At 40.7% G+C, this 72,089-nt stretch overlaps 1 protein-coding gene and 1 long non-coding RNA gene across 3 annotated transcripts; both read left to right on the forward strand.

The window, feature by feature from the left end:
• Window positions 1–17,733: 17,733 nt before the first annotated feature.
• On the forward strand, window positions 17,734–20,249 carry LOC131476714 (uncharacterized). Of its 2 annotated transcripts, none has more exons than XR_009243087.1 (3): window positions 17,734–17,813; window positions 18,011–18,172; window positions 20,174–20,249. It is a non-coding gene; the product is annotated as an uncharacterized LOC131476714 (long non-coding RNA). The 2 variants fall into 2 exon arrangements; XR_009243081.1 differs by having other exon boundaries at window positions 18,075–18,172.
• Window positions 20,250–36,999: 16,750 nt separating this feature from the next.
• LOC131452016 (zona pellucida-like domain-containing protein 1) lies at window positions 37,000–38,336 on the forward strand. The gene has a single exon (XM_058622347.1). The coding sequence runs from the start codon at window positions 37,060–37,062 to the stop codon at window positions 38,218–38,220; it is 1,161 nt and encodes a 386-aa protein (XP_058478330.1). The 5' UTR covers window positions 37,000–37,059; the 3' UTR covers window positions 38,221–38,336.
• The last annotated feature ends 33,753 nt before the right edge of the window (window positions 38,337–72,089 follow it).

Raw genomic sequence — 72,089 nt, forward strand, 5'->3', positions numbered from 1 at the left:
TGTTTTAAAGTGCTTTACAAATAAAGTCGGACTGGATTGCATTCACCTGCTTTTTGGTATGAAAGAATCACTGGAGTCGCCCCCTGATGGCCACTCAAGAGAACACAGGTTTCAGACACTTCCGCATAGGCTCTACTTTCCAGAAACTCACACACTAGCGTTAACATATGGGACATAAACCAAGCTCTTTGTATTGTGTTTGCATTTTAAGTCAAAATAGAAGGAAAATAATAGAGACATTTGTCAAATTCACGTCTAGTTTACATCAGATTGCACAGTGGCTTCCATTTCTTATTCACTTTCTCTCTTCACTCCCATGTGTTCCCACATCCTCGTCCTCCTTTGCTTCCTCTCCTTTTCACCACCTCCCTGCTCGCCTGGTTTTTGCACCATCACTGCCGCTCATTTACAATCATCCCCGTCCTCCTCCACAGTGACACATCTCTGCTTAGCACCTTTGTAAATGGCCGATAACCCTCCTCTTTTTTCTTCTTCGCACTATATAAACACGTCCAGGCCTCGTCTCCGGAGGCTGCTGCTGCTGCTGCCGCTGCTGCTGCTGATCGGATGTCAGGGAGGGACAGAAAAACAGATGAGATCTCTTTGAAAGGTCCTCTTCCTTCCACGCGTCTATTATTGTTGGTCAGAGAAGAGAGGAGAGGGTTTTTCAGCTGTTGCACAGATAAGATACGCAGCACATGTGAGAGATCATGAGATAGAAGGTCCTTTCTTTCATCCGTCTGTCTCACTCTCACTGTCGCACTAGAGGTGTGAGTCTTTCAGAATGTCATGGTTCATTACATTCATATTCCTTATTCTACGATGAGGTCAAAAATCGATTCAAAATAATTTTTTGATTTAAAATGGATTCTGGACGCGCTAATTTAAGGGTCTCCTACTTCAGGGTTTCTCAATCCTGGTCCTGCATGTTTTAGATGTTTCCCTGCTCCAACACACCTGATTCAAATGGTCAACTTATAAGTAAACACTGCAGGAGCCTGATAACGACCCATTTATTTGAATCAGGTGTGAGAGAGCAGGGAAACATGCAGGGCGGTTGGTCCCCAGGTCCAGGATTGAGAAACCCTGGTCTATACGTGATACATAGGTACAGTATATATCAGTATATATGTTGTAAATCCACTACAAAAGGGCCAAGGGTTCTGTATAACCACTTAAAAATGCACACAAAAACATATCAACATTGTTCTTTGTCAGAACTTGGACCCAGTCAATTTGTTTTTTGCATATAAAAGGTGAAAATGTCAAAAAGAGAAATTATGAGATTAAAAGCAAACTTTCATTACACATGTGAGTGAAATATAAAATGTTAGAAACATAGACAGTTATAAAATAATGTGGAACATTTTTTACAATAAAATATAAAAATAGTGTCAACTGTGAGGGCATACACCGCATCTGTACCAAGAAGGGATTAAAACAATTCATTCAAGGCAGATAAATGAACCAAATCAACAACCATAAAAAGTGCAAAAGAGCAGTTTTGTGCAAAGTTCCAAACTAATATAACATTATATTAGAATGTCACGTCAAACTCTTTCTTCCCCAGGAAACTGTAGAGTCCAATTTAAGTCAGAGTGGAGCTAGCTTGCTAATGCTAAAACTGCTGAGTCAGACAGAGTGGAGCTAACTTGCTAATGCTAAAACTGCTGAGTCAGACAGAGTGGAGCTAGCTTGCTAATGCTAAAACTGCTGAGTCAGACAGAGTTGAGCTAGCTTGCTAATGTGTCGCTCACTGTTGTTCTGAGTGTCCTCGATTACGGCAGTGATGGGAAACTGAATCAAAAGTGAAGATAAAGATGATACATATGCTGCTACACGGACGATAAACCTCCCCCAGTTCGATTACGCCGCCTTATTGGCAGCACGTTTTTACCACGTAAAAAAGAAAAGAAAGGGAAAAGAAAAATGTGAAAAAAAGCTGAATAAATCCATCCTTCATCACACTAATGTGGAAGTCGGTGTTGATTCAAAGGGCTTAGTATTTCATCGCTGCAGCTTTTTCCTGGAAAAGCAAAAAAAAAAAAAAAAAAGAGCCGACGATAACTGGAGGTTTATGTTTAGCCTCAGATAAATCAAAGCCCTGGAAAATAAAACCGTTTCAGACGAGGCTGCTCCTGAATTCTGGCAACGGGGGGGGGGGGGGGGGGGGGGTGTTGAGAGGGTTAAGGACCACTATCCGCTGGTGGTAGGAGGTGGTGGGGGTCTCCCGGGCAGAGTGCCATCAACCTGCGGGGGGTGGGCCCTCGCACCGAGGCAGCCTCGCTCTCTGCTTGAATTGAATATAAATGTACTCCCGTGGAGATTAACCACCCGTATCGCATGAGAGCGTCGTGTGTCCAGATTGTAAAAATAAAGTGCGTGTGACACCGCCGCTGCTTTCACTTCCTCTCGCTGCTGCACACTTGTGGCACATTTTTGCTCAGTTGGGTAAGAGTATCTTGTGCAACGGGCCACAAATACCGGCAATGGATACATCTACTGTTGCACGGACGGGGGGACAGGAGGAGGGAGAGAGGGTGAGGAAGGTGAGAGACGGCGATGTCCAGTCCCTAACGAGAGGCTGTAACTCTGGTCCGAGGAGAGAGAGCTGTGAGTTATGACCTGGTGGTTAGGGTTAAGTGTTTTCATTCCCAACACAGCTGACACTCGACCTCGGGGAGTGCGTGGACAGCTTGATGTGTCTGCGAGACAATTTATGACCACGATCATTGTCTTTGTTATGGTTTCCCTCTGAAGTCTAAATTGAAACATGGCTGCCTCCGACCTCATGTCCAAACTGTGCAGTTCTGACTCACTGGGCTGCAGATTTAAAGGGTAAACATGTGAGAACTGTGTGATACGAGGTCATAGAAATGACCAGGAAGTGTCGTCAGAGATGAAGGAAACATGGTCGATTCACTCATAGCAATGGTGCGCAGCCAGTGTATTCATTTAAGGCCGGAAACTCTCCTAAGGCGTTTTGGACTGTTGTGCCACCTACTGTCAACCACCCAGGAATGCAGCTTGTAGCACTTCAACACCTGGTTTGCCAGCAGAGTTACTGCTCAAACACAAGAAGCTGCAGATTTACAGCCTTAGTAACCCTCGAAAAACATGTCTCGGAAGGAAAAACAAGGCTACAGTTTGGTTTGGTACAGTCAGGCTTCCTTGTTGCCTGAGAAAAGTGACTTTACTTGGTAGGTTAGGGTGTGGGCTGTGCCTGATGGCCTTGACAGCGAGATACCTAGCATGATGTCGTAGCGGTGCAATGACATTGAACGTGACGTGACGTAACAATGGAGGACATTCAGCAGCGCTTTTATTTCCTCCTGACTGACTGTCGCCCCAATCAGCTGACTGTCATGGGTTGCTCTGGTACCTCAAGAGAGCGGTGCCAAAGAATGGAACGGTCGCGGCCAGTTATTCTGGTACTATTATTTGGTACCAAATTGTTCCACTTGGTGTAAACACGGCTTTTGAGAGGTTGTTGAAGGCAGGTGTGGAATGCTCACTTTCACACCTGCAGTCAGTTTAGAGTTTGCATGGGTTTTTGCACTGTGGCAGGAAACTGGAGAACCTGGAGAAAACTTACCTTACACCACTTACACCAATCCCACTGATGGGCAAATACCAACTCTCTCATTCGGAGTGAAATGTGTTTCCTCATGGGAATGGGTATGTACCGGATCAGACTTTTCATATTGAAACAGCCATGTACTACACTGGTAGCTGCTCTCACGTAAGAGTTCACCTTGAAATGTTCTGGTGGCAGCTTATTAAAGTTTAGGACACAGTAAGGGGGGAGGGGGGGGGGACTGGATTGACCCAGGCTCTTGGCTGACATTTAGGATTTAATTAGCATAAGAGCGATCCCCGTTTGTCACTCGAAACCCTCGTGTGCTGGCGTGGATTTCTGTTTGACGCAACGACGCCAAGGCGTTCGATTTTGACTGATAACGCCTCTCATGTGTTGCTTGTGCGGCTCTTTTTTCACCCCCATCCATCTCCTGCACAAACTGCTGCCGGTCACATCGCATGCCTTGGCTGATATTCAGGCCACTTGCTGAGGACGGCACTTTTTCCGTGCGGGCTCGGCGGTCGCTCGGTCAGGACGTCCAACTTTCCGCCAGGCTGTCCTACAAACCCATTCATCTCATGATGAACTTTATTTGGACGGTGGTGTGAAATGGTAGACGGATGGTACGGGTCATTTCCTGGACCATCTGCCTTTGAAGACGTTAAACGGCGGTTTGGGGCCGAAACACGACTTCAAGTCTTGTCAGGAAAAACACGAGGTTCTGACGTTTTATGCTAGTATTCCGAGCTGCGTTTCCAGTAAATGGTCGGTGTGAGAGTTCAAGATCAAAGATAAAATGTAATACATATAAACAACTGAAGCTCATACATTAAATCACCTTCTCACTGATTTAATGACGATCCCTGACTGACTGACATACACAGTTGCCTAAGTACCAACACACACTATTGAGCACGTCATCAGATTGTCACGTAAATGTCATTCTCACTTAATCCCAACAACAAACAAACGGCTATTGGACTATAAGAAATACCTGTGACGTCAGTGTCACTGGGTAAATTAAAGGTACAGTGTGAAAAGCAGGAGGAGGAGTCAGCAAAAGTAGAACTATTTTGAATTTGTTTCCATTTGACCAACGTCCAAAACGCATGCTCAGCATTGCTAACTGTATCATTCATGGCTTATTAACAGGTAAGAATGATCGGATGAGCTTTCTCTTGCCATATGACACCTTTGATAGATTTGTTGTGAGAGCTTATATAAGAGTTTATGTAAGTATTCATAAAATACATAGCAACAGTTCTTCAGAAATAGATCGTCCTACCCTGTCTTGGTGATGGCTATTATGGTGTGTTCCAGTTGTAGTTGGAAGTCGCAGCAACCTCACTAATCCCTGGTATAGGCTTCCAAGATGGCTACCACGGGTACAAACACATCTACTTTGACTGTTCATAGCCCTTTTTTCTCGTTTTAAATTTGTGGTTTTGTGGCTACACTGTTTGTTTGTGCAAAATATCATGTAGCGCTAACACTAGCAATGGCTAACAACAGTTAGCTCGGAATGCAGCATTAAGGCCCATTTATACTCCATTATTGTCATTTCATTTACGTCCGTCGGTCAGTACCAAACGTTATCTCCATCACTACATACCTCTTTTGCGTCGGTATGTTTATGTTTGCGCAATACTTCCTCTAGAGGGCAGTGCCGAGTAGTACCAAGTTGCAGTTGTTATTTTATTGCGCGTGATCCGAAATAGACTGAAATAGCACAAGGCACTCGAACTATACATGTGAGCTCTTGGGTTGTTTTAAACTTGGCACTGCAAATGGTTGCTTCATCATCGTTTTCCTGACCGATTAGACTGTTACTCTATACTGCCCCCACAATTTCCAATGCTATTGCACCATTTCATCCATCAAGGCTGCGTCTGCAAGAGATTTCTCAATCAGATGGAATATTGATAATACTTGTTATGGTCCCAGCTGATTATAGTATAATGCAAATGTGTTTATAATTTATATATTAAATATATATATGGTACTGTCCTGACATTTTAGTTTGGTATTTGTTCTGATTTCAGGGGAGGAAAGACCCTTGAAAGCACTTTCTCTTTTTGCCATTTGCTATGTCAACTCTCATAACATTCAGGGTTCAATGTCTTGCTCGAGGACACGCTGACATGTGGACAGGAGGAGCTGAAATTCAGACTGTCAGCCCTATCGGATGACCAGTGATCTGCTGAGCACTGATGTGACCAACTGGGAAATGCTAACAAGGACGGATTCGGAATAAAAATGCTTGATTTATATAAAGTTATACATTTACTTATCTTGTTTCAGGCTCAAATTCCAAATCTCCATATTTTTTCCCCCCACACAACAGAGAAATGGTTATTTCATACCCCCAGATTTACGTCTCAGTCTCGTCCACTCGCTGCTTTCTACACGTCTTTCTCTGAATATTTCCAGGAGAGCAGAGATGCTGAGTTCTGAGCTCGTAAATTTTGCCCCGGTGTGAAACAGAAGATGACTCCACTGGACGACCAGACGGGTTTTTCATCACTGGAGCCTTTTTAGTGCTGTCCACTGCTACCGCCACATGTCACCAGACCCAGATGAGGCATATGTGTTTATGTGCGTGAATTCAGGACTTGGAAATGCAAGGCAGCGGCGAAGACAACAAGAGTGAATTGTGGTTGGAGGAAAAGACAGGATGACGAGGAGCGAAACGACAGAGAGAGGTTTGTGAACTTGTCAAGTGTCTGAGGTCTTTGTTTGAAATTAAAAACTAAAAAAGGGGAGGGGGGCGAGGGGCAAGCAAAACTGCCGGGTAATGCACTGACAAGATTAACATGCAGTTGATGGGAAGGTTTTCACGACAGGGTGCCAACAAATAAACACAATTCAGAGATGACACCTCCCCTCACGGGGTGGGTACGACGGAGGGACAGCACCATTCCGAGAATTTCTCCGAGGTGATCTGGTGTCAGATGTTCCCAGTCATTCCGTCTTGGCCCCCGGTGGATGGAAAGGTTATCCCGATCTGCGAGGAAACACTAATACGGAGGCACGGCGGGTTCTCTGGGACAGCTGTGGCCTAATCTCAAATCCACACCAGCCGTCGCACGGCACTGGCAGATCACAGCCGCGGTCATGTGATAGCAGTGTGAAAATGGGACAATTGCCTTTAAAACTCTTACAAATCAATTTTGCCTGCGTTTGCCGGTGCCAGATTACATCTATTAAACAATTTGGCGGAACGGGAAACAAACTTGTTGATGGACGTTTTGGAACGGATTTAGCCAAGTTAGATTAAAATCACATAGAAATGTGTGTTTTTCTGAAATTCTCTATTGGAGTAATCCTCCAGATTAGGGTCAGATTACCTGATCAACAGGCCCCAGACATGTTTTGTACCAATTCTGCCCATTAGAACATTTCGTATTTGACATATACACCCTTCATGGTGATACATTATTCTCATATATATGAAATACCCACAGTAAAATATGTACTTTTACATATGTGATACATCCTGAATGTTTTATAGATATACTATTTCATAAAGGAAGTGCTTTGGAGTGGTTTTAAAAGCATGCAGGGCAAAATAAGAGTGAATAAAAACCTGAGATTTTCAAAATACTCCACAATGTTCAGGGTAAAAAACTTCTATGTCTTCTATGTCCGATTAGAACATATATGAAAAAAATTTATGGAATCTTGTGGGTTCCTTCTGAAGCCAACCAGGAAATAAGATGATGTAGAGGTCTACAGGAAAAATGTGTCTACTTTTCACTTGATTTATAATGTTGGAGAACATTTTCCAGAAGACCTAATGGTCTGAATTGGTATTTTTGGGTCTTCTTCACTACAACATGCTGTGATTGACAGCTGCTATCATCAAGGAGACGCAGACCCAATTGCGAGTTCAGATTCCTGTGGGTGACATTTGAGCCGAACGACATCTCCGTGCTGTTTTTGTGGGCAACTTAACAAAAAAACTACATCAGCAGACCTGAATGTTCTTGGGATCAAAAAAAAATCAGCAATCTAAAGACGGTGGAAGATACAATGTTTGGCTTTTTCCACATCCAGCATGTGAGATATATAAAGCGTGGCCGCATGAAGCAACTGGAGGCACTAATTTGAGAAACAAGAAGAAGCATAACTTGATGCAGGCAAATGTATGATCCCTCCCCAGAGGTACGAAGTGTCCTGCTTCATCAGCTTGTCCCGTCCAGTGCCAAGTTAAATCTTTACCCTCTCTCTCCTCTTGTGTCCGACCATCTCAGCACGCTCTGGGCTTATATGGGGCCTGCGATAAAAATAACGTGCGAGAACAGATGGCGTTAGCGCCGGACACATGCTAAGAACATTTAACAAATGGTTAAGAACCAGTGAAGCAAATGTTAAAATCTCCCCATGTATTTTTTTTTCTTTCATTTCTCATGAATGACATTTAAAAAAAGGAGAGGACAGGTGTTTGATCCAGTCCATAGTCTTGCACTTCCTCAAGAGGCGCTCACCACTCGGCCTAATTCATAAAGCCACTCAAACACCCACTTAGCATCCGTGTACATGTGAGTAGGAGCAAAAGACAGACAGAGAGTGTGAGAGTGAGAGGGAGAAATGCAAACACACACCCGGGAGAACAGACACAAGGGTTGATAGACAGAAACTAATGCCAGCCTGAAACCGCAGGGTTTCTGTGTGTCTGCATTCATGCAAAGTGATTTATGTGCGACTTGTGATGCAGACAGCAGAGTTGGACATGCAACGCGGAGTTAAGATCCCGGCTGGTCCTTTTAGGGACAAAAAAAAAAAAACAGTCCATGAGCTCACTTAGCTCAGGCAACATCCAATGACTTCCCACAAACAAAGGAGTTTCATGGGAGTTCCCTGGGTGAAAGGGTCCAAACTAGACCACAGCGCCATGACGCCCCCGAATGGAAAGATAGAGTTCATAAAATCCTTGTTCAAGTATTAATAATTTTGACAGAAGTTAGTCATTTGACAAAGCCATTACTGTATGATGAATGTGAACGAGTGGCCGTGGGCAGACGTGTTCACAGCAACAGAAGAATGACTGAGATGGAGAAACAGGCTAAGGGTTCTGGCAGGAGAAGTTCCAAGAAGACGTCCAATGTGACTCTTTGTGGACATTTATGTTCTCATATGCAGCCACACTGAAATTCATGAAAATCTCTGGACTTCAGAACGGATCAGAAAGCAGCTTAAGATATTATTAGCCCCATAATTGCTTGGTCTTGTTACCCAGTTACATAGTAATGCATCATAAATTATAGATTATGTCGAATGAAACACACTTTTCACATTCATCTTGAAGACGTTTAGCCTCTCATTCAAGAGGCTTCTTGAGGTTCTGAAGGGTTTGTGGTGGAACCCAAGAAATTTAACCTCTTTGGAAAAAGTAGGAACTGCACACTCGTTGGAGCAGCCCAACCCAAATCTTCAAAATCTTCAGGACTGAAGAAGCCTCTTGGGCGCTCTCCAAAAGAAACTTTCCAGCCCAGTTCCTACAACTCTATGAGTAAAGATCACTCCTCTTTCCGCTTCTTCCTTTAGGGGTCGCCACAGCGGACCATCTGTCTCCATCTTGTCCTCTTGCTTAGGTCCTCTCCTGTTACACCAGCTGTCCTCATGTCCTCCTTCACAACATCCTTGAGCCTTCTCTGTGGTCTTCCTCTTTTCCTCTATACCCAGCATCTCAATCTTCCTTTGTCCAACATAATAACTATAGCTGTGTTGTGTTTCCATTTGGAATAGTACCAAAATAACCTGCCACAACCGTTCCATTTTTGGCACCCTTCCTTTGGTGCACTAGAATAAAATGGTGAGGTATGGTACACGACAGACAGCCCAGACCCCACCTACCAAGTAAAGGTACTGTTCTTAGAGCCTGACAGAGGGCTTTACCATTCCAAACCTCTCCGTGGCTTGAACGCCCTCCTGTTACCAAACCATCTCAACCTTGACTCTCTTACTTTATCTCCAAACCATTCTGTTACAAAATACAGTGAGTTGTTAGGACCTGGACTTCTCTTGAAGACCATCCAAGAGGAGATTTGGAGGATTTGGGTTGGCCTGCTCCAAGGAGCCCAATGACTGCCATTGGAGGTTAAATTTCTTGGGTTCCACCACAAACCATCAAGTCCCTCAAATATGCTCATTTGTAATCCTGTCCATCCTGGTCACTCCCAACGAATATCTCTGTATCTTCAGCTCTGACGCCTCCAGTATATCTGCCACCTTCTGTTTATATGTTTATAACTTTTAAGCCGCTGCAATATGATATGTGTGAGGTAAATTCAGTCTTATATAAAGAAAGAACTGTCTTTTGCATTTAGACACAAGAATGCAGGCCATTGCAGTGACAGGTCTAGGACAGCACAGCCATTCCTGAGTTTTAAATTTAGTAGAGTGGAGGAGTGGACGGAGTCTGAGGCTGTCAGAGTTGTCACCGTCCTCCTTCCTCGGCATCTTTTCTCTCCAAGCCCCCCCTCCCCACTTTAGTCCAGTCGTTCATCACCACCCAAGTGGCTGCTCTACCTCCTCTTGATCTCCTCACATAGCGATCTCTCGTCTTCTTCCCTGTGGTATTCATGCGATGCTTTTATCCCAGGTTCCTTGCAGTATTAAGGCTGTGTACGTTTTTAGCAGGAACATGTGAGTGTGATGTAAACGTCCTTCTTATCGTCAGCCAAACTCCAAATCTGAGAATATCTCACCCGAAATGACCCTGTGCCAAGACTTACATTAACACAGGTTTCATAACCTAACCCTTTGCTGCGGTAAAAATGATTCTCAAGAACTTTCAAAATAAAATCAAGGACATGTGAGAATCCATCCATCTTCTACCACTTTGTCCTCCCCATGAGGGTCAAGGGAGAAGCTAGTGCCAATCCAGGACATGTCGCCAGTCCATCACAGGAACACATGGAGACAAACAACCATCCACTCACACCTACAGTCAATCCTAATCCGATATTCAATACTGTCCTACTCCCCAAATTTGCATGTTTTAGGCCTGTGCGAGGAAACCAGAGAACCTGGAGAAAACCATTGCACACACACAGGAGAACATGCAAACTCCATGCAGAAAGGACCTTGTTCTTCCTCATTTGAGAATCTTGAACTTAATTTTTCCAGTTTCCAGAAAAGTTAGTACAGTTTCTTTTCTTCTATCACTTTAGCATGACAGCTTTAAAAAACATGCCTCCTCAGGGCTGGATGTTCACGCACATTCAGCAGCAGTTTCCACTCTTGGCCTTTATGCACCAAGATTTCCACCCATTCCCTGAATCCATTCTTTCAGTGATATTTTTGTAATGTGTCAGGGGAGGACCCAAATGCAGTACACGGAGGCAGGCAGAATCCGTTGTCAGGGGCGGAAGGCAGAGTAGATCACCGGGGCAGAGACAGCAGGTCGGGGACAGGCAGGGTCGGTACCGGGGAATCAGTCCGAGAAACGCTGGAGAGACTAGTACTGGCACTGCGTGAACTGAGAGGTGAGTTTATATACAGGGTTGATTTGGTGATCAGAGGCAGCTGAGTGCAACAGGTGGGGAGAGTTTGGACTAATGAGCAGGGAGTGGCTGGCAGGCAGGTGAGGAGAAGGAGGAGCTGGAGAGCTGAGGTGAATGAGGTGACAGAGAGAAGATACTGTAGTTGTAGAAGATGCTTCCTTTTATACCCAAGGAGTAACTGGTCGCGACGTGTGACCTATTAGATAGTTAACATTAATTTTTTGGGAAAATGTCATAAATGACATCACAAATCAAAGTGGAAGGTTTTCCTTAAGACTTCAATTCAAACGGAGCACTTCCTGCAACCAGCTGAGTCGCCCCCTAGTGGCTACTCAATATATTCTTAAATCCTGATTCACTTAGGGAGGAAATTCAAAGATTATGTCAATTTTTTTTGTATATAATCTAGAGTTTAAACCCATAGAGTTTAAACCCATATATATATATATATATATATATATATATATATATATATATATATATATATATATACACACATTTATATATGGGTGAGAGTGGCATAAAACGACAATTTAAGTAACACAACATATCATTACATAGATACGTCACATTAAAAAGTATAAAATATAAATGTAAAATATGAAAATGTACCAACAAATAATATAACCAAGGCATCCAGTCAACTAAAAGTCTGTCAATTCCTAGACACATAATTTACTTAGTTTATTTAGGACTTACATTATTTGGTATGTAGGTCAATGGGATTGTGTCCTACTATTAATTATATAGTAGGCCTTGAGTTATTATAATTTGTATAATTACAAGTATTAGACTCATTTATTTAGGTAATTTTTTTTACTCGCTCTCTTTTGTGGCTTTAAAGCCTCCAAACTTATATTTTTGTTTTTCCAGGCCGTGGTTGTCCTGAGTGACAGCTCATCTTCATCGGAGCTTTTCCCCCGGCGAAGAGTCCGCGCCATCAGCGGTGTAACTTCCTTTCCTCCGGGAGCACGCTGAGCATGCTGGGAGACGACTGTAAATGATCTGTCAGTCCAACCTGTCCGCTCCGAGACCCCGAAACAGTCACCCTCCCAGCGGCACGCCGCCGACCCCGTGACACCCCCCCCCGGCAATCACTTACAATATGTTTGTGAACACACTGTCGCGCAATACAAGTGAATTCAAACGCATGGTTCTCACACACACACACACACACAGACACACACCTGCTGCCGTAGCAAACCGCTAACAGCCGAAGGATCACAGAGCGCTTTTGTCAAACAGGGAAATTAGCGCTGACTCTCACTCGTTAGAGAGCCATTGTAGCATTAGCACATTGTCATGTCCACTGAGCCTCTTCACTTTAACGCGGCGCCGCTTCATTTTAAACGCACAGCGCAGCTTTTTATAAAAGAAATGACTTTATTTACACAGTATATGACTTCGCAGATGAAAGTGTGTCACGGGACAAGACAGGAAAACGACCGTGTCATGTGACACGCGGCTGTTATTACGCATTATAACAGTAAGATTATCAGAACAGGTGTGTAAACGAGGGTGGAATTAAAACAAAAACCTAATAATGTAAATAATGAAATAGATGAGTAAATAAGCACAGAAAACAACAAACAATGTCTTAAAATAAAGATTTCTTTAAGCTGGAAAACATGTTATAAATAATCAGTAATGTGTTTTTAACCAATACATTTATGTTTCATGTTAATTGTGTAGTTTTTTCCTGCCTTTTTTTTTATTTCAACTACGATTTCCTTTCTTTGCAGTTTAGAATTTAATTAAATTAATGTTTTTCTTTATTATATTCTAATACTTACTATGCAATCTTTGCAGTTCACAGTTTAATTGACTGAATCTTACTTTATTATACTTGCTCCTACTTACTATGCACCAAATAAAAATGACAAAAAACAATTTTCTTGTTCATAAAAACCTGATTCTGAACCAGATAAAAATATGTTGTTTATATTTTCATATTAATTCATTAAAAGATTCCGCGTATTAACCTACATATTTATATTTTATTTTAATTGTGTAGTGTATTTTTTGTAATTTTTTGTAATTTTTTTAAATATTGAATTGACTTAGATTTAATTGAATGAATCTTCCTTTATCCTAATTCTCAAAAAGCAAAAAACAAACCTCGGAAAAAATCCTCTGCACAGAACTGAGCGTCACTGTGATTTAACAAACATCTATGATTTAAAAACAAACACTTTTATAAAGTGTTTGCAACGTAAAACCAGTAAAAGGGTCAAACGCCTCTGGCTGAGAATATCAGCTCACTCACTTTTGTCTGTGTGTGTGTGTGTGTGTGTGTGTGAAGGTGTCGAGTGTAATGTTCAGCGTTAGTTTCAAGGTCACAGGCCTGTGTGCAGCCTCACACACACACACACACACACACACAGATGGTAATAGCGGCGCTGACAGACATGTGCGACCAGCTGAGAAGCCTGGAAACGTCAGCGGCGGTTGAAAGCCGTGAAAAGGCCGTTCGGACACTTTTAAACATCAGTGAACTTTGAGCAGCAAAGACAGAGACATCTGTAAACAAGAGAGCGGGGATTAGTGCAAATGTCGAGGACTCGCTGTCTCTCTCTCTCTCTGCGTGTGTGTGTGTGTGTGTGTGTGTGCAAAGACAAATGACCTGTTTGTCAACTTCAACAAAAGACGTCGTCCTCTACCATATACAACATCTTTACATACATGTGCACGTAAAATGCGACAATAATCACGTTTGATCAGATACAAATATGGAATAAATCTGATATTATGAGTAAATTACATGATAATAACAACAGTACATTCATTTAAAAAACACAAGATAAACACACAATATTAAAAAGATCCATAAGCCAAATAAAACATGATAAAAGTACATAAAAACAACAATTATTGGATGTCCGCAACAAAAAAGGAGAATAAGCACATTAATATTTCTATTATTATTCAACATTTGGAATAATCTACATGTTATTATGCCATTAATCTTATTTAAAATATGTCTGCTTAGTTCTTTTACAAAATAAGACAAAAATAATCATTGAAATGTAATCTTTCTATCATTTATTCCATTGAAAGTTCATTTAATTAATATAAATAAAAACAGTAATAGACCTCATTATTTGTGTAATTAATGCAATATTCACAATATAGAACATGTATTTGTTTAAAGTACAATAGTACAATATTTATATTAGTAGTGCATATAGTGTTAGTATTTTACTATTATATTATATTTATATTGTTTTTCATGTAAGTTTTTTTTTACATTTATGCAAATTTATACATGTTGTCTTGTCCTTGTACCAGTATTATTATTATTATTATTGTTGTTGGAAAACACATATAAATAGATTGTCTTTTCTAAGTAGTAAGTATTCTAAGTTCATGGTGTCTTTTCAGTGAAACCTGGACGGTGTGTGTGTGTGTGTGTGTGTGTGTCACATACCGTGTAAGAACGACAAGTGTCCCGGGGTTTGTTTCAGTCACACGCCAAACAAATTCCCCGCTCACATCCAGCACCTGGCTGTTGACAGTCATCACTCTCCTGCCATTTTAATTGGTTCACACACACACACACACACACACACACACACACACACACACACACACAGATCAAAGTCTTAACTAGTGGTGAACAACACTATAAATACTCGCTCTAAATGGCTGCTGTATGATAATGTTGTCAATACAACGGGCTTTGTGTGTGTGTGTGTACAACCGGACAGTGTTTAGTGTGTGTGTGTGTGTGTGTGTGAGAGACAGACGGACAGATTGGACAGAGTGGACAGAGAGTGTGAAGCCGACAGGTTTCACCACCTCGGCCGTCGACTTGATTCTCTCTCCTCTGGAGAATTCACTTCCTGCTCCTCAGTTCCTGTGACAGTGTCGCCTCCACGGCGACGGTAAACAACACGTGGGATGTTTCTCGCCATCTTAAGTGTGACCCAACTACACTTCTGAAGATAAACACAAGTCAGAGTGGAGTCTGTCTACACACAGTCAATCTTAATCTTAATTCCCTGTGGTTTTAATCAGATTTGGTGGGAAACCTGAGAATCTGATGCTACATTTATAAACATCACTGATGACAGAAAAGACGTAACTAGTGATTGTCCTTCAATGTCGGAGTGGATTTATTTCATTTTCTGGAAATAAACTGCCTCCACTACAACTACTATACTAGCATTATAACTATTAAACTACTACTATTACTGGTACTACTTCCATTACTAACACTTCCACTTATATTACTAGTACGACATCAACTACTACCACTACTACCTTGACCACCACCACTTCTACCACTACTAATCAATGACAATTAAACTACTACGACCACTCTACCATCATCACTGCTACCTACTACTGGCGTAGTAGTACAACTAAAGTAACTTGTACTTCGACCACCACTACTATAACTTCCACTGCAGCTACTAAAACCAGAGTAAACAGGCTTTAGATCCATGAGCTGGTCGTTCTGATCCCTGAACAGCTGGAGAAACACAACGTCACATGGGATCAGACTTTCCCTGCAAACAGCTGGTTCAACACACTCAGTCTGCTCTCTCTCGCACACACACACACACACACACACACACACACACACAAGAGTGTATGAATGGTGTGAACATACTGTACACACTGTGTGAAAAGCTTTGCACAGCTTGGCAGAAAATGATAAATGGACATTCATCGTCACTCTTGCATCTCCCACATGGTCAAGAAAGAAAAGAAAAGACAAAAAACACCCGGCAGTTCAAAGGTTTTTCATTAGAATTCTTCAGAAAAATAGAACAAGCGCACAAAAACATGTGTGTGTCTTCATAACATCCTATTTGTTTTGATACACACAAAGATGTTTGTGAATATCAGCTGTTGTTGTTTTGACATGTGACCGGGACTGCGCTAACTTCGAAATAAAGAAAACTTGTGTGAATGAAACTGGTTCCACTTTAGTTTTTTTGTTTTTTTTCTCCGTAAAAACGGACACAAATTAGGCCGAAAATGAGACGCTGGCATTACACAAGTATGACTTAACGTCACATGTGTTTTACGACTGCACTTTAATCATTCTTTCATGATCTCAGGCTAAAATAAATGCTATAACACCCTCGGGCTTTCTGACCCTGTGGTGTTAATGACAAATTTTACATACATTTATTTAAAAAAAAACTCCACGATTATGATGATGCCTAGAACATAAAATGATGTATTATGTATGACGTACTTGTATTAAACCGGCACTTAATACAAAAATCCATATAATTTACTGTACGACAATGTTAAAGAAACTCTGGATGCTACAGTGTTAGCGTGGATTCTTCCATTACTCAACACTGAAAATCCCGGTGGACAAATGTATTTGTTATGTACCAAATAAAATGTATACATTTTTATATAAAATACCTGCAGTTTGTTCGTTGAATCCAGTTTCAAAATAAAAGCATGTTCATGTTCGCAAAAGGTTTCTAGCTAGCTAGCTAGAAGTAGCAGTAGCAGTGACAATGGTCAAGGTAGTAGTAGAAGTACTAGTAGTATCTATCTATCTATCTATCTATCTATCTATCTATCTATCTATCTATCTATCTATCTATCTATCTATCTATCTATCTATCTACTAGCTAGTTAGCCAGCTAGCTTTCACATGTCAGCAGCAGGTGGAGATTGGAAGTAAAAGTAAAAGCATCAGAAAGCTAGCTAGAAAATTAGCATAGAGGGTGACAGATGACAAGGCGACAATAGCAGACATTACTAAAGTTATACACAGTAAATATCCACAGACAAAGTGTAGGAGGAAGAGAGAGAGAGTGTTAGCTAACCAAGCGGCAACTGCTTATGACCCACAAGAATCACAACGCCGCATTTTGCATTTTCTAGCCTCTAGAATCATGTATTCAGTATCATTCAGTATTTCTGACACTTAGCAGCTACATAACTGCACTGTGCTCCCATGTGTTGAAGTGCTACAAGCTGCTTTATTGGGAGGTTGACTAAAACACCAAACCAAAACATTTGAAAATGTATTTTGTGGACCTATTAGCCGCACCGTTGTTATCAGTGAAGCCAGTACCATCAATGTCTGGTGAGCTATCATAATACACTTCTTACATATATCACATTTAAACAACTTTTTAATAATAAAGAAAAAGTGTGGTGTTTATTGAAAAAGTAGATTATTTCCAGTTAAATTGCAAATTCCTGTGCATTGTGGTCCTGTCAGTCTCCTCCACCGCCACATCTCTGTCCTCACCCCCTCTCCCTACATCATGTTTCCAGGCGGGATCATTAACGTGTAAAGATATTGTTCACAGCTTATCAGAACATTTACATCTCACTATGCAAAGTCTGTGCCCAGATGGATCACCGCATCACTGCTGACAAAGACGGACCGATGTGACATGCCAGCGAGGTCGCGGGGGGACAAAGAATAGGCTGCAGTGGCGGTTGTTTCCACAAATACCCAAGAACTAAATTTAGGGGGTGACACTGCATACAGAGGAGGGAGGGACAAAGAGTTGGGGGGGTGAGAGTGTCACTGGACGATTTTTGAGCATGTAAGCCTGCAGATCTCCTGGCTTTATTCCCCTTGACTCGCTCTGTCCTCTTGATCTCGCACTGGCTGCAACAACAAAGGGGAAAGCGCTTTAGATAAGATAAGCTGGTGAGATAAGCTGGTGTTTCAGTTACACAAATGAATCCCAGAGGCAGCCAGAAGACTCCCACTGATCACATTAGCCTCACTGGTAATGTGACTATATATTTTTTTTCTTTTCAGTAACAAGCACCATATAAGGATGACAATGTGATATTTATGTTTGTTGTGTTACCTGTTGTCTTATCTGTGTGCCAGATAGTGGCAGCATCACGCAGCATCTGAAAGCTGCATGTTTAAATTGATATACAGTACGTCTACAGCTGCTTTTAATCCCCCCTCAAACAGACCATAACTTGGACACATCCATCCAACCATTTCTCATCTCCTGCTTTATCCTCCACTTGAATAGCCTGGGTGAACCCCGCCGAGTCTGTCAGTGATTTGGGTTCCCTCTGCAGACACGCCAACTACAGAATCTCCGAAAACAAGGGAACCAATCACAAAAAGGTTTGTTCCACTGGTGTGCTAGAGGCGGGCTTAGCGCGATGGTGGCTGAGAAGCGAAGTCGAGCAGCTTTGGTATGTATCCAACATGGCGACCACCGAAGAGACGTTATCCCTCAGTTTGGCTGTTGCTTCCATTTTGGGGCGACATGCTCCACGGCGTTCTCTCGCACAATAGTCATTAGACGCCGCCATTACTAGATAGAAATCGTGCCTCGAAAACTACATCCAGATGATTGGTCTGATAGGTTGCAGGTCTACGTTCATGCCTTTCCTGACCCATGCTCAAAACCTCACATGAGATTGAGATACAGTCTGCTGTTAGCTAGGCTACCACTTGAGGGTCACTAGAGGAGATGGAGGCAATCTCAGGTAACAAATGCTGTGTTTTCATCATGGTACGGTTCACTTTGGTACAGTACGGTATGGTTTGGACTGGCAAAGCCCTGGGTCAGGCTTGCATTTCAACTGAGAACAGTGCCTTTTCTTGGTAGGCTTACTTGGTATGGCTGCATAGGGTGATGGCGTACCGATGGGACAACAGACAACAATGGAGGACATCCAGCATCTTTTTTCCCTGCTTGGTTGTCTCAACCAGATGTTGAGACAACCAACGTCTTGTCTCAACGTCGCCCAAACACCTGACTGTCAAGACCGTACCATACCATTTCATTCTGGTACGAGTGCCGGAAGAGTAAGGGAAGAGTGCCAGACAATGGAATGGTTGGGTTTTGGTACTATTCCTAATGGGAATGCACAAAAAATATGTATCAAACCCAACCGTTCTACTCACACGGCTACCAGTCCATCACAGGGCCAACATACAGAGACACCTCTCACAGTCACACCTACTTTAGAGTGTCTATTTATCTGCATCCATCTTTGGACTGTAGGAAAATGCTTGAGAACCAGAGAGAATCCACATGCACAGGGGGGAACTCGGGATCCAAACTGGTGATCTTCTCCCTCCTGTGTTTACCCAACTTTTTTTATCTTAGGGAACCAATTTTTAAAGATGACAAGAGCGAAACCCGTGCATAACATTCTGTAACACCTTAATGTTATTCTGAATATAGATAAACCACATATTTCCAAGAGTTATTCAGCACGTTTGATAAATGAATCTTTTTATTCATGGGTAACTGGAAACATGTACACATAAATCTTCAGTAAAAAGGCTGCCAGTTTATAAATCTCATGCAAACCATCTTCAGGTCCTGACCCACAGTCTGGGAACGACTGATTTAGTACACAGTGATAAGACTTCGCAGGGCAAATGTGGACTTTCTTCCCCTCGATGTGGGAAGTTTGGAACATTTAAATAATAAAGTCATAAGAACAACTATAGGTTGTTCGGTTAATGCAAGGCAGGAAGTAAAGAATCTTATCTTCGGAAAAATAGTTTCTATGACACACATGGGTAACATGTAATCTGGCCCGCAAACCAGTTTTATCCAGCTGAGCCTCCGACGTCTTCACAGGTTACCTCAAGTTGTGATAAGGGACGGTATGATGCCACTTTTTTATGTCCGATACCAATACCAATATCACAAATTTGAGTACCTACCAATACTGATATGAGCCCAATATCAGTAATTTTACACCTATTTTAAACTATGAAGCGAATGACAACATATTTGTGCTGAGTCATTTTGAGCTTTTTTTAAAATACATACTTCTCCAATTGTGTAATAGATGACTCAGCTAAAATACTCAATACTGAGTATCATATCGCGCTCATCTCTACTTGTGATGACAGATTTGGAGCTAAGATGAGAAACAGCCTCACAAACAGAAATGTTGCATCAGAATGTTTTTGAGAGGATACGGTGGAAAGGATCTTGTTGGTTTGGCCTGTTTATTCTGCACTTTACTTTTATTATTATGTCTCTCTTTTGTACTTTTGATTACTCCTCTTTAGCTTTTATATTCTGTTGGGAGTTTTATATCTGGAGGTGTTTTGGTCTCCATTACTATTTGTAATATTTGTGCTGCTCTTGACCAGGAACTCCCTGGAAGAAGAGATATTGGATCTCAATGGGATACAAGATCTTCCTGGATAAATAAAGGATGAATGAAAAAAAACAACTGGTGGACATCAACATTTTTTTTCAGTCAGTTCATTGCATGAAAATAATTTAACTAGTGAAACACAAACTTTTATTTTGAAATAGTTACACTAAACGACATATATCAGTGACATTACTTACAAAAAAAATCGTATTTAAAAATTTTTTTTTGTGGCCCTTCACTTGCTTCCTTTATGTTGCTTTACTGACAATATATGGCCTGAAAAGTAGATTGTATTACAACACCATGTTCGACACGGCCACTAGGGGCCACCAAAGACAATTATTTAACATTAAATGATCCCCCAGCAAGACAATGACCCAGATTTAACAAGTTACACCCAATCTATGACTCTGTAATACTAGTTTTTTTGTATCAGAGAAAACCCATAATGAAGCAGTCAAACACACAAAAGGATGAGCAACTCCCTCTCTCAACCTGCGCCGAAAAGGTTCAGGGGCATTCCCCCCCCCCCCCCCCGCGCCCCCCGCGTGCGCAGGATCTGAACGCTCGGCTCGTGCCTGGGGAGAGATTAAACAGGGATCTGCTCTGTCAGCGGTGAACTGTCTGCGCTGACTGATTGAGCGTTTATGCTGTAAAAACGGAGACCTCAAAGAGAGCAGCATGTCAGCGTGGCAGGTCAATTTATAGCAATCCCTCCACCAGCTCTTTAGTCACAGATTCACTGAGTAACCCTATCTGTTCAGTCTGGCCCTCTGACACACACACACACACACATGCGATACAAAAATAAATGCTTTCCTCTCTATGGACGATTTAATGGCCGCTCGACCGTGTTTGACACAGAAGACACATTTGAAGAAACCTAAAGCCCAAATCTTATATGGTTTGCAATAAATACACGGAAAATCACGCTAAGAGCGAGCTCAAGTGACCCTAAATCGGGGGGGAGTTACAATTCAAAACAACGGTATTTTCTGCTCGTCAGGTTTATTATTTCTCCATTACTAAACCACCGCATATATAACACGTATAACCCCGCTGTTTTCCACTCTAAATCTAAAGTGAAAATGTCACACACACACACACACAAATGGATTAAGGAAATGGAGAAGAACACAAATGAGGACATATTTATTTTTGTGGTAATTGTACCAGTGAAAAATAACATTATTCTAACTTGATATATACAGTGTTTTTGTGAACTTTTTTTTTTTTAATGTATTTTTGATGTCTATTTTACTTTTACTGGTGTGTGAGTCTGGGAAAAAATGAATTGAGCTGTCATGCTCATATTTTTCAGTGTATTTATGACAAAATCCTCTTAATTTTACTTTAATTTATCACATTTGTATGTCACATTTGAGCTTTAACATAAACTAATGAACCTATATTATTCCCATGACTGCAGCAAAGACAGTGAAAGTAAAGGTAATAAATAATAATATTAATAATAATCTATGAATTTACAATATAGAAAAAAACAAGGTCATAATTTGAAGAGTTTTAGAAATTTTTTATGAGTGAAAATCTGAATAAAATACAGATACAATTCATAGGGTTGCAAAAATTCACCATTAATTCCCATGGAAAGTTTACAATTTGGAATATTACCTAAACTAAATTACCCAAACTAAAGTTCCCAATTCCATGAAAAATTTCTGGAAATTTACCAGGAATTTGCAACTCCCTGTCCCCTCCCTGAGGACCGGCGACACCTTTCACCACATAACAATCAAATGATTTACATTTTCATTAACACTGACGTTTGTTTTCTGTCTCCCTGTTTTTTTTAAATGTCCTGCAAAACTGAACTAAGACATGCTTCCGTGGGGTGCAAAGGTCAAAGAGTCTGAGTCCCATTACGAGCTGAAGCTCTGAGAGAATGAGGCTCGTCACTGTTCCCAGTTTGTTTGAACTCATTTTCTCACTCTGATGTTTGTGGTCCACAGTGAGTGACACAAAAAGAACAATGCAAAAATAAAAATAAGTAAAAGTTAAATAACTTCCCCTCATAAGCACAGACTTACTTTGTTTTCTCATATCTTTCCTGCAGGGAGTATATTTCCTTCCATTTAAAAATATAAAATCTCCTTTGCTCAAAATCCCCTTAGAATCAAACTCAATTCTAACTTATTTATAAATTGAAGGTCTAAAAAAACTCCTTACAAATGGGTTTATATGACTTGAATTTGTGGCATCAAAATCCACAACTCTGTCACTTAAAAACACAAATGTATTATTTTCTATATCTTTCAGCTCTGATTCATTATTATACAGTTGCTGCATAAAGAAATCCTGCACTTTGTAAAGTCCCCATTCTCCCACACCAAACTCCATAGAGAAAACCAGCGATTTTACATCAGGGCACACAGGAGTCGTTAATCCACTGTTAATCCACTGCTGCCTCCATTATTAATTACTAATGAGTCATTTTGTGACTTCGGGGTTTGGAATTCTTTGTTTGGATTCACCTCAGTGACACAAACTGACCACACGAGGCAGCAGTAGACCAGCAGCTCCTGTCCCCACTGTGAGCTAAAAATGTCAATTTTCTCTATGGAATTTGGTGCAGGGAGGAAAACAAAAAAAAAACTCTTTATTTTGTTTTATTTTTTTTGTTGTTTATCTACAGTTTCCATCTTAATAATTTATGGTATTGAAGTAGTTCCACAATTAAACAGTTGACAGTGAGTGGGTAACGCAGACTCCGTGGAAGACTGGAAAATAAAGTTGCTTTGTTTGAGCTCAGTTGGAAATCCCGACAATCTGTGACATTTAATTAAGTGCTAATTTTTCCTCCTCCGGATAATTTAAACAGCGGGATCGTACATGCGAACGATTGTTTTTCAAGTTCCATGAAAACATTTCATTTGTTAACACCAGGCAGCCAGAGAGAGAGAGAATTAACCGCAACAAGCCGTCAGCTGAAAGTCATAAATTTCCTTGTGCACATGGATGTGATGATAGCCATTACCATAATTTAATTTTGGAAAATATTGTGAAATCACTAAAAGTCCAACTGTGTGATTCATACTGTTTTTGGTTTATGAACACAGACACACACACACACACACACACACACACACACACAAAAAGCCTCTTTTTAGCTTAAACTTCATTCTCTTTCCATCTCCAGTCTCTCACGCTCTCCTCTGCCTGTTTCTCCCTCTGGAAGTCGTAGCACTCGGGGCTCATCCACCAAAGCCGGGGGGTTATATTTACTGCATGTAGACACGTGAAGGTCAGACGCGTAAAGTGCGCCTGATGGCTTTGCCAAATGGCAGCTCTCGCCTCGCTCTCTCTCTCTCTCTCTCTCCGCCAGACTCCTTTTTTTTTGCGAAAGAGCAAATGTCATTTCCACCGTTTCCTCGATGTTCGCGTACTGGTACTTTACTGTACGCCTCCGCGGAAACGGCAACTCTGGGAGGTGACAAAGAGCGGCTGTGTGCCGACTTCTCGGTGGAAGCGATAATAAAAAAGAAACGAGCAAAGCGACAGGATCGAGCAGACTCTTCTGTGACGTCGGGGGGGGAAAAAAAATCAGTTAGTGAGAGTCATTCTGCAGCGAGGAAACAGGCCGTAAAGGGACGTCTGAGGCCCCGGAGTCGTGTCCAGTGAATAATTCACGTTGAAAAGTTTTTTCCTCCTTAATTGTCAGTCTGGCAGCCTTTTCCCCCTTTAGATAATTTAGGGCCTGTTCCTCGGGAGCGGCGGGCAACTGGGTATGAATCACCCGCCGTCCACCGAAGAGTGTAAAAGTCCGACTATCGGCGACCCCTCGCTGTGTGTGTAAATAGCACCTTCTTAACCACCGTGTTCTTATGGAAAGTCATTTCCACATGGTTTGTGTGGAGCACACGGAACGTTCCAGAAGATCTGATACCGACTCTTATGTATTTCTTTTTTAAAAATAGAATTATTATAAATTCAGATGCCGAAAATAGCAGTGGAAACAGTGGTTTATGATGACGACAGGTCTCTTTAGCGCCACCTGCCTCCAGACCTGTAAAAGGTTATGACATTCCATTGTTCACAGTCACCTGCTGTAAAGAGAGGTGTGTGTGTGTGTGTGGTCCATCTGCCCTCGCTGTGACGGGGTCAGAGGTGAACAATGTGGACATCAGAGAAGCCGTGTTTGACTTTGACCTTGGGTCAAAGACTCTGAGATAAACTGACCACGAGTGCTGTGAGCAGAGGAGCTGAAGGTGAAAGGAGACATTATGTGTCCGTGTGATAAAGTTGGTATTTACGAGGGCAATTTGTAACAAACAACAAATCTTAAAATCTTTCACTCCACGGCTGACTCACAATCTCCACGTTCTGTCTCTATATAGATCCACACAGAGGGTGATCGGCCTGCTGTTGTAATGTTGCCTTAGGGTTAGGTTTAGGTTTGCCGAGTGGAGATAACCTTTGACATTTCAAGAGTGAGACAAGATTCGTCACAAATGGTAAATAATTCCTGTAACAACAACAACAACAAAAGCACTTGAACGAAACACCCTTGTAGTTCTGATTTCACAAATTGGAAGTAGCATCTTTCCGATAGCATGTAAAGAGAGAAGATGCTGTTAAAACCACAAATACTGTATATATAAATTGATTTATGGATATCAAAACTAGAGACAACCAATAACAAAATGAACAAAGTACTGTACAACTAAAGTTAGGGTGTGTTTGTGTAGAAAAGCTAGCTACAGCAGGCTACACTTTGACAAAACTGGTCCCACCTCCTCCCATTGGCCCTCTCTTCAAAGTTCTGCTAATAAGCTCGTAGCTTGTTAGCATTTCAATGAGGCTATGTTATGGTATTTGTTCAGCTGAGCTAACTCTAATTGCTGTACACGCTTCCTTTCTCTGCTAATAGCTAGCATAACTGGCCACATCCTCTCCAGTTCGCCCTCTATCCAATGCTGTGCTATAGTTAGCCACTAGCTCATGGCGCATTAGTGTTTCAAAAACGGATACAGCTAGTTTGAATGAGTTAGTTCAGCTGCATTCACTCTGTTGAACTGCTACATATTTTCAGGTAGTTATTAGCTAGTATTAGCGTCTTTCTTTCTCGCTTCCCGTCTTTAAAACTACAGGGTTTGCTAAAACTGGCTCCAAATGGAACCGATACATCCCACCCTCCGCTAGTTAGCTATTAACTATTAGCTTGTTAGGATACAAGGTCGCGTTTTTTTCCTTTCTCTAACCTAAAAATTAGCTTTTTCTTTAATTGTTATGGTTAATTTGGCAAGCACAAAAGAGAGAGAAAAGAAATCCAACCCTATGTGTGGCTATATGCCACTAAATAAACTGATAAAGTATGTATTTTAATAGATAATTTACGTTTACGCCTTTAAAGGAGGGGTTTCCTCATTTAAGGAAAAATAAGCCAAATGTTGCTGCGGCTCCCACTGAGTTCCTGTGCAAGAATAGAAGAGTTTGAGTGTTTCATTGCGAGATCACGTCCTGGTGAAGGACGTCCCGCAACGAGCAGAGAGAGGCTCATCACATCTTTTTTCCATCCCCACTGCCTCTGACATCGGCCAGGGATTTTATCTCACGGGTGAATGGAGATGATGGAAAGGTGAAGCTCCAAAGGTTTAGCTATGGACTGCAACTACTGCAGGCATCTGATACTAAAACGCACCAAAGCTCATCGACTGTATGTGTGCGCGCACGAGCGCGTGCGCACGCAGCTGATGGCTTTAACATCTGAAGTCCAACTTTGGGTTTTTTACGGTCTTGGCTTTGGCCGGCGGGATTCCTGAAATAGATATCACAGAGCAGAGGAGTGGGTGAGACTACAAAGTCAAAGGCAATTTTTCAGCTTCTCTGTTTTGGTTCGTTTATCGAATCAGATTTTATTGCCGGTGGCTACAAACGTTTGAATGGGAGACCTTTATTTTGTGAGGAAATCCCACGTGTGCTTGGCTCTGACTGTCCCTCATCCTCACTCTGATCCACTCGATCTACTAATGCGTTTTATTCTTAGTCAAGATCGCACGCGTCAGACCTGTCTTTGTTGTCGTCGGCATCACGCGGTCGACACTAAGTGGTGTCACTCAGCTGCAGCAGCCGGTCCGTTTAACAATGTCACGGCTTTGGCCACAGCATCACACTTCAGCTATTTCATTTTCGCCGATGTGGTGACACCGTGTCACCTCTTTGTGTGCGTTTCACATTGTTGCAGCGATGGCGACCGCGCTCCGAGCACCCCCGACTGTTTCCTGCTCTGACAGGATGTCACCTCGCGGCGCCGCTGCAGCTGTCGCCTGCCTGAAGAGTCTGCTAGATCACTCACTGATGGATGAATTAGTAATAACCTGCCATTATCAGCTGATGGTGCAGCGCTGGGTTTGTATGTGGCATCAACTGCTCAACTCAGGATTTATAACAGCTTATAAAGCTATTAAAATCAGATTAATGTGATGGTTTAAAAAAGAAAAAGTCTAAGTTAACTTCATACATCCGGTAAATGTGAAATTTAAATGTCTCCTCGCTTAGATTTTTCTCTTCAGAGGGATCTAATACAGGATCTTTTAACATTGTTTATGAATTCAACAAATATATAAAAATATAATAGAACGATGTGTGGATACGTAGCCTAAAATTTAGTTAAAACCCTTTAGAGTTCCTTTAATATCCTAACACATTTGTTCCTAGTGGCAAAAAATGTCACCTTCCCAAAAACTGCTGCAAAATATTTTATTTTATTTATTTTAACCCTTTAAAGGCCAGTATGTTTACATAGCAAAATAAGTAGTTATTAGTAGTAATTACTAGTAATTACTGAACTATAAGTAAACACAAATGCAACACTGGTCAACCAATGATAAAGTGAGGAACATGAAGTCATTTTATTATCATTTTATTGGTTTGGCAATGTCTTTTACACTGTATTCTGTATGCTCTATGTTTGAATAGTAGTAAATAAAGGTTAAATCTTCTTCTACTTTCGGCTTCTCCTTTTGGGGTTGCCACAGAAGATCATCTGATCATCTTGTCCTATAGCCCTTGTGTGCTCCTTTCACAACATCCATGATACTTCTCTGTGGTCTTCTAGCTCCGTCTTCAATGTCCTTTGTCCAAATTATAAATTGACCAAACCATCTCAACCTTGACGCTCTTATGTCACCTTCAAACCATTCAACCTGAGCTGTCCCTGAAATGAGCCGATTTCTAATCCTGTCATTTTGACCAAACGCCGTTTGGAGACGAGACATGTGAGGAGCTCCTCCTACTGGAATATGGACACCATTTTTTATAGTGTCGTGTTGTCTGGGCTTGGGTTAAATATTCTCGGGCGTTGGCTTCTTCCTCCCTGCTGTTTCTGTGTCAACCGTTCACGTATGCGTTTCTTAAGAGAACCTTAAACATCTCGTCATATAGGACAATGTGGGTCCGTTGCGTGTGTCTGACGGGGCGACGCCCACCTCTCGGGTTGCAAAAATGTGTCTTACACAAAGTGCAAAGGCTCAGGTGATCTGTGCCTGTGGATCCACTGGCTCAGCAGACGTGATAAAAAAAAAAGCCTCACAATGGACTCACAGTAGAGCCACTGTAGCGTCTGGCAGCACAGCTGTACCAGCATCGCCTGCATACACATACTTTACCTTTTCTTACACATTACGCTCACATATGCGGACCTCGTTTGCCCAGCTGCGGCACTTAACACTTTCCGAACACTTGTTTCACGTAGACGTGATGGAGTATCGATCGCGTTAGCGTGTAGGCGTGAAGACAAACATCGCAAAATGAGTCGTAAAAAAACCTCCTTGACACTAAAATTATTGGTTATTAATCACGTTCCCATTTACAATGGTTGGTTTTACAATCTGGAAAAAAGTTGGGGGAAAAAAGACAACGCCATGTAACTCTGGCAAGAACATCGTTAACGATAACAGAGCAAATGTCTTTCAATGCTGCTGTTGCTCCCGTTTAAGCGACTTGTTTCATTAGACGTCATTACTAGATCGCCATCGCTCCTTTAACAAGCACGTTTTCTGTCGCTCTGCACCCATAATCCAGATCATTGGTCCGTCCAATTGCGTACAATTTTTAATCTGCTAATCTACTTGGAGGCCTCGGGAGGTCACTACACCTCTTTTCAGACTCGTACTCAATCTCAAACGAGATTAAGATGCAGCTCTGACATTCGCCAGGATTGTGGTTTGGCAGGTGAACAATAGTATGGTGCAAACAAAATGAAATAAATTGACTGAATTACAAACGTTCATGGCTATTTAGATGCTGACAGAATAAAAAATTGCACACAGAATTGTGGCTGCTCCACACAGCAACAGTGCACTGTGAGACATAAGGCACATGACATTAACTATAACTAGTAAAAAGGTAAAATGTATAAAATAATAATTACATATAAATAACCCTGAGATTTGTCCAATAAAATGATATAATAAAATAAAATAAGCCAGGACTCTTTGATGCAGAACAGATTAAAGAGATTAAGGCAAATCCTAGTGTCTCACCCAAAATTACATAGGCATTGATGCCACAAAAATAAAGACGCAGAAAAAGAAATGTCCACGAATTTTGAGTTCCCACCAAAACCGAAGCTGATAAAAACCTGCATGCATTGCAAAGTCATTTAGCCAGAGAACAAATGCAGAGTCCACTGGTGAGAAAAACCTGTTGAAACCAGTTTTAAACTGGTTTTGCGACCAGTGGAAATCGGCTAAAGTAAGTAAGTATTTGAGAATTTGCAAAAGACTTGTATCGTAGCGTCTTTTTATTCACACGCAACCAACACCATTTTTCCACCCTTGCATTTTCATGTACAACCAATAAAAATAAGTCTCACCAACGTTAAAATACAGTGGTGCAAATTTAGGCCGAGTAAAGCACACACCCACAGTAGAACAGTATTTCTGATTTTCCTGCAGAGGAAGCTCACGCACCACTGGTGGTACACGCACCACTGTTTGAGAACTGTGGTATTACAGTATTTAGAGTCGTTTTTGGGGGGGGTTCATGTGTATGAAGACATTTCTTGAAGGGGAAAAAAAAAAGGTCGTATAAGGAATGTTCTGTTTCCGTGTGGATAAGGCCTTTACACATTGTGGTTGTGAATGCAAACACTCACACATTCACCATGCAACATTGATTACCGCTGCGGCACTAAAGCCCGGGCGCATTAATCCCCGAGCTCCACGGCTTCCAGAGGCGACACCTTAGCCCGGCTTTTTAATTTTGTGTGGCGGCGGGTGTTAGAAAAACACATGATGTAGCCAGTTGTTTTGCAGGGCAAATGGAGCAGCAGCCGTCATAAAGGCCCCGTTTTATTAGCTGTTGCTTGATTTGTTCCTGTAGCCTGCGCCGCGAGCTGCTAAATCAATGCGTCCAGCTGTTCTCCGAGCTCGCCGCGGCTCTCTGGGCGCGCAGCAGGTGGATGGTTCGCTCGGCACAGTCACACACACACACACACACACACACACACACACACCCGCTCACATAACAAATAATAACGGCCTCCACACACGGCCCATCCATCACTGTTATGACCTGACCCTGGAGACCACAACTCACACACACACACACACGCCGAGGGACTGTGTGTGTGTGTGTAACAAAGAGCACATGCTAATACACATTTGTGGAAACACACTGTGACATGCATTCCTGTATGTACACACACACACACACACACGCGTTGGAATCTCCAGACCCGTGAGGACCCTGTGTTGCTTTTAAATGGATTCCTGGTCTCGTTAACTTCTACCTTAACTTCTGCAATTAACTTACCTTAACTTAGCTGTAACCTAGTTCTAACCTTACACCTCAAACAATGTCCTCAACTATTTGAACTTCAATGACGTCCACTGATTTGGGACAGACTAACCCGGTCCTGATGAGGTTCTGCCTCATTAGGTCAAGGTTTTGGTCGCTTGGAGGACTACTGGTCCTGAAAAGTGCCTCTAAAGTCAATATCAAAGGGTAGGACACTCATAGATATAAGGGATTCTCTAATCCTTCTTCATTTGAACACCCTAAACAAAGAATAATCCCTGTAACCTTATCCTGACCACAATTCAACTTGGTTAAACTTAACCAGTTCACTCAGTTTCACTCCAACTTAAGTAAATATTCTAAAATACTATGAATGAAAACTGTAAACAGGGTTTTGTCCATTTGCCTTCATATCTGAAGAAAGCAAAATCCCAGAGGCCTTTGCAAATAAAATGAAGAAATACATGTACTATTATATAGATCCCACAAGATGCCGTTGGACAGCCTCATTTACCAGCTCACAAATACAACAGCTGGACTGCGGCGAAGTCGAGAACCCATCAGTCTTCTAAACAGCACGGGTCCACATCTGGTGTAACTCTAACCTCGAGGGGGAGGAGGAGGAGAGGTGATTCAGCAGGTGATGGCAGCGAACCTCTCTAAAGAGCGAAACCAAGAGGAGAAGTGAGTGAAAGCAGATGAAAGAGAGTGGCGAGAGGTAGCAGAAATGAGGGGGAAAAGATGAGGAGGAAAGGAAATAAAAGGGAAAGGCAGGAAAAAAGAGGGAAGCAGAGGATATTAAAAGGAAATATGAGGAGATGAGTGGAATACTGTGGAAGTATTGTGATTTATTAAATATTAAACATGTTGCTGTGTTGCACAGTGTGATGGCTGTTTGTCTCGGTATGATGGTCCGAATATTTACCCTGTGTCTTTCCTGGTAGTAACTCGGGACAGGATTCCGCTCCTGAGTTACCCTCAAAGAAAAAGCAGTACAGATTTTGGAAGTCACATTGAGATTAATATCTCTTTTATCACTCAGGTAGAGTGAAGATGGAGTCAGTTATTGTGTCATGCATGAGATTGGACCAACAAATTACACAAAAAGTTTAAAAAGTTTCTTTAAGTTTAATCCAGTTGATTAAAGCAGCTGCAACTCCCAGTCACAATTTGTTGTATTCAACGTTGAAAGTTATTCAAAAAGATTAGGATTAGAACATAGGTTGGTTATTAAATATTGCTCTTTATGCACTGAGGCTGCTGCTGCTTCAGGTTCCCAGGAGACGATTTTGGGGACAAGTCAAAAAACCGCATCATCAAGGTTTTAATCCTCAGCCTTCAGTTCAATTTACTACCCTCTTGAGTCATTAAGGACAAAAAGGTCCACGTTCCCAAAAACTGCTATAAAAAAGTTACAGATTAATATTTTGTTCTGCTTTTTACTGCATAAATCACATGGTTATACTGTATTACACACCATCTCCTAATTTTATTTATTTATTTTATCTGCCATGCACCCTCTGCTGAGTTGTCAACATAATCTCCGGCATAAATGACCATTACCACATCAAATCCATTGACATTTTATAAAATGGCTTGTGTGAGTGTGTGTATTTATACGTGTATATACGTATAAAATGTGTGTGACTCAAGTGCAGAGTAGCAACTGCTCGCTGGACATGTCCTCAGTTCTTAACAGCTGGTCCCTGCAGTTGCCCTTTGCCACACATGAAAGGGCAACAGACAGTGTGTGTGTGTGTGTGTGTGTCTGAAAAAGAAAAGGCTTCACTCAGAGAACTCCAGTGCATCATTAATCAATGCATGACTTGAACAGAATAACTTGTGTGTGGGAAAGTGTGATGCATATATGTGGACATATTATGGGGATTAACGTACACATATGTCACATATGTACGTATACACATGCTCTGGCTGAGTCATCTGTTGGTGATGGAATGAGATATGTCTTTAATGATTGGACCAATGATAAAAGACGTACAGTAGAACAGTATTTTTGATTTCCCTCCAAGAACCACCAGAGGAAGCTTGCGTACCACTGCTGGTACACCTGCCACAGTTTGAGAACCATGGAGTTATATCCGTTTAATATTAAAAATCAGAGTTCAAACTGTTGTTTTATGTTAAGGAAAACTGGAAACATATGTTTCATTTCAGAAGAAATGAAAAAGAGAGAAATACAAACCACTTTATTAGGTACACCTGTTTAACCGCTTTAGATAATGCAAGTCAGCCAATCACAACCACCATAACCACAAAACCATCTCTCGAGCTTTCAGAGAATGGTACCAATAAAGAAAATATTCAATGAGCAGCAGTTCAGAGGTCGGAGGTGAGTGGCAACAGTCCCTCAAATAACCATCTCTGAATGCACAGCACTCCGTAACTAAGGGTAGGATGTTTGTTTCAAACAACAAAACAGCACCAAGCAACGACTGACTGGGTTTAACATCATACATCATATATCACTCATGTCAAAATGTGCCTCGTGGGTTCGGAACACAAACACACTTTCTTACCTCTTACAGTAACAATACTCGGTTTTGTCTCTGATCTGGTTTCAACACAGTGTTTGATTAAAACTCAAATTACCACTGTGAAGAGTTGCCTGTATTGTCACTGTTATTCTGACCCCATTGAGTTTATGGTGTTTTAAAGAAGGCTGAAGGTTCCGTTTCACAGTTCCATTTCAGTCTGTGGTCTCAGTTACTGACTTCACGGCTCACTGCCCACCTGAGTGTGGAAAAAAACAAATAACACACTTATTTTAGATTTGCTTTTAATGTAGCAACCTAGCTAGCTAGTTGGCTATCTATCTATTTATTTATTTACCTAACTAGGTAGTATGATTGATCTATTTAGATAGCTAGTTGGCTAGATTTGCTTTTAAGTTGCGTTATGACTGCTCACTATGCAACAAAAACTCCATTTTGTGAAAATAGCAAGCTAACTAGTTACCTAGCTATTGGCTATTTATTTATCTTTTTAGCTAGTTAGTTGTCTAACTTTGCTTTTAGTGTGTATTAGGACTGCACAATATGCTACAAACGCAGTTTTGTGGAATCAAGGGAAATAGCATGTTAACTAGCTAGCTAGTTGACTATCTATTTATTTATTTATATGTTTAGCTAGTTTATTCTACAAATTTGTGATTCTACAGATTTGTGGAATCAAGGGAAATAGCAGCTAACTAGCTAGCTACACTTGACCAATCATTTCTTCACATTCATTTGTGAAGAAACGGGGGGAAGTAAATTCCCCCCGTGCTGTGTTGTTTTAACTCACTGTAGCTGCCAGCATTAATGCACTACATATGTGACATTGAATTTTCTTAGGTGTTGGGTTGACTTCTGTGACGGCTCGCTTTACAGGCTGCTATAATATCTAGTGTGAACCAGGTCAGTGGTTATAATGGCAGAGCAAACAGCCAACCGGCGCGAGAGGAAACAACCTTTCAGCTATACATGATCAGCAAAGGTGTTTTGTTTATGTACATTTATATAAGTATATATGACCAGGACAGCTTCGTGTATTGTTTTTACACCAAACATCTGCCATAAATTCTACCTTTTTGTAAATATGTAGCATTGGAATGAGTGCAGTGGGACATCGGTGGAGACTTTGACTCTGACATGACAAGATTTTGCAAAAGAATGTGTTCACTCTCACGACTTTACTGGCGAGGAGACTGATCCTCATAAAGTGGAACTCTCCCGCACCCCCATTTCATGCAAATCGTATTTAAGATGTGTCTTGAGATGGAAAAATAAGACCGTCTCCAAGAAAGCAACCCCATTCTTCAACCTAATAAATTCATTTTGGTTGTATGGCACTACAACTGCACAAGAGGCTCGTTTTTGGCCACATTTGTTTGTCTGTCAGTCTGTAACTTTTATAAATTAAATTTTACAGGGATGTAGGAAAGTGACCTTGGCAGAGATTTGTGCTCTCAGAGTGCACTCTCTAGCTTTGGCTTTTCTGTTTTTTGATGGTTTCTCTTGTTTTTTATTTTGGTTGCTCTATTTTTCTTTCATTCCTGAACTGTTTTTATTTCACCAGGTTAGTCTCACGGTATTAAAAACTCTTCTTCCAAGAGACACCTGGCCAAGGATGGCAGCAAAACATACACATATCACGTTTGACAACTTCAAAGTGCAAGCCCATTCAAAATGCATTCAGAAAAATAGTTATTATGAATGAAAACATGTGATACAAATGTATGTATAATGTATAGACTCCACATCTACAGTTGTTTCTGTTGAACAACATGCAGGGAAGGATGTAGTGGCTAGCATTTTTGCCTCACAGAAAGAGAGTCTGCATTTTGGTGTCCGTGGTTTGTCTCCGGTTACTCCGGCTTCCTTCCACTGTCCAAAAACATGTAGATTAGGTTAAGTGGACACACACACTTGACTAAGAATGAATGGTTGTTCATCTCTGTATGTTGAAGGTTGTCTAGAGGGTTCCCGGCCTTTTGACCTCTCATGTGGAAGTTAAAGTGGAAGAAAATGAATGAATGAAAGAACTAAAATGGTTGGTTAATAGTTATATCTGATAAAAATAAATATAGTCAGAAATGTGCAGACATTTGCATTTGGACAAATGCATCATGGGAGATCTATGGCTGTAACAGTTTGAGGCCTGACTTACATCCTGTAACAGCTCAGAGAAGTATTCCAAACAGTGGAGGCTCTGCTCAGAGCCACACATTAACACACAGCTTGTGCTCTCTGTAACGTCTTGCTGATAGGACGTCACATCCCATCACTTCCTCCATCCCAGAAGCTATCGTCACCTCACCACTGCTAGCCACTAGACATAATAACCCAACCATAACAGAGGGCCTTTTGGTCATGACCCGTGCAGTTAAAGAGCGACACAGGGTTGTATTTCTCCTCCACGCAGAATTCCCCACCTCGTTATTTCTGCTTTCTCCATGTTTCCGCCTCTGCGACTTCTCAATGCCACAGACCCTCCAGCTGATTCCTAACGCCGAACATTAATCACGAGGTTTGGAGCATTTAAAAAACAGCCAGCCGCAGCCGGAGCGGAGGCGAGCAAGCGGGAGAGCGGGCGACCTTCCCCTCGCCACCTCTGTGACCCCATCATCCCCCAAAACACCATCTCCATACCCCAATAAATTCACAACGGGAGTTTGACAGAGTCTGTTTGTCACTTTTCCGCTCACTTCCACCGCGGACAAGAGGTTAATGAGGCACAACTAGGGAAAAAAGGGATATAGTTGAATGCAAATCTGCAAATACTTGTTTAGTTTCTAGTAAATGTATTACACACTGAATAAATTAATGCACTGATTAGAGAGTAGTTTGTAAAAAGTATATAAAATTGGGGTTTGGACAAAAGGAGGAATATCCTGACTGAGAAGACTTGGCGGATCCTTGATGTTAACGCCCTGGGAAGTGACAAATGTGAGAGGACATAAAAGCCAGAAGTATGTGAAACCGTGATCAAAGCTGCAACTAAACAGTCTTCTTGACTGAATTTACACTTGAGGTTAATTTGTTAAACTGTGGATTTTTTTATATTTTTGGTGGATTGTTCTCTATGCCGACGACATTCTCATGAATGTGATACCTCTCAGATTTGGCACAAATATTCTCTTGGACTCAAGGATGAAGTGATTAGAGTTTGGTGATCAACTAAAGGTCTAGAGCGAGAGATAGTTTGTTGGATTTCGTTTTATTCATTTGTTTCCCCATTTATTTCTAAAAAAGTTAAAGGATAATTCATTTTGAAAACCAAACTGGTGCACATTTCCATATCTGTGCTACTAAAGTAGGTCTGTCGTCTCCTGCCAGTGTCTTCTGCTGAAGTTATATAAAGACAGATGGTGTCCTGTTATAGAGGGAACATCATAAAGCTGAGTTGTTTTGAGGAATTTCCTCCTGGACAAATGTCAGTGACATTGATGATGAATAAAATCTTGATTTCCTTGAGAACGTGGACAAAAATAATGATAATAATAATAAAATACTTTTATTAAAGTCATATCAATTTTTGTGTGTGTATTATTTTTACTTTTTGTAACTGATCTGCTCTGGTTTATTTATTTGCCGGTCATGGATACTTTTGTAGTTGAGTGTAGTGCCATTGAAGCCCTGCCTGCTCACAGTCAGATTTAGCATCTTTGTCTTCACTGACACTGCATGGATTCAGTTACCTGTATAATAATACAGCGAGGGATCAGCTTGTCCTTTCATCACTGTGGCCTCAGAATAAACAGTTAGTAACAAAAATATAGTATGATATAAGACATGGCATAATAGGCTGGATGATGTGTTCAACTCTAAGAAATCAATGTATTTATTTGTTTTTACATTGTCCAGAAATGTGGTACCAATACTGTTTTAGTGCAGTAAGTTGGTCGGTACTCGAACCTGATGAAATTTGAACATCCAGCAACTTAGACAGATATAATGTACTAAGTAGGAAAGAGAAATGCAATTCTTATATTGAATCACTTTTCATAGGACAGCAAAAAGGAAACTCATTTTTTGAACATTCATACAGTTGTATCAGTTTTTATAATGTTTAGTGCAACTACAAAATCCACAGAATATTTATGAAATCTAGTTCAAATGCATGTCAATAAATGAGGAGCACCGGTGCGAGATGATCCAGCGAGTCAATCCCTCCAAGTAGGTCATCCGTGAAGGTCTCAAACCGGATAGAAGAACCTTCACACCCTTGTGTGCATTTCTCGGGAATCCTTTCACACAATGTTATGTTCACTTACTTCATGAAGGCTTGGATATGGGTGGCCATTGAAATTCGGATTTTAAAGCATAGCCAACAAAGGAAAAGGGTCATTGTGTGAGTATCTTAAGACAGCCAGATTCTTCGGGTTTCAGTTGTTGCCCTTAGGATATGGTCCTGTGGAGTGGAGCTTTCCCACTTAACACAATGTCGTTGTTCACAAATAGCAAGGTACTTGACCTTGTTTTGGACCAATCGGGGAGTACACACTTACCTATAAAGACCCCTGAAAACATCCGTATGATTTCAAACAAACTGAGAAGATCTCCCAGAGCTCACTGGAGAAGCAAACACATTTGAGGCACAGCTGAAAAACAAATAACAATGAAGATCCTTATACTTTTATTCACCTTGATAGTTAAAAGTAGTCAGTTATCACAGTCAGAGTGTGGATCAGAGTGGAGACGACCACAGCTCACTGATATCTCAGTAGAGTGTGGTACTTCGTCCATTAATCTGGCGGTTGTCATTTGCCCAGTCGTCTACACTGGCTACAACGAGACTCGACTGATCCTGAACAACATGTGGGACTCGAACTGCCGAGCGACCCTAGACGAATCCGTGAGTCCACCTGTCGCTCGCTTCAACTTCCCCTTGAATATGACCAATGCCTGTGGAAGCATATTCCGGACCACCAGCTCTACAGGAACAGGCATCTTCTCCGACTTTTCCAACATCCAGACGGTCAACGTCAGTGGCATAATTCGGTCCGAAGATCTCACTACAGGCATGGTCACTTACAATGCCGAGCTGAAGTACTACTACTCCTGCGCCTATCCCTTAGAGTATCTGATCAACAACACCCAGATTGATGTGTCGTCTTCCTCCATTGCCATCAAGGACAACAATGGGAGTTTCATCAGCACGCTGAGCCTATCGCTGTACAGTGATGTAGCATACACACAATCCATGACCATTCCAGAAGAGGGGATCGAATTGAGAACTGAGGTCTACGTTGAGGTCAAGGCCACCAACTTGACGGCCCAGTACCACGTGTTACTCGACCAGTGCTATGCCTCCGTCTCGCCGCTGCCTTCCAACTCGAGCAACTTCAACCTGATCGTCCCCTGCTCCAAGGACAGCTTCACCACCGTCTACCAGAACGGCGAAAGCCAAATAGCCCGCTTCTCCTTCCCCGCCTTCCGCTTCATCGAGCAGCAGGACCTGATGATGTCCACCTACTACCTGCACTGCATCACCCGGCTGTGCGAGAAGAGCACCTGCAGCACGTTCAAGCAATGCCAGGAGACGAGGAGGAAAAGGGACACCGTGGACGCGCTGGCAGAGGACATGAGCGAAACGTACACCCTCACTTCCCAGGAGATCGTCACTCAAGCCGAGCCCGTTGACTCCAAAGAGCAGCATGTTGCGTATAAAAACGCTGACTCTACTGTCGGTCTTGGCGTGGCTGTCGGGGTGCTGGCCGTGGCTTGTGTCATCGCCTTTGGCGTCGCAGCGGTGTTTTACAAAAAGCTCAGATACTAAGGGAGCGTATAAATCAATGCTTGCCTTTAGGCCTGCGGGCCAAACACGTTGTGTGAGGTGTATCGTATCTGCTTGCTTTTTTATTTTTTTCTGGTGGAGGACTGGGCTCAGCTCATCAGCTCTACAGTTACTGTAGTCAAAGGTCCTTAAAACGATAGTTGGGGAATGATTCAGTAGAATATGCTAGTGTTGTAATAAAAAAAAGAAAAAAAAGAAAGAAAATACTTATTTCCCTGAATAAAGTAAAGCTTTAGGTGTTAATGCATGTCTGCACTTTATTGCTTTGGAAAATAAAACATTATGGTTACTGGAGAGAGAAAAAAATATATCCAAAACAGGCTTTCAAAAGTGTTATATCTAATTTATTGAATTCTTCACAATGAGCTGTTAAAGTGGAAATGCTACACTCCAAACGATGCCATCATCAGCTTGCACACTCATCAATTCATTAAGCACCTGCGGTCGCTCCACCCCTGTGCTCATCTCCTGTAAACACACACAACGTTACACAGCGTACCATCAGCACCACTGTTGAAAAGCACATTTTAAAGGTTTGTTAACTCATCGCTGGTTGATCCTCATACTGTCTGCATCCATCTACTGCTCTTTGAAACCAACTAGTGAAAATAAAAAGAACACAAAAAACCATGGAGCCATGTTTTTTTTTTCATCTTTCAAAAATGATAATTATCTTTATCGTCTTACAAGTTACAAGAAGCAGGACTGGTACCCAGTGTGGTCTTTCTGCAGCTGAACCAGTCTGACCTGAATTCTCCTCACTTTATGTAGATTATAGAGATGGTTTTAGATGAAAAACCCAAGTAGATCAGGAGTATTTGAAACACTCAACATGACACGTTCAAAGTCACTTAAATCCCATTTGGTCCTGACCATGCTTTAATGGTAAATATTTAAACTGGTGAATATTTAAAAAAAAAAAAAGGTATCCGAGACAAACCCAAGAGGCAAAAAAAGATGAGATCTCGCTATATACAGTAAATAATACTGGAAGTTCTCTCTTCTCTGGTGGGAAAATCCCAGACTAGCCTCAGGCCCCTGAAGGCCAGTGTATATGTCAAAGGAGGAGGAAGCTGTCTGACTACCTGGACGTACAGAGCCGTATATTATCTGACCCACTGGGCCACGACCGCCCGGTCTCATTGTGATGTTCTCCTGACGAGACGGCTGATGAATGGAGGGGGTAGAAGAAGAAGAAGATGCCGAGGCCTTTCATGTCGTACGTTATACGACCAGACCTGAGGTAAAAGGCTACCGTGTATGCGGCGCTACGTAGACAGCTCGTTTCCTGCTTAAAGGGAAAAGTAACTGACGTGAAAATAACATCGTACAAAAGCAGCTCGGATGTCTGAGGGGTCACAGTGTGCTCCCACAAGTGAATGAAGCAGGTAATGGTGCAGTAGATCATAAGCAGACGTGTCAAAAGAGGAGGATAAGGGGGACGGATTTATTTTGGAAAAGTTGCTGCTCTCACAGCTGCTGCACAGATAACTTGAATGAACGAATGAAACGGGATGAATTCAAATAAATATGAATAATGCTTTTGACATCAAAATCAACATTATAGTCCTTTAATCACATACAGTATGTGCCTTGAAATATTATGTCATTGTTTTTCCAATATTCTGATTTTAGAGGATGTTATGCCTTTGAATCTGCTCTGAGATTTTTGGGTAGTAACACAGACAACAGACAACAGTTGACACTCAAACCATCATCCAGGTCTAGCTCTACTCTACGACTCGGTTTGGTATCATCACTGCTGTCGCTAAATACACCAGACTCGTGTTAAATATTGACAATTTAGACATTGTTCGCTTTGATTCTTGTGTCGGTCGTTGCGGCTCATGACTCTTCCAGTGACGACACTCTCTGGCCAATCAGTGGCCGGCAGTTTGTCGACGTCACATTTTAGTATCAGCTTAGCTTAGCATATAATATAATGGGAAGTGCCATTAGTCCGCTATAGGAAGCATCCAACTGTAAGCATTACAGTGCAGAGCTCTGACAAAAGGACCAACAGGAGAGGGCGGGACGTATCGGTGGCCTTTTGTCAAAGTATAGCCTGCTATTGCTAGCCCTTTCAGACTTACAGACGTGAGCTTTTATAGGCTAAATCGTGCCGATCCACTGGATAATTACAGAAGCTAGCAAAGCAGTTTCTTTCACAGCCAGCCGTCCAGCAAGAGTTGCTAATGTTGCTAAAGACAGTGTTGGATAATTGCATTTGTTTGAGAGCTCTGTTTGGACTTGAATACTTTTTAAAACTGGTTTGTATGGCCGGCACCCGGGCTGGAATAGTTGCGGATTTGATTTGATTAGTTGGTGCAAAATCCAGGGAGTTGGACCCACAACGAACAAAGCTACTGTTATTGATCTTTGATCCGCTTGTATTTTCAGAATCCCAGCCGTCTGGCTTCTCCACGCAGGTTAATAAAAACACTTCCATGTCCAAACGTCTGACAGTGTAACCCAGGACTGTGGAGATCAAGTCACCTCTTTGCCTCGGGCTTTAATAGGGTTGTAAATGGCAGGCTTGTCTCTGCTGTATCTGTCAACTGCAGGAAATGCAGAATGAAGTGTGATGGAAAATCCAGAGTTTAAGAAGAAACATTTGGCATTATTGAACATCTCTTGACTGTAAGCCTACCCACACACACACACATACACACCACATGGAGCAAGTTATCCACGGGTTTCAAAGAGAAAACCCTAAACCTGATCAGATCATTATTCGCAGTAGACACAGGCAGAATCTGGATTTGAACTGTTTCCCAGATTCACGCCGGGTTTGATCTATGGCAGTTTAACATCCAGTGAGGTTTTGGCGAGGAAATGATAAGACCTGAAAACGAAGACGAAGAAGAAGAAGAAGAAGAAGAAAGGGTGGGGAGATTGAGTGAGAAGCAGTAGGAAGGAGGCCCATTTTTTAATTGCCCTCCAGTGTATACACATTATGTATTGTATGAGATTTATTCTCTAAGGCTTTTATCGGGGGAGTTTAGTACTGGGAAGTCTATTTGTCTGCCTGACTGTCCCTGACTCCAGCTGGCATGTACATGTACAGTATGTATGCAGCAGATTGAATTTCATTTATGAACAGATTCAAGCTTTAGTAAATCTCAGAGGCAGAGCTGCAGAAAATCTTACTGGCCGAGTGAAAACCTCAAAGAAACAGGGACTTTTTTTTTCTCAGTTAGCCTGGAGTGCATTTTCAATGGGAACAGAAGAGAAAATAGACAAAAAAGAAAATGGGCCCAAAAATGCTATTTTTGGAAAACATGTCTGTTTTTACACAGCACGGAAGATGTTCCACATCTTCTTCTCCATTTTTGGTGTGTTTCTGCCGGCCTGGCATTCATACTACAGCTTTAAGAGTCATTTTGGGCAGAACAAACGTTACTATAGCTACGTTTTTAAAATCAGCGCCCCCCTACATTTCAGTTGGAGGAACTTGTTGGGTTTTTTTTTGGTTGGTTGTGTCATGTCATGTGTTGTATTTACATTTTAACACTAACCGTTTATCGCAGATGATGTATCTTGTTTACGTGATTTTCGTATTCCCGTAGCAGCCTCTGGATTAAAACCACTTGAGGCTCAGATTCGACTGTTTCTCTATGGAACGTCACAGAAAACGTCACTTCCAGGGAAGCTCAGCTTCTCTGGGAGTCAGTGGAGCAGTGGGCGGGGCCGAAACACACCACAAACAGTGGAGCCTGTTCTGCCTCTGTCCTGTATGGAATTGGTGATGAAGTCTGTAGCCAAACAGTTGGTCGTTGTGTGTTATTTACTCTGCAATATCGAGTATAATTATTTGAACATATACACTGTAAATAAACACTCTTATAGCATTTCAGTTCTCCTTTTTTTGCAGAATTTTTGTATCAATAACTGGGCCTGAAATGAACTTTGTCTGTTTCAAAGACCAGCAACAGCCACTGATTTATTTGAACCAATGGAAACAATGGAAAACTTCTTAAGAAACAAAAGAAAAAGACTGTATGGTGAGAGTTTGTATAGAGGCAAAAAAACAATCCAGGTGTTTTTCTTATTGACCTGATGTGAACTGATACAGCAGTTGTTGTTTTAGTCTGCTCACAAAACAATATGCAGACTTCTAACTGCCATATCATGTTTTTTTTAAAAATATATCTTCTTGTCTTTTGGAAGAATTCACCTCCTAATTTAAAGATGCTGTTTAAATGCTGATTATTATTATTATTTAAACTCCAGTGTTGCTGTTAGAAAGATTAACTCATGAGAAACACAGCAGGGGAGGGGTTGTGTTTTATGGCAAGACATTGTTTTTCCCATCCTTAGGTTTAGATATAGGTTTAAGATACTGATTATTATCTATAACGTTTATAAAAGTCTGCTGAACTAAAGATGTTGCTGCTGCTTTATAAGTTCATGTGTGTTTTTTGTCCTGCTCGTCTGTTTCTGTGCACGTGAATAAAAAAACAAGGACAAACTGTCCCTTTAATGCACGTGTCATCACAGGAAATCCGAGCGAGGCAAAAACAGCACAGGATATAAAATAAAATGCAACATTAAAGCCTGTAATGAAATCAGAAACCAGCTGGCTCTCAGATAGTTTATACCTGTGTCGTGTTTCCTCCGGCTGGCCTCGCCGCGCTCATGCGGCCTTGAGCCGCGGCGGTGAGACGGACGCAGCGCATGCTAAACGTATTACCCGAGTTTACGGCTTAGCCGCGGGAGGCGGGCGAGCGGGGAGACGGAGGAAACAGGAGGAGGAAGACTTGGTGTCCATAAACAGACGAGAGTGTGTGTGTGTGTGTGTGACTGTGTGGGAAAAAAACAGAGCAGATTCAGATGTGGTTTTGTCAACTTTAAAGCTGCAGTGCGTAACTTTTACACACGCTTTTGAGGAAGTGCACTACAACGCAGGGCATTGTGGGTAAACACAACATGAACGATAGCCGGCTCCTGGTTGCAGCTCCATGTTTTACTCTTATGTGGAGGAAACCGAAGTTGCCCTGCATTAAAACCACAGACGAGCCGGTTTTCATGTCCGTCGTTTGTCTCGTCTTCTCCGTCACTAATTCTTGATGCAGCGCCACCTCAGGCGAGGAGGGGAATAAGTTTCACTAAAGTGTGAAAGCAAACTCGGACCGGCTGAACGTTGCAGTCTAGCGGAGACGATAAGGTGTGAAAACGACCTTGGATTAGTTCATGCAAGTGTTTAGATCTCGTGTCACCCGGCGACATTCCTCCGCTGCACACAGGAAGTCAACCTCCTCTTCCTCACGTATACTTCATACACACACACACTGATATTGTGAAATTAATTTAAGACGGACTGAGATAATATTTATGCAGAATTCACCTTTTTATACCCAAATTGGAAATGAATCAAGCACAACATTTAACCTCTAAAACTAATTTCTCTAAAAGTAAATTAGCTTAATGTGACATCTTAATCGAGAAATAATAACGTGCTTCCCTCTATTTGTTCCTGTCTTTTTGTAAAACAGTAATATAATAATTATATTTTAGAATTGAAATGATCATTTGGGTTAAAGAGCTTCTACATACTGGTGTATTAACCGTTACATAAAATCAAAAAAATTATTTTGATAATTACCAATGTTGTTCATTTCGGGCAGCTGCGGCATAAACTTTACAATAAATTTTAAAGTTACTGCAAAAACCTTTCAATGATCGCAGAATTGGACAAAATTGGGGCATTTTTAAATACCTGATCCTCTATTGTATTAACACAGAGTTCTGTCTCTGCGTTGTTTCTCAGGTTGTCTTTAAAAATCTTGTTTTTTCCAGCTGCATAAATCTGCCTCTCCCTGCAGAGAGAGATGAAACTGCCCCCTGTAGAAGTGGCGTGGTCAGACAGAGGGAGCCTCATATATCACATCAGCACAACACGGACTCCTGCAGCTCAACAGCCCTCGGATTCATCTCTGTTCACGTCTCTCTTTTACCTAAACGCTTCGGAGTGAATGAGCCTTGAACTGAAAGTGAACTGAACCGTCTGTGAATCGTTCTCAGGGACTTTTGAGAGGATCACGGTCACTGCGGTGACTACAGCAGTGTTTTTAATCCCATTCTGCTGTGTGTGAGTTTTATACTTGACACAGAATCCATGAACAACTTAAGCCACTTCCTTAACTTCCAGTTAGTTGTCATTAAGGTGAATCTTGGAGTTTTTAAGGTAAAGTTGGTGATTGAAACTTCCAATATTGATCCAAATTAGTACATGAGGGATTTAAAGTGGCCTCACATGAATGAAAAAGCCAGAGCACGACTTCTTTCAATTCTATAAATCGTCGCTAAACACTCATTTCCATAAATAATGTTTAATTCAGCCAAACTCAAAAGTGCACTTTTGAGTTCAAATCTAAAAATCCTCTGAGGTTCAAGCCCAAGCCTTGAATCACATCTCAATAATTCCCCATATAAATTAGTCGACTTCAAGTATTTCTTAAAATCTATCGTACATATTCATTTGTTTATATTTAACAACCTTTCATTCATGGCCCACACTCGTAATTAAAAGGTGGAGCCAAATACAGGACATGACACAAATAAGGAGGACGCAAAAATGAAGAATCATTCAAATGATTTTGAAAACAAAATGGCCTTCACGTGAGGGGGAGGAAAAAAACATAAAAACCTTGAGAAAACCTTGAGAAAACCTTGAGAAAATGGCTGAAAATGACTGAAAAACACATGAAAACATGAGGGAGCATTCTGAGAAGGCTGCAGGTGATAGGACAACTTGGCAGATAGAAAAATAAGAGTGGGTGGAGCCTATATAGTTTCCTATGTGATGAGGAACAGGTGCTTGTAATTAGGGCGTGGCCTGTAGGTGAGGTCATGGGATCACAGGTGAGGGTGATTTTCTCAAACGAGAAACAACAGAAAGTGAAACTAAATGAAAAAGAACAAACACAGATGAAGAAATATTAAGAACAGGAAACAATAATTCAGGAGGAAAAAGTAGGAAAACGGGAGAATTTAAAACTACAACTTAAAATCTTCAAATACTGACAGAATAAGTCATGAAACTCATTAATACTTCATATCCTCCATGTTTACACCAACACACAATATTTAACACTTTCCAACTGCTGATGTCGTGCAAACACAACAGACACAAACTACATTAACTGAGAGTTTGCTAAAAATCAGATCCAGCACAATGACTCAGGGACATTTCCCGGAAAATAAATAAATAAATAAATAAATAAAACCAGTAAAACGACTTTTATGAAATAAACTGTCCAGTCCGTGCCGCTCTTCCACAATGACTGCTCTTATGAAGTGCAGATGTCTCGTCCTAAATCCAGGATCACATGAAAAATGCTCACTATTAGATTACAGAGAACAACGGCGACAGCAGCGGGGTGGTACACATTTGTCTTCCACATGTCCGTCTCACGTCCACAGGGACACGAAAATAAAGAGCGTCGAGAAAGTGCTGACGTAAAATACTAAAAATAAAACCGTTTTCTTCTATTTTGTTGCGTCTGCCCATGCGTTTTCTCATGATATATCAACTGTGACACAGTCGTGACAGACACAAATGTAACACAGTGTCCAACGATGAGTCAATCTGTAACTCATTTTGGTGCCAGTGTTTACAGATTATTATTACAGATTAATACACAGTGTGTTCACCCTGCACACAGGAGACAACTTTTGAGATTTGGCACGTTTGGCATGTCAAAAATAGACGAAGGACAGATCTGTTGACACTGAAAACGGACAACTTATGGACGAAAGGGCTCCACCCGTTTCCGTCTTTTGCGTAGACTATAAATGAGCCTTTTACTCTCTAACAACTGCCCTCACGGAACCGGTGTGGGTTCTCTCCGGGTTCCTCCTACAATCCAAAGACACATGGATTGGGATTAAGTTCATTGGGGACTCAAAATTGTCCATAAATGCTAAATTAATAAGTGTGTACCCTGACCTTTGCCTCAATTGGGATCGACTCCAGCTCCTCAAGAGACCACCAAGCATTGACTTCTAAAAGCTCTATCTAAAGCTGTGTTTCCATCATGGTCCATCAAGCCCTGGATCAGTCTTGTATCTCAACCTAGAACAGTTCCTTTACTTGTTAGGCGGGGGTGTGGGCTGTGCCAGATGCCCACGTAGCATCACGTCGTACTAGTGTGACTCAACAAAACATCGGTGGAGCTGGTCTAACCCAACTGGACCATTTGACTCTTGTACCCCAGGGGAAGGGGACAAGGTTCCAAAGAAGGAGCTGGTTTTGTTGGTAAGAAATACGTACCATACTGTATCAAACCAAAGGACTTCACTCAGTGGAAACGCAGCTATAGTGTCTTGAAAACATATTAAATGGTTGACATGAGACAACAGACATGATTTGGGTCCATGCAGGGATTGTTACTCAGTTTCAATTTAATGAGAATTTATGGGAATTTATGGGAAAAATCTTCCCCTGCTCCAAAAAGAAAATAAGACAGAGCAGTAAATCTGAGGGCAGAATTCAAAACCTAAACATCTACCAGTGAACTTCCTGCCTCCGCTTTCACTCTTATCACAGCCGCACACCTTTGAGCCGTGTTGGTGTGTGTATGTCGACGAGAGAAGATGGGTCACAGAGCCGAGGGTGAGGACGTGCTGAGTGACGGCCCCCACGTTTATTACTCCGCGGGGACACGGCTGTCATTGCTGGATTCCCGTGAATGAGGTATGGAGGTCAGTTCCTGCGAGCCGGATATTTCACCGCTTTGCGTAAGTCTGATGTATCCGACGTGGACGTGACACTTCCCACGTTTTAGTCTGGAGAGTTCACACGCAGAGTCGCCCGCAGAGACACTGGGGGGACAGTCACAGACGGACATGACGGACAAGCTGTGGACGTGGGGACTTATTCAGATGTCAAATCTGAGCTTGAGGATGAAAAGTGTCTCTGAGACACAAATGACGACAGCCATAATTTGGTGATATTTGATTAGATTAGATTAGATTAGACTTTATTGATGCCACACTGGGGAAATTCACTTGTTACAACAGCAGGGTTGGGAGTAGACAAGAACTACAATATGATATAAAATCAGCATTATAATATATACATTATATTCAAATGCAGACCATTTTAAATGTACAATAACAATACTATAAATCAAAACAAAGGGATGAACAGGTATAAAAACACGAGTTTATGACAAGTATCAAGTATTAAAAAGGGAAAAATATCATATATAAAATATCAAAAATATGGAATTTGGTTAGGTTATCTACAAACATTAAGTACAAAGCTAACAGTTTTGCTCACAGCTAGAATGCTATATGGAGCTCATTTGTGATGTTTTTGTATCTGTTACTTTAAACTCACCAGCAATTTTAAATGCCAATAATGTGAAATACAATTACATAAAAAATGGAATAAAAATAAGTTTTTCCATGTAAAAAATTGACTATGGTTAGCTATAAACATAGATACATAGCTAAGAGTTATGCTAACGGCTAGAGGATGACTGTGCATTTTAGCATTGTGCTGGAAATTATGCTGGAATTATCATAAAATTGCCAAAAATGAAGCTGACGAAGAAGAAATGAACATTTATCTGGGTCATAATTTCATTTTGTTGATTTTATTTTATTGTGCATAAGAGATATTTTGTGCTAGCATAAGGATTAGTGTTCACTTTAATCTGACAACTTGTTCTGTGTTTCACTGTTTTCATTTCAGGTTGAGAATCATTTTAGTTGAGACAGTGAAAGCTAAAAATAAGGTGTAGAGCAGCATCCAACTATTTTAAACAGTTGCTGATTGAGCGATGACTACAGCAGGTAAAGCTGCTGGGCTGAAGTTGACCGTTGGATAAAAGGCAAATTCAACTTGGAGTAAAATATTAAGTGGTTGAAATTCACATCGCGACAGGAAACGCCAGTGAAAAGCTGATTTATGTCCGAAATTTGTGACGACAAAGAGAAACATTTGAGAAGAAAGTCAGCAAGAGGAAGCGATTAGTGGACACGATGACAGGCTGCTCAACACATGCGGCTTCCTCCTTTATTTACTGTCTGCTGACAGCGGAGGTCGACTCAAAGTCACTCACTGCAGCCGGTGTGAGCTCACACCAAACACCTTTCCTCATTACAGGCTGGTTCTTTTTAATTTTTACAGACTTTTACAGTGGAATATCCATTTTAAATATGTTAAATATATGTGGATATGCACCTGAAAATAACTTGAAAACATATGCAATTGCTGTATTCAATACAGTGGTTTTTACAGCTCAATTTCTGAGAATTTATGGGAATCTAAAATCTGCCAAAGCTGAAAAAGAAAAGGAGACACGGACATTTCAGATCCAAACATCTAAATAACTAAATATTTAAACCTTAGTGCTCACACAGCATGGATCAGTGTCGCAGGTGCTGTACAAAATCCATTTTTGCGTGTTGTTGAATCAAATTTATGAATTATTGTGCAAAAGTCACAAAATACAGTTTTTCTATTATTTTCGGTCATAAAAACGAGCCAAGCAAACTTTTAACTGTGACGTATTTCCAAATTTCACAAATTCAATCCCATAAAAAATAAAATGTATATGTATTCCATATACATTTTTAATGTATTTAAATACACTTAATACCTATAAATATACAGATATATAAAGATAAACAGCTGAATGTCACATGTTTTGTGTCCTGCTCTTGTTACTGGAGCCTCTGTGGGGGGAATCCCCCGTTCTGTCTCAGTGTCTGCATGTACAGTTTCATACATGACGTTATCGTGTCCCATGTGTCCCGTGTGTCCCACCTTAGGCCTGGGCGGACATCACACACCCGCTTGTTGTTGTCTCATATGCAAACACACTCAGATATTCCATATCACATTTCTGACTCTCTAATCTCTGCTGGGTGTCTTTGGCTGGAATCCTCTGAGGGTTCAGCCTCCTCCTCCTCCTCTTACACTGAGTGACTGTAAACCTGCTCAGGTTTTCACCTGCTGTGGACGTGAAACCTAAACTGGCCATAAAAGTCGGAAAAGAAAAACAGCAGAAATTAAAGAAAAATAACGTAGCATGAATTTCCCCTGCTATTTAAAAGAGGTGGGTTCAGAGTGATGTATGAAAACTGCGGCAGTTTTATTATACTGTATATAAAGCAGAAATGGAGAATAAATAACACTGGTCTATGATTCAGTGCTAGCATGACTCGGCTCGACACAACTCTTCTCGTAGCTGCTCTGGCGAAGGTTCCAGGCAAGCTGAGGCGACACTAACGTCCGACACAAGAATCAAAGTGAACAATGCCGAACTTTAGATCAGTTAAAAATACCTGAAAACATTAATCTCGTTAATCTCCAACATTTATCAAAGCAAAAGTCTAAAATCTCAACAGAGCTGTCTTTAGCAACTTTAGCAACTCTTGCTGGAAGGTTTGCCGTGAAAGAAACTGCTTTGCTAACTTTGCTAACCAGTGTTTTAGCACGATTTAGCCTATTAAACTAACATCTGTAAGTCTAATGATTCAGTTACACCCAAAACAACTGCTTTACAAGTCACTAGCAGCACGGCTAGCTGTCTTCGCGCAGTCGTGCTTTGACGACCCCACCCATGTTGAGGAGGAACTATGAAGTAATGGAAGATAAGACGTGTCTGATACCAAACCGAGTTGAGTAGAGCTAGAACTGTATCACATGACGTCAGCATCGTCCTCTTCCTCGCCCTCTTCAACCTCTGGATCTACTTCAGTGTCGTTCTGTTTCACGAGGAAAGACGAGGATTGAGTTGTCCTCTCCAAAGGTTATTTCAGAAGGTCCAGCAACCTCACTCTTTCACACACACTATCACCCCTTCATCCGCGGCATGTCGGACCTGCAGTGGAGCGTGAAATCGTAACACCAGAGAGAACTCACAGGCCAAATTGTCCATGTCATCGCCCGCTCCAAGCTATGAAATAGTGGATCTGACATCATCGCTCCCCCCCCTGCTCATGTAGGGACACGTGGGGACTGGAAGTGGGTTTGGGTTTGGGTTGGTGGGAGAAAAAGTGGGGGCATGAGATACAAGAAGATTGTGGTGTGATTCTGTAGGAAAACTGTGCGTCTGTGGAAGTCGTTACGTCGTATTCCCCGGGTGGATATTTAAAATTATTACCTGGTTCCTTTTCCCCTTAAAATGTTGTTTCCGCTCCTCTTTTTCTTCTGCTGTCTTCCCACCGCTCTGCTCCTCCATCTTCTTACCTCTCCATTTTTTACATTTGTCACCTCCTGACACCACTTTTTTTTCCAAAGCTCTGTCCAAAATAAAGAAGCTGTTTGGGAGTTTGAATTCTTTTAACACTGAATCAACCACAAGTTTTCATTGATAGTCAAAGTTTCAGCAAAATTTCACAATCCTGAATTCAGGATCAGTCAGAATTTTAATAATCTCATTTAGACCCAGATTCTCGCTCACAAGAGAGACCTGGAAAATCTGGAAAATGAGGACGGAAGACTTTTCTGAATAACAGGGGAAACAAGTGACAGTAAATCCATTGACACAACATTGTAAAGCTTCATGTTCCGACTACTTTGGAGCTACAATTTTATTTTGTCTGAAGTAGTAACCACAAGTTACAACCTCTTCCCAGTGTTGCTAATATTACAAAATACAAATTATGTTGTTATGTATGATGGCTCAGTACCAACTTTAGCAGTGTTTGGACAAGGAAAGTTGGTAGACATGCGACAGTTACATTGATAAAAGAGCCGCTTCCACCTCATCTCACACGGAAAAATGAATGGAGACAGACATGGCCCCCGTTGAAGGAACAGCCACTGACCTCGGAAATCCCGAGTACGAATGGAACACACCGTAAATGACGCACTTGACCAGTGTGTGCAGTTTCAACTTTGGTCCACTGTGGGTATTTGAGTGGTTTGATTTGATTGGACTTTGACTTTGTTTGGATAAGAAATGTAAGAAAACCGGTACAGGTGCAAGGATAGGATAGGAAATGCAAGTACAGATATGTAAAATCCATGTAATAAATAAAATATAAATTATGTACATTATCCATAAGAAGGGCAGCCCATAGCCGAGCAGAATGGGAACAAGGCTTGTGACCGAAGAATTGCCAGATTGAGTCCCTGCCAGGTCAAGCGTTTGGGCACCCAATCCTCATTCCACAAGGATAATTGGACACTCTTGCCCGAGGTGGGCCACATCCAGTGCCGGTGTAACTGGCCATAGTATACCCCCAGTCCAGAATAAACCCGTGGTTAAAGCAGCCTATGCTAGATTATAGGTCGCTTAAGTAATAATAATAGTATAACTAAGCCTAGGCCAGACTATACCCCTCTAGGCCAGAATGTACCCGTCTTGTGTAAAGAGGTTTTGTTTGTATTTACACAAGAGTGACTGAATTGTTGAACATTTTATTGGGCTTGAGCCAAACTATACCCGGGTTTATTCTGGGCAGGAGTTAATTTGGTCTGTTACACCTGTCCTCTCCCAAGCCTGGATAAATGGTAGGGTTGCGTCAGGAAGAACATCGGGCAGAAAAATCGGCCGTGGTGACCCCTAGAGAGGAAGAGGCCCCCTAGTGGAATCGTCCAGTCCCATGCACAGTGTACAGCAATATGAGAACAACACATTAAAGACACATCTGGTTATTGCAGGAAACTCATCCTTTCATAAACTAGTTTTTGTTTGGACTCCAAATATCTGGTCAAGGCCGTTTCTCAGGTGTTAACGAGCGGGAAGCGAGTGAGGGACAGTGTCCTTGGTGCTGCTCGCCCACAGATGGATCGGGACGCACACTCGTATAAATGTATTAAAATGTGTATCATATAACAGTGGATGGCTCAAACGAAAGGTCACATCAGCAAATGTGTTTTACAAGTCCTTGGGTGGACGTTGACCTGACGAGTCCTATCATGTGCCGTCCTCTTCAGTCCCAGTGATCGTTGTTGGACAGTGGTCGTCAGCTGTGACCTCTGGAGAGCTGCTGGACCGCAGGCGTCTCTCGCTAAACGCCTTCTTTTTAAGTGTTTGGCAGGTGAAACATGACAAACTAATCATATCTGGGCCGTCCTCAGGGACACAGGCGGAGAGGAGACGCTGTTGTCGACCTTGCAGAGACATTCTTGAGGAGAGAAACATGTCGACCCCAAGACGACCTTCATACTTTACCTTGGACATGCATGTAGGAGAATTTATTTATCAGGGTAATTCCTTGAAGATTTATGACAAATCAGCCAAGAGCAGACGACACAAGATACAACAACTGAACACTCTATGAATTATACAAGAATAAAGTCGTAATATTTGTTGATGTTTTTGTCACTTTTTAGTGTCGTATGCTTCCATCCACATGATATGACAGCTAATTTTGTCAATGCCGCAATCTACTTGTTTCTTGAGAAACTATGAAACCTTTGAATGGTACTGTGTGATTTTTTCTTTAGGAATAGACTCAAATAAAACATGAATCATTTGCATAAATTTGAGGCTAAACAATCAAAGCCATAACATCGGTTATTCCTCACAATACATGAACTTTAAACCAACATATATATACACACAACCACACTCTGCTTCTCCTTAATCCCACTGTGTTGAGGTTCTGCTAAATTTAGTTTACATCCTGTATATTTTGTCTCCACATAAACACCTGCAACATAAAACCAGTCGTAACACACAGGCACCGACATGTTAGTGAATAAACAGCGACTCAATCCCACCCTCTATTTATAAGCTGTTTGGTTCATTTTGACATGACACTGTGACACTGTGACTCACAAAGCTTTTACAGGTTTACACTCAGCCACAGTCACAGTGTGAGTCAAACTCTGTCACATGACGTGGTTTTCCTCCCAAACCTGTGTCCAAAACCCGTCGAACGAAAAACCACCCATTATTAGTCATTTTGTCACAAAAACCATGGAAAGAAAAACATTTTATTTAGAGAGTAGATAAAAACTCAGTCCTATGTCCAAAAATAGACAACATCTCCTAGTGATTTGGGGGCGGAGCTTTGTTGGGAGGGAGTGGGACGTATGGAGCTCCGGTAGGCACCGCCATTTTGGCAGGCAACAGACATACACATGTATAACAGGCAATATATCGGACAACTTGTCGCTTCATTGCCTGTTTTCACAAAAAGTAAATATAGTGGATAAGATGTTCTGAGCCTGGATGATGAAACAAGGGACAAGCTAGCGGGAGGACATTTGACCACATTACCAAAGATTGTGAGGATGTCCGTTGATGATTCTGCTTCATATCAAGTGTTAGAGCCATATAAAAATGGTGTCATTAAAAGTAAGGCACTTGGTCATATTTAGCACTTTAAATGTGTACTATTTTGTTTTGTTTATTAGCGTTTAAATGGTTTAAGGCTCCTCAAATTGTCCTGCTCTTGTAAAGTATAATTAATTGAGGTAAATTGCGTTTTCCCTGATTGGACCTCATTTGCTGTAGGTCAGCACCTGGTGGATGGAGTAGGATGAGGAGCGACAGTTTTCTGACCGTAAATCTAGTGTCTCTCTTGTTTATTTTTATAACTGACGGCGTTGATGAACAAACGTTCAGATACCAAATTTTACATTTACAGTCTTTAATGGGTCAGAAAGTTCATGTCCTACAAAAGTGGCAAGGAATGTCCTTCTTTTTTTGGTTAGCTTGTCGTTAATCCTGATGCCGGAGTTTGACCCCCAGATTCCCAGATTCCCGGTCGGCAGTTAAGGGTAAACCTGAGGAAAATGTAACTCATAGCGATCGTTGCGTTTTTATACTTCTTACTGGTTTTATGTAAAGCCTAAGTGTGTATTTTGAGGCACACTGACGTTAATAAAACATTTATTTTGTCTGACAAAGTTACCTGAATGATGGTTGTTAGTTACGTTGCCCTTAAGTTTCCCCTCAACCTCTATCCAGGAAGCTGCAAATCTCCATGCCATCGTTACGGACTCCAACAATAATTAACTTTAATATCTTAGCTTATTTTTACATGTTTTTATTGCGCCGTGTTAGAGTTCTCTGGAGTAGAATGAGGGAGAGTTTATCAAGAGTTATGCACAGATGTTTCCATACTTGTGAGAAGCACCAGGGGGCAGTATAACGATCAGACATATTCAGTCTGTGGATTTAACAGTGAACTCTTACTGCATAAAAACCAGCAGTGGCGTCGTTCATTTTTAAGGAGTTTTTACTGCCAACATGGAGTCACGTGATGTCCAGAGCTCTATAGCTGCATTATTTTTCAAAGTAAATCCTGCTATGTACACGTAGATGGCGTAGCTCTCCGTCCTTGTCTTTATCTTCTTCTTGCTGGTGTTAGGACCAGGTTTGGCCACGGCTTTCTTGGAGTCCTTCTTGGGCGCTGACTTCAGTCCTGCTGGTTCAGGCATGAGAAAATAAGTCCTATATGTCGCACGTCGGCTCTACTTAAACACAGCAGATGTAAATGTGGCTGTGCCGTCTCTGCTCTGCTATTAGCTGATGATTAGCTGACAATAAAAGATAAATAAGAATATAAATTGGAGAAGACAAACAAAATATAGGAAATATAACATGAATATAACAATCTAAAAGAGACTTTTTTAAGTTTTTTTTTAAGTGGCATAGCACAAAATCTGACATCCATGTACGGATGTTGCCTGCCAACATGGTGCTGTGAGCAAACTTAGTCACATGATGCCAGAACTAATAAATCCACACTTAATGACCTGAAAGCTTTAAGACTCTGTATACACTTAATCATCTTAAACAATTAATACATTTTTAAAGAGCTTTTTCTTGTTTTGGTAGCCGTTAAACAGAGTGGCTACAGATCTGAGATTTTAGCTGTGTACAGTAGCATGTAAAATTGTATTTAAAAAGCGTGAGTGAATGAGTGTGAATGGGTGAATGGCAAAAGTGTAGTATAGAAAAGCCCTGAATTAAATCAAACCACTTATCATTCAAACACACACAAGAACATATTGGAAATGAAGTGGGCGACGATGTCACATCTGCTGCTGTCACATGATGAAAATGTGGAAAAACTTTCAACTGGCCGCTTCCACCTATTAAACTCCGCCCCCCCCCCACTCCATGTGCCCCGCCTCCCTCCCACACAGATTACTTTTTGTGGGTCTGTACAGTCCATTGACAAGAGCTCAGGGATGGAAAAGCAGCTTAGTAACGTCCACTCTGGGCTTGTTAACACAATTCTTCTTTCACCCACAACAACATGAATTCAGGGGGAAAAAAAGGGGCCAAATATTCAACCTTTAATTGACATTTGAGGAATTTATGTGAGGTCGTGAAAAATACATCCAAAATCCAAAAAAACGTTGGTTGAGCGAGTTTGGATCTCAGGGCAGAACATAATAAAATATTGAGGAATATTGTGTTCATTCGTGAGTTTTTTTGCGTTAACTGTAATATTTGATGTCTACTTTTTGGTTTTTTTGGCTTTTATTTTGGAGGATGTTTGATATACAGTATGATGCATAGACTGTTTACTTTATGAAGCGATGAGGAGTTGCCTTCTATTCAAATGACGAAACAACCCTGCGCACATAGCATAGTTTTGCTGTTAAATGTAGTTTCCTGGCACTAATTCTAAAGTCACAGTACAAAACTTTTAAAGTCACAGTATGATATTTCTTTGTTTTCCGTCTGGCAGACACTGGGCAGAGCTGATTGAACCTGTGTAAACTGAGTTCCTCTGGTTCTGCTCCATGTGATTTCAGGTCGCATCTGGAGCAGAGGACAGGTGGTGGACACGTGCAGCAGAAACGCTCACATTCCTTATTATATTATGTACATCCATGTCATCAAAGGGACTGTTTTTTTTTATAAATCAGGGAGTTTCCCTCTCCTTTTTTTGTAACAGGGAAAACTGAAGGAATTCCTGCTCTCAAACGTCTTCCTCTTCTTCTTCTCCTCCTCCTCGTCCTCTGAAGATCACACTGTGAAGACTGTGTTTGTTTGGTCTGGATGAAAATGGAACGAAACGCCAAAAGGAGGTAAAAAGATTTACAGAGGGAAAATGAGGATGAACAAATGTGCACTCTCTTACATTAACAAGCAAACAGGGACAGTTATGTGAGAGGAGAGAAAGAGAGGAGTAACGGAAATAAGGTTAGGACCACACAAAACCTGCTCACAACTGATCCTCGGAGTCTCGGGGGAACCGTAAGCCTCACAGTGAAGTAATTCAGACCATCTGCACTGACGGGGGGGGCGGGGCTCCATTTTAGCAGCGCTCTATAAAACAAATTGTCGGTGTGTTGATTCGTGATGTTTACACCAGTTCGTACCTGAAATAGAACTTTTTCATGATCTTGAATCCGAGGTTGGTTGGAGGTGTTGGACGTGTTTGTTGTTGTTGCTCGAGTTTGTTTGGTCACCGACGGAAACTGTGCTGACACAGGTTTTTAAAATAAACTGGACCAGGATACAACAGTGGGCAAGTGTTGGACCCAGTTCTACACTCTTACTCCACAAGCTCCTTTGATACTTTAACATTATTTATATAGAATCCACACCTGTTTTCTGGTGTATTTACACTTTAAAACATGGAGACATTCTGTCAATGAGTCTCATTTTACTTGATTAAGCTAAATTTAAGAATTCATACCATAGAATTACTTAGAATGAGATTTTGGTTTTAGTGTTTGCCAAGATTATTTTTCTCTTTAGGCAAAAAATAAGAAACATTTCCCAAAAATGAGGCTTTTATTGCTGAGATGCTCTAACCTAAAGTAGAGAAAGAGGCTTATTCTGAGGCTAAAGTGATTATATACTGATAAAAACATTTTTATGGGTAGTATATTCAATTTCTGCCAAATATATCACTCTGAAAGACACAGGGCCTCTTAAGACAGAGTCAAATTCCAAAAACCCAGAAAAGCTTCAAAATTATGAAAAGGCTTGAATGCTAACACAAGGACATGAGACAAACTGGCTGAAACAAAGGGAAACACAGAGACTAAATAGGGAGGAGAGACAACGAGGTGCAGGTGTGACACATTAGAGCAGGTGCAGATAATTAAAGATACTTAAACATGCCTGCACATACTATCCTAAATGTTCCTCACTGGACTTTTAAAGTTTAAAAAATACTTTTTCATATTGCCTCAAATTAAAGTTTTAATGTTTTTTATGACTCTGCTTTGACTTCTGTTCATTTGGACTGTCCAAACAAAGCGTTGGTTCTTAACTTAACCAGTTCCTCAGAAATGAGATTTACCCAATTAGCACCAGGTTTTTGTCTCCACGAGGACACACACACACACACACACATGCACAGGACAGTGCAAAGTCACATGCCTTGCAGCTCACTTGATCTCAGGTCAGTGCAGCTCATATAGAATGTCCAGATGTCACATTCACTTTGTTAATGATCTGCTCGGAGGATATTCTTGGAAAAGACGATAGAGTGAATATGTGCATACCTAGTGAAATGCTAGGAGAAGCCTTAATCGCATATTGAGGAGGGGGTGGATTAGTGGAAAGGTTAGCCATGGGAAATTATCAGTCAGCCGTCCAGAGTGAGTGTCTCTGTGAAGACGCTGTCTCAGGACAGCTGAGGGACGGGAAGCCCTGCGTGTCCTCGTCACGTCTCAGGAGGAGATAAAACGCTCAAAAACAAATATAAATAGTTCTGCTGGTCCCTCGGCAGCCATGTTTGATTAAGTGCTGGACATATTAGAAGTGAGTACAGCAGTTTTACATCCTAAACACTGCTCAGGACATTTAATCCTAATCCTAATGGACGTCATCTCACCTTTCAAATCATCATGTCTGGACATGTGTAAATAACTCCTGCCACTTATTTATTTACGTCTGAATATCTGACAGTTACTCAGACACAAGTACTACACATTTACTCCAACAACGTTTCATTTAAAAACAAATAAATACACACTCAACTTATACGTTAGATAGCTAGCTACTGTATACATAGATAACCTAGCTAGCTAGTTTCAAACCTATCAAGTTAGTTAACCACAAGCTAGCAATTTAACTGTCTAGCTAGATTTAGCTAGTGATGATGACGTTCTCAAAAGTCTTGTTTCAAATTATTCAGTTTTATTGATTTCTTTTGTAACATGGCGCACAGAAACCAGAAGGTTTTCACCTTTAAGAGGCTAAAAAAACAGAGATAAAAAGTGGATTATCTTTTGCAGTAAAAATACCTCTTATCTAACTATCTATCTAGCTATCTACAAGCTAGTAATTTAACTTTCTATCTAGCTATCTACAAGCTAGTAATTTAACTTTCTATCTAGCTATCTACAAGCTAGTAATTTAACATTCTATCTAGCTATCTACAAGCTAGTAATTTAACTTTCTATCTAGCTATCTACAAGCTAGTCATTTAACTTTCTATCTAGCTATCTACAAGCTAGTCATTTAACTTTCTATCTAGCTATCTACAAGCTAGTAATTTAACTTTATATCTAGCTATCTACAAGCTAGAATTTAACTTTCTATCTAGCTAACTACAAGTTAGTAATTTAACTTTATATCTAGCTAACTACAAGCTAGTAATTTAACTTTCTATCTAGCTATCTACAAGCTAGTAATTTAACTTTCTATCTAGCTAACTACAAGCTAGTAATTTAACTTTCTATCTAGCTATCTACAAGCTAGTAATTTAACTTATATCTAGCTAACTACAAGCTAGTAATTTAACTTTCTATCTAGCTATCTACAAGCTAGTAATTTAACTTTCTATCTAGCTATCTACAAGCTAGTAATTTAACTTTCTATCTAGCTAACTACAAGCTAGTAATTTAACTTTCTATCTAGCTAACTACAAGCTCGTAATTTAACTTTCTATCTAGCTATCTACAAGCTAATAATTTAACTTTCTATCTAGCTAACTACAAGCTAGTAATTTAACTTTCTATCTAGCTAACTACAAGCTAGTAATTTAACTTTCTATCTAGCTATCTACAAGCTAATAATTTAACTTTCTATCTAGCTAACTACAAGCTAGTAATTTAACTTTCTATCTAGCTAACTACAAGCTAGTAACTTAACTTTCTATCTAGCTATTTACAAGCTAGTAATTTAACTTTCTATATAGCTATCTAGAAGCTAGTAATTTAACTTTCTATCTAGCTATCTACAAGCTAGTAATTTAACTTTCTATCTAGCTAACTACAAGCTAGTAATTTAACTTTCTATCTAGCTAACTACAAGCTATAGATAGATAGATAGATAGATAGATTCAGATGAAGACATGTGCCGTTACTAAAGTGACATGCAATGAATCAGATTTGATTGATGTGTCAGGTAATCTGAACGTAAAAAGACCCTTTAGCACCTGAACCCAAGCGAGTACAATAAATGTCACAGGAATATTTATAGCCCGGTATATGGTGAACATCTAATTCCCTTCTCCTCAATAACACACGCACATCTGCTAAGTGCATCAGTCCCAGTGAGGTGACGGGGGTTTTGGGGAAGTGAAAATACAAAGTGCATTGCGTCAGCTCATCTCAGTGCCACTGCTCACTTTCTATTCACTTACACTTTAAGCCCCTCGTAACCCAAACCCCGGCCAACTGTGGGCCCTGCTGCCCTGTAGGACCCTGGAACCAAGAGCTTTATAACATCCTGTATATACGGATATATATATATATATATATATATATATATATATATATATATATATATATATATATATATATATATAAATATAACACTCACCTTTACAGCTGCCAGGAGAGGACGCCACACAGCGAGCCGTTGCGATATCTCGCCAAACATGTGCTGTCGGGATGGAGACAGTGTTCCCATGTGCAGCTGTAAACCGCACACGATACACAAACACTGATTTTAAAGCACTTACAGGATTTATGTGAATATCCATGTAATTTCAAGTGTAATTTAATATTTATTGAGATGGAAATTGCCCGAGATTAAAATTCCTCTTGGCCTAAATGGAAGAATAATTATAGATCACATGACTGAGGAGCCAACATTCACAGAAGGGAGGATATACATAGGCTGACTGACTTCAGTTTAAGCTTGTTACACTCTCCAAACATATATATGTATATATATATATATATATATACATATATATATACATATATATATATTACAAAAATCCGACAGAAGATACATAACCTCATTTGTAAGTGTTCGTCTTCGGCTGAGACATGTTTCCACCAAGTTTCATGAAATTTGGTGCAACTTAGTTTCATCACTGTGGTTCGACAGTTTGCTGTTAATTGTCGAAGCAGCTGGTGTTTTAATTTTCTCTGCAGCTAAAATGTTTATTTTATTGTCTTTTGTTTCTCAGTTTTATTTCTTTGTTTTTTTTAACACCATCAAAAGTGTATTGATGGAACCAAAAGTCTGTCATCAAGTATAATTCAGCATGACGAGAGGAAATCATCGTGATCAGATTAAATAAAACGATTGTTCCTGATTAAAACACCTGATTGTTGAGTGTTTGTGTATTTTTGTTTGGTTCTTATCTTTATTTATTTAAATTTTCTGTTTGTTGTCTTCTCACTGGTGATTTTTATTGCGTGTGAATGCATCTTATTTTAAATGACACTAATTTCCAGTTTATTTGGCTGTTTATATTTGTATTAGTATTGTTCCATTTGGTGAAATGAGTTTTACAATGTGAGAGTCAATTAAAATGTGCGTTTCTTGGGGGGAAAAAATGTGAGGAGAAACTGTCATAAAGATTAATGTCAGTTCATGTGTAATCTTACCCACAATTAAGATTAGCCATTCATTATTACTTAAATTAAGACCATGTCAGGGTTTTAGCCACAAGTACGGGTGATTTTTAAATGTCTTTCTTTTTTTTCTTTACTTAATTAATAATAATATAAATACTTATAGTCAATGAAAGTGGAATTTTGCCTTTGGCTTCACAATAAAGAAAATAAATACAACATTATATACCCATAGACGTCAAAAATGACAAGTTCATAAAGGTTATTGTAATTGGTTCTTGTGCTTTTTCCCTGAAATGATTAAATAAATGAATAAATACAGGTGAAATTGAAGTTGAAACGCCAAAATCTCCTAAATTGTCTTAAAAAATAAATAACTTAAGAGGGTTTTTCCCTCAGAAATATAGGTAACAAACTGAAACAAACCAAGATTACATATATATATTTAAATAATGTCCGTCACACCGGGTCAGGACACATAGTGTGGCTGTACACTGAGGATGATATTTCTTTTTAATGGCTTTTATTGACCTTTGTTCCTGGCTGACAGCAACCTCAAGGGCTTTGGCAGATTTGATACGGAGATTCAAGGTGAAAAATATCATATGGTGAAGCTGGACCACAGCGTCCACATCGAAACCACACGCGCGGGGCATCCGAGAACGTGTGAGAGCCCCGTGAACGTGACAGATCATCGGTGTGCTGACAGTGTCGCCACACACCGCAGAGATCCATCCGTCCATCCGTCCGTCCATCACTGCTGGACCCTGTCGTTATCCTGTGACTGTGAGCCGCTCAGACCTGGTGTCTCGTGTCCGTGTGCCGGGTGCAGATTAAGTCTAAAGCCAGTCAACAGTTAACACCTGAGAGTGAGGACGCGTCTCACAGAAAATGTCCCTCATGGTCACTTATTCAGATTCGATTTCTCTCACGCGTTTGTTTTTTAACATATTCAGGGGAACGACCTCATGCGTAAAAACATCTTCAACAGCTGCTTAAAACACAAAATACTACAACCACTTTATTTCTTAAAAGGTACTACGAAAAGTACTGTATTAAAGTGTAACGCCCTCTTCTGAAGCTAACTTTTTTCTTATTAAAAGGGGGAGGAGTCTGGGACAACAAACCTCTTTCTGATTGGACAAGAGGTCTGGTACTGCTCCGTAGGCGTCCGTCATCGTAAGCTCCCCTGTGAGGCACACAATGACGGACAAAATATACGTAAAGTACTTACCAAAGGCTCCATTCATCTCCGTCCAATTACAAAATTTGAATGCAGTAGCAGGTGCTTGACCAGAGAGGGCAGTAGATGCACCTGGATCAACAAATAACATCAATAGATACACATCTATACTGGTTTACAGCTAAAAACAAAGTGGTTTAGTTGTGTTTTATGTCGGGGGTCTCAAACTCAAACGACCTGGAGGCCACATGAGCTTCTAGTCTGGCCAGGAGGAGGCTGGTCAACCGCAATATGAGCTTAAAATGATATCAAAATATTCCATCATGATAATGACACACAATAAATAAAAACACATGTATGATGTTAAATTAGTCTATAAATAAGACAAACAAACATTTAAGTGGTGGGCCATAAGACATCGATTGAGGGGCAACTTGTGGCCCAAGGGCCTGGAGTTTGACACCTAAATCATGTCCTAAAACAATCATGATGTTTTAAAACGTTACATGTTTAAAACCTTAAATATACAGGGCAGAACATTAGGTACAGTCCAGCTGAGTGAAGTCACATATGTAATGAAATGATCCGTCTTTCTTTGAGATAAACTCCAATAATCTGGTCCTTATCGTCCCAAACTAATGTGGAATAAAAGCAACAATGGCAGCTTCTTCACACGGTCGCATGTGAAAAATCAATTTTAGAGTCGAGGTATTTGTGTCAACTGCAATAACATGCACTTCACACTCTGTGTGTGTGTGTGTGTGAGTGTGTGTGTGTTTCTGCTGATATAAATCATTTCAGCACAGCTGCAGTCTGACCCGCTCTATCTATCCTGAGATAAGCCTTCTCAAATCTCGCTCCAGCCATCATGTGGCCTCGCCGCACTCACGACCTGGCGGCTGCTCAAACCTCCACTGTCAGTGTGTGTGTGTGTGTGTGTGTGTGTGTGTTTCAGGGAATGTGCAAGTGCACAGAAATGCTCCGCAGCAAATGTGGGTTGGAGAGAACGTGTGAGTGTGTGATAATGGGTGTAACTATTACTGACTAATCCCCGTGAGTTGATGAAGAATCATCAGCTCCTTCTCTCTCAGCGTTTAAGAACAGAACACTTTTCTTTTCTGACCAGGATCATGTTTTTCGAGCTGGAGCAGACACAGTTCTGTGAGTTTTAACAGTGTCTGTTAAACTCACACTGGCCAGATTTGATTTTGAGATTTTACTTATGACTTTTAAAGCTCCTATCGGGCTACTAGGAAAACCAGGAGATCAGTCCAACAAGGGGAACAGATACTAGTGAGAATCCAGAGGTCAGAATCGGATCAGGTACACGACAAAACACAAGACAACCTGGCAGAGGTCAGGTATAAATACAGGTGAGCTAACGAGCTGCAGGTGGAGAGAAGGGGGTGTGGTGAGGAGAAAGGGGGCGTGGAACAACAGGTGAGGAGGAAGGGGGAAGGGGGGGATGTTTCTGGACTGTGGTAGGAACAATAATGCTACCCACTGGACCACCGTGTGACCACCAACTAAATCACAGCAGAAAAAACTCACTCTTTAATCCTTTTTGTCACATTTGGACGCCATTTTAAAAACGTCTGATTCCACTAAAAAGTATTGAACACGATTACTTTAAACAGAACTCAAGTCAAAAACATTTCAACTCAAATCAAATCCCACTTTCTCACATTAACACAAAACACATGTAAGAAAGAGTCACGAGACTTTTCGTCCTCCGAGTATTTAAGGTTCTTTCGTTCCCTCGCACAGGTGTTTGGAGTTAATGTCACCGCCGTCGGTCACGTGACAGACGTTCGGCTCTGGTCTCTCAGGAAGCTGCTGAGGATTCTGGTCCGTCTGCGTTTCAGGACTAACAGCGTTAACAGCTTCTCACGCAGTACAGCAGCAGCAAACAGAGGCAGGGGCGCATGTAGGATTTCTTTGAGACGGGAGGGGCCGAGTCTATGATCACATGACCATTTCACCTGTTAACTTTAAACATCGTAAATTTAAGTCATGTTGACCTGAGCAGGGACGTAAAACGTGGACGAGGACAAAGGAGAAAGAAAAGACCTAACGAAATAACAATAGGGTCTCAAACTCAAATGACCTGGGGGCCACTGAGCATCTAGTCTGGACAGTTGGGGGCGGGTCAAGTGAATAAAAAAAAAAGAGATTAAAATGATATCCTGATTTTTCCATCACAACAAAGTAATGACATTTTTTTGGGACGCTATTTCACAGAATTTCAAAATAAAAGCATTTTGTGGATGTACAATTTACAATAAAAAAAAAGTCTGATGCAAAATGAATCTTACGTGAAAAAAACATACAGAAAATAGATCATTATAAGTTATAAATTAAGAGGTGGGCCGCATGTGGGCCCTGAGCCACAAGTTTGAGACCTCTGATATATAGAGAGAGACGTCCAGAGGAACAATAACAGAGGTGAAGAAGACACTCGGAGACAAACACTATATCAGAGCAACCTGAGAAGACATGTATGATGAATGTCCTCCCAGATTTTTCCCGCTGCGCTCTCAGCATTTCAGCTTTAACAGCTGGACCATGTCGAGGTGTCTCTGCAGACAGAAGTGTCCACGAGGACATCTGGACACACACACAGCAGTGATCGTCATTACAAATGTCCAAACCCCTGAGACAGCAGCGCATAGACGAATAAATCCAGGCCGTAAAAACGGGACGACGTGGACACAGATACAAAAACAATGTGACGGTCACAGCGATTCTGTGATTCGGAGACAAGAGACGTCCGAGACGTCCCCGTCGGTCACATGATCACCTGTGAACGTACAGAAGTGGATGTCATTTTTTTTTTTTAAGATTAAGTCGTAAGAATGAGATTAAATTCCCAGATCAGGTTAAAATTTATGATCTATTATCTGAGATATTTAGGAATAAAGACGCGTGCAGTTTAGTAACCACGGAAACACAACAGTGAGACATGATTCTGTCCCTTCAGTGACACAATATCGTCAGGTGTCATTAGTTAAGTTCTTCACTGTTATTTAGTTTAGTAGTTTATGGAAATACAATATTCTATTTAATAGAACTGATTAAAATGATTGTTTTATTATTTCATAAGAAACTGTAGAATTGAAACTTAATTTAACTTTATTTTGAAAAATAAATAACAGTCTGTGAATATGACTGAGTGTGTGTGTGTGTATAATTATAATTATACGTGCAATATACAGTTTACATAGATACAATAGATATTAAAAACAGTTTACAGGGGTTTTGGGGGATTTTAAATAAAGTATTATAATATTTCATTTTAGTCGTTATTCTCATAAAATAAGTACATGTTATGGGTTAGAGTTGTCTTTATTAAATAAAATACCGAAAATTAAGTTGTGACTAACTCTGGAAAAAAAGGCATTTTTTTCATCAAAAATTTGAAATAATTGAAATAATATTAGGTACTGCAGCTTAAATTCATATTATGTAAAAATGTGCTTGTGTCACAATTTACATTATTATTATTACATGTACGTCATATATTTATTCGGGCCATACTGAAGAAAAAAAGATTTCGAGAAGTTATTCTCAGACACCTAATATTTTTGTCTACATTATTAAAGTTGTATATTTTATAATGGGTTGTAATAGTTTAAAAAATTGAGTCTTCATTTAAAAAACAGTTACTCGATCATTTTAATTTAATGGTGAGTCACAATAAAAGTGTAAATAATTAACAGGACGACTGTTTCTACCCTAAAAATTATAAAAATGTAGATAAAAAAATGTTAATAAATAAATAAAATAAAAAATAAATACATAATTCAGTGATTAGACTTAATTAAGATAACCCTGTTTATAATTAAAGATATATAAAAGTGACGGCTCTGACTGGCATGCACCATGAAACTGATGACGCTAAAAGGAACCCAGAGTGAAATAAAAGCATTTAGAAGAAGAAACTGTCCGTCCTCCAACACAAAGTAAAGTTAATATTTATTTAATTATTTAATAAAAATTAATTATACACATTTGTGCTTTTTTCCTACTCATCATTATGATTCAAATAAGTTGAGCCAGTGCTTATCATGATGATTTAATGATGTAATAACACAAATAATTACTCAAAAATATCAATTTGTGTTGATTTCCTTTAATTCAAACATGGATTCAAATGTGTGACACTTGCTCACGGTCGTCCTGCACGGCTGCAGGTTCAGTGACAGCCACTAGGGGGGAGCTGTGAGTCTCCTGGTGTCCTCTGTGCTGCAGCTGCAGCCTCACACTGATGTGAATCAGAACACACAGCCACACAGCTCCCAGTGTTCCCAGTGTTCCCGGTGTTCCCGGTGTTCCCAGGCCCCCCAGGCCCCCCAGGCCCCCCCACCCCGGCTGCACTGCTGAGGATTTCCACCTCTGCTGGTAACAGCAACCTCAGCTAATTAACCACAGGCATTTAATTTGAGCCATAGGAGACCTGAGCCGTGCTCCTAAATGTCCCAGGAGGAGAGGGGATGAGTGGAAACGCAGGAGGACCAATAAAAACCAGCAGGGTTTAGGTCTGAAGGAGGGGGAGGAGGTTTGGGTCCGAGCACCTGTCACATGCAGCCTGGGAGAAATGAAGGCGATTGATGAGCCTGGCAAGGTCAGCTCCATCTGCAGCGGGGGCCTCCGCTCACAACTCTCTTTCTGGGATCTCCGGCGTAAAGCCTGGAGGGATTGTTGGACACCTGTCAATCAGCCGGTGACGGGGACGGGGACGGGGGACAATCTGGACTTAGCTACTGTGGCTCAGCTGCAACGCTCGACTCATGACATTTCTCACAGAAACGTGTGTGTGTGTGTGTGTGTGGTCAATTTAGGACCTTTTCTGGACCAATAGACCTCATGGAGACCAAGACCTGGTCCTAATGAGCCAAAACATAATATCTGAAGAACTGTTTAAGTTCAGGGCTAAGATTTGAATTGTGAAAACAAATCTGTGTGTTACCCTCTTTAGGACACAGTTCTTGCGTAAACACTGACCTTGTCAGGACCAGTAGTCCTGGTCATAGAGACCAAAACCTGGCCCTAATGAGACAGTACCTCATTTCTGAGGAACTGGTTAAGTTTAGTGCGGAGATTTGAATTGTGGTAGGTTAAGGTTTAAGGTGTGTGTGTGTGTGTGTGTGTGTGTGTGTGTGTACCTGGTGTTCCTTATGTTGTGGGGACCGATATCTGTTCACACAGTCACATTATGACGGGACTTGTCTTTCTTATAGGGACAAAAATCAAGTCCCCATAACAGTAGTAATTATGATTAATTATATAATAAGTCCCCCATTTTTTCCTTTCACCGCAACCTGTCTAGGCACATATTTGAGTCTGGTTCTGTCAGAGAGGAGTTTTCTTCTCTCCACTGAAGCCTAGTCTCTCTATAATATTGTAAAGGTTCTTACTGAAAAATGAAAATAGCCTCACATATAGTTCCAGTATATACTTTGCACTGCAGTTTTCACCCATTCATAACCCATTCACTTCTGCTGGCACAGCCGTCAGGAGCAGCGCGGGGGTTAAGTGTCTTGTTTTGAACGTTTAAACGCTGGATGTGGATGTTTTTACGTCCGTGTTTTCTTTCTCTTCTTTGTGTAAGAAAAGGTTGAATTTCGTGTTTCGCTGCCCCTGAGATTTACAGTTTCACTCACGGACTAACACGATAAGCAGAAAGTCAACCCTTTTTTCCCCCCTTTCTTTCTTTCACATGATTTCATTTCCCTGTGCGCGACTACATGTGCATTCGATAACGTTCTCAAGTCTTTAATGTCTTGTTTTTACTAAAACGTGAATTAAAACAATGATGTCACGATTGACCTGAACGTGGTTCTGATCCCCTTTGACTCCCCTGAGTTTTCTCTCATGTGCTTAAACGCATCATTTTGGATTAATTGCGATGTAAACGCAGGAACCACACAGAACTCCCCTTTAATCTCATCATTGCATCAGCGATGAAGTTGTGTTTTTATTGGAACGTCTCTTATTTAAGTGACTCATTAATGGTTTATTGACTTTGTGGAAGCTCAGGGTCTGCAGGGCTTTATTCTCTCAAAGTTTAAAGGGACAATTCTGGATTTAATGACACACAAATAACAAGATTTTAACCATTTATCAAACCCCTCATCTACTATATTGCGTCCAGTTTGAAGTGACATTTTCTTAGTTGGGTTTTCCAACTGGAAACACAACTTTGTGTCACGTTGTAAACTGCAAACCAAATCCCATAGAGAAATTCAGCGATTTTAGCCTGTGGCTAAGAGGAGCTTCCTGTCGACTGCTGCCTTATGTGGTAAGTTTGTGTCACTTGGGTAAATCTAAAGAAAGGGTTTCAATTATAGAAGTGACGAAATAACATATTTGAACTTAATAATAGAGGCAGCAGTGGATAAAATATCCCGTGCACTGTGATGTAGAATCTGTGATTTTCTTAATGGGCTTTGGTGCGGGAGAGTGAGCAGTTTACAAACTTCGTTTTTCCTGTGCGAAAAGACCATAAATGGTGAAATAAAATGAAAAATATGAATTTTCTGTCAATATAGTATAGTTCTGTAATAAAGAGACTCAGTTTTCCTTCATTCTTCTACGTGTTAAAGCTGCAATGCCTCATTTTTGACGATTTTCTCGGCCGTAGATGTGATTCTTCCTCTTTTTAGTCTCCGTGAACACAATTTATATTCGTCAATCATCTGAAAATGGGCTCTGTCAGTTTTCTACGACTACTTTTTTCTAGTTTTTTTGTGTCGGCAGTCATCTCGCTCAATGTTGCTGTTGCTGCCTCTGTCATGACATGAAATAAATCACTTCCTGTGTGCAGCGTGTGTGAACTCATTCGACAATAGTTTGGATGTAACAGACATTTGTTTACATTTAAAAGCTATAAATGTTGGCTAAAACACACTCGTCTCAGTGTGTGTGTGTGTGTGTGTGTGTGTGATGGTGAAGTGGCTGATGTGACCACGCTCACTCACACTGGGGAGGTCTGTGAATTCTCCGCCTAAGCTCCCTGAAAAAAGGTATTAGTTCAGGGGAAAAGATGGGACGTCCTGTGAAAGTCTCTGTGATCCCGGCTGGGATTGACCCCGCGACCTTTTGTCTCAGAGAGGACGAGGAGAGGGAGGAGAAAGTGGGGCTGTGTGTGTGTGTGTGGAGAAGAGAGCGAGGAGGACAACGAGATGAATGAATTTTTGTTTTTCAGTTCAAGGAAGTGAGAAGAAGAAGGGGGGGTGGTTACGAGGATTTAGCAAGAAAGCAAAAAGCCGTCCCTCCTCTCTCCTCTCCTCTGTTCTCTCCTCTGTCTTCTCCTCTCCCCTTTGTCGTCCTGCAGCTGTCCCTTTTCCCTCTAATTTCTCCTCCGTCAGATTTCAGCCTATAATTAGCAGGGACCTCAGTGACTCTCCGTTCACATGTGAACTTATGGTCTAAATCCAACCCCTACCACACACACACACACACACATTTTCAGAAGTGACAGATTCACATGTGGAGACACCTGAGTTCCCACTGATGTCACAGCGTTAAAACAACAACCACACACAGCCTCAACGACACCATATTCATTCATCTATGCGGCGTTGAACCCCCAACCCCGACCTGCTGCTCACGTCACATTTACACCGCACGTCGCCTTCATGCCCAGGTTCTGATACGCTGATGCCCATGTTGTCTGGGTTTGAGATGTTGGATGCAAACTCACAGGAGAGTGCAGGTGAAAGAGGTTCAGAGACCAAGGGCCAGATTATAGATTAAGAAACTAACCCATGTTATTATATAATTTACTTGTACTTGTAGTGATGAAATAACTACAGGCAAAAATGTATTGAATTCCACACTTTTTCTAGGGAAACAAACAAAAAGACAGAATTATGAGAACAAAGTCTAGAAATTATTAGATTAAAGACAGAATTGTGAGATTAAATTAGAACGTATGAATTTTTTATTCTCGGAAATTCTGAGAAAAGTTTGTGAATATTTAAAAAAAAAAAAAACAAACATTAAAAGACTAAATTAAAGTCAGAATTCTGAAAAATAATTAATAAATAATAAATTAAATCCAAATTTTATTTAAATTCAAGCAAAAAGAATCCCCAAAGAAACCAAAGCAAAACATACAAGTAAGTACAAGTACAAACAAGTACAAACATCCGAAAACACAGCAGAACGAGACACAAGTCCAACAGAACAAGGGAAAATGAGGGAGTTTATATAAACTCATGAGGAAGGACGAGACAAGTAGACACAGGTGAGATTAATTAGGGCGGGGCATGTAATCTAAAAGGCGGGAAAAGCAGAGAAATGCTGCCTTCACGTGCTGTTGGGAAAAACGACACTTCCCATTTATTTGTGGAATCAGCATTTTATTTTATAACATGTTAAGTGTAAAGTAGATAAAACAATAAAGGAATTATAATAATAATATAATAGAGGACGTATTTACCATCGGTGATGAATATTTCCTGCTGGAAATCATGATGTGAGGCGCCTTACTCGTAATTTACCATCATTTCCGTGGTACGTGAAGGCGGCAAAACACCAGGCAGTGATGAAGTGACACGACAAGACAAAAAGGAACGTCAAAACAGGAACAGGAAATCCACAAAAACCAACAAGGACAAAAACATTAGTAACTACTAGGGGTGGGAATCAGTATCGGTCAGTATCGGAATCAGTCCGATACTGGTCAAAATCACTGGATCACTGGTCAAAAATCCTACATATCTCACTCCTATACATTTACTTTTTTACTCAAGTATATTTTTTCACCAGTACTTGTAGTTGAGTAAAAAATGTAAAATAAGAAAAATCATCAAAAAGCATTTTAGCTGAGTCATGTTTGGGTTTGCTGTTTATTTCTTCTTTTTTTTGGGGGGGGGGGGGGGGGGAACAATATTTGTGACACAGTTGTGTCTTTTGAAATGACTCGGCCCAAATGCGTCACTTCATACGTTCATAAATGGTCTAAAATGACTGTTATCGGACTGATATCGAGTATCAATAGATACTTGATTTTGATTTTGTGATATTTTGTCGGTGTCGGACAAAAAGAAGTGGTATCGTCCTATCCCCTAGTAACGACAAGACAAAAATAAAACTCTAGGAAAACTCCAAAGATTAAGGTTCTGTGAAGAAGTGACAGAGGAAACAGAGGGAACATTAGAACGTTTCCATGACGTCCGTCCTGAGGCCTAAATGTGTCGAGTCATGGGTGTGTAATCACAGGTCAGTGTTTTCTTCTTCTCAGAAATCCATCCACGTCACCGCGATTGAACCACCTGTTACTGTTCACACGTTACAACGACATTACGACAAAACCCAGCGCCCGATTTTCATCTCCACGGCAACAACTCATTCATGACTCTTAGTCTCAATCCACTCTTGTTTGTCAGTAGTTTCAGAAGTTTATTTTTCACTTAAACCACAACAAACAAAGACATAACTAAATGACTGAATAACATAAATAATAATTATTTATTTTTTATCAATATATACAAATAAATAAATATAAATACAAACTATCACATAATGATCACATTTAGCTTGTATTTAAATTAGATTAGAAAACTAAACAGCTTAATATTGTTACATCATTATATCAATATCACAATGACATCACATATTAAGTTAATTTTCATCGATATATTTTTTCTCACAGTAATAGTTTTGCTTACTTACTAGTATTTATTTAGTATTTAGTATGTATTAAATACATTATTATTGTATTATGTTTATTTTCATTTATTAAAAAAAACAGAATTAAACAATAAAATTATAAACAAATTGTGTTTATCTGTAAAATAAAGGACATTTTACAATTTTTAAACACTTAATTATTTATTATTATCATTATTATTATTATTATTGTTATTATTATTAGTTAGTGTAAAGTGGCAATTCTGTTACCCACAGTCAGATTTTGGGACCCAGTTTTGCAGTGGTTATAGATTAAGGAAACATATGAGATTATTTACATGACAACCTTTTTTATGGGAAGACATGAAAAATATTTTT

This window comes from Solea solea, chromosome 2 (genome assembly GCF_958295425.1).
Source record: "Solea solea chromosome 2, fSolSol10.1, whole genome shotgun sequence".
Lineage (NCBI taxonomy): Eukaryota > Metazoa > Chordata > Actinopteri > Pleuronectiformes > Soleidae > Solea > Solea solea.

What these genes read in the sequence shown, in the direction of transcription:
- LOC131452016 (XM_058622347.1), top strand. Translation starts at nt 37,060, where the DNA reads ATGAAGATCCTTATACTTTTATTCACCTTGATAGTTAAAAGTAGTCAG.